Here is a 72,089-nt window from a genome sequence, read left to right on the forward strand (position 1 = left end):
TCCCCCTCCGGATGAATATGGAAGGGGGGAGGCCGAATTGGGAGGCGCCCAAGTAGGATTCCTCCTACTTGGGGCGCCCCCTTGGCTTCCTCCCCTCCCCTCAAACCTATATATATGAGGGGGGCACCGCTAGAACACACAAACATCTATTAGCTGTGTGTGGCGCCCCCCTCCACGGTTTATGCCTCCGGTCATATTGTCGTAGTGCTTAGGCGAAGCCCTGCGCGGATCACTTCACCATCACCGTCACCACGCCGTCGTGTTGACGAAACTCTCCCTCGACACTTTGCTGGATCAAGAGTTCGAGGGACGTCATCGAGCTGAACGTGTGCATAACTCGGAGGTGTCGTACGTTAAGTGCTTGATTGGTTGGAACGAGAAGAAGTTCGACTACATCGACCACGTTGTCAAATGCTTCCGCTTACGGTCTACGAGGGTACGTGGATGATACGTCTCCAACGTATCTATAATTTTTTATTCTTCCATGCTATTATATTATCCATCTAGGATGTTTTATATGCTATTTTATATGATTTTTGGGACTAACCTATTAACCTAGAGCCTAGTGCCAGTTTATGTTTTTTCCTTGTTTTTGTGTATTGCAGAAAAGGAAAACCAAACAGAGTCCAATTGACCTGAAATTTCACGGAGATTATTTTTTGGACCAGAAGAAGCCCACGGAGTATCGGAGATGGGCCAGAAGAGTCCCGAGGCACCCACGAGGGTGGGGGCGCGCCCTACCCCCTGGGCGCGCCCCCTACCTCCTGGCCGCCTCGGAGACCCCCCTGACTTGTTCCCGACGCCAACACCTCTTATATATACCCAAACTTCCAGAACATAACCTAGATCAGGAGTTCCGCCACCGCAAGCCTCTGTAGCCACAAAAAACCAATCGGGACCCTGTTCCGGCACCCTGCCAGAGGGGGGATCCCTCATCGTTGGCCATCTTCATCATCCCGGCGCTCTCCATGACGAGGAGGGAGTAGTTCACCCTCGGGGCTGAGGGTATGTACCAGTAGCTATGTGTTTGATCTCTCTCTCTCTCTCTCTCTCTCTCTCTCTCTCGTGTTCTTGATTTTGCACGATCTTGATGTATCGCGAGCTTTCCTACTATAGTTGGATCTTATGATGTTTCTCCCCCTGCACTCTCTTCTAATGGATTGAGTTTTCCCTTTCAAGTTATCTTATCGGATTGAGTCTTTAAGTATTTGAGAACACTTGATGTATGTCTTGCGTGGGATACCCGTGGTGACAATGGGGCATTCTATTGATCCACTTGATGTATGTTTTGGTGATCAACTTGCGGGTTCCGATACCTTGGAAATCTATGCATAGGGGTTGGCACACGTTTTCGTCTTGACTCTCCGGTAGAAACTCTGGGGCACTCTTTGAAGTTCTTTGTGTTGGTTGAATAGATGAATCTGAGATTGTGTGATGCATATCGTATAATCATACCCACGGATACTTGAGGTGACATTGGAGTATCTAGGTGACATTAGGGTTTTGGTTGATTTGTGTCTTAAGGTGTTATTCTAGTGTGAACTCTAGGATAGATCGAACGGAAAGAATAGCTTCGTGTTATTTTACTACGGACTCTTGAATAGATCGATTAGAAAGGATAACTTTGAGGTGGTTTTGTACCCTACAATAATCTCTTCATTTGTTCTCTGCTATCAGTGACTATGGAGTGACTCTTTGTTGCATGTTGAGGGATAGTTATATGATCCAATTATGTTATTGTTGTCGAGAGAATTTGCACTAGTGAAAGTACGAACCCTAGGCCTTGTTTCAACGCATTGCAATACCATTTGTGCTCACTTTTATCATTAGTTACCTTGCTATTTTTATATTTTCAGATTACAAAAACCTATATCTACCATCCATATTGCACTTGTATCACCATCTCTTCGCCGAACTAGTGCACCTATACAATTTACCATTGTATTGGGTGTGTTGGGGACACAAGAGACTCTTTGTTATTTGGTTGCAGGGTTGTTTGAGAGAGACCATCTTCATCCTACGCCTCCCACGGATTGATAAACCTTAGGTCATCCACTTGAGGGAAATTTGCTACTATCCTACAAACCACCGCACTTGGAGGCCCAACAACGTCTACAAGAAGAAGGTTGTGTAGTAGACATCAAGCAATTTCTGGCGCTGTTGCCGGGGAGGCCAGGTAAGCGGCACTCACACCCCGTCAACTAAGCAATTTCTGGCGCCATTGCCGGGGAGGTGAATGCTTGAAGGTATATCTTTATATCTTGCAATCGAATCTTTTAGTTTCTTGTTTTATCACTAGTTTAGTTTATAAAAGAAAACTACAAAAAATGGAATTGAGGGTGCCTCATATGTTTCATCTTTTTAATGTCTTTCGTGAAAATGATGGGAAGGAAAATTGTGCTCAAGTACTAGAAGAAGAATTACATAGAATGCTTGGCATAAAATATGTCAATGATGAGAATGATTGCAATGTTGTTAGTACGAATTCCTTGAATATCCATGATGCTAATGATATGCAAAGCCACAAGCTTGGGGATGCCATGTTTGATGAAGATGATATTTTTAGTCCCCCAAGTTTTGATATGCAAATTTATTATGATGATAGCATGCCTCCTATTTATGATGATTACATTGATGAAAGTGGGTTTGGAAGAGTGTCAACTCTAGGAAGTAATGATCCCACTATTTTGGAGGGTGTTGAATCTTATTGTGATAATTATGAAAGTGGATTTGGAGAGGTCATGACTTTATTTAGTGATGATTCCACTATTTCGGAAGAGGTTCCAATTGGTTATGAGAACAAAGTTGCTATCTATGATGATTATTGTGATGACTTGTATGCTATTAAGAATAATGATAACCATGAAACTTGTCATAATGATTTTAGTTTTCAATTGGATTATGCCTCACATGATAATTATTTTGTTGAGTTTGCTCCCACTATTATTCATGAGAAGAAATTTGCTTATGTGGAGAGTAATAAAATTTATATGCTTGGGTATCATGAAAAGAATGCTTTATGTGATGGTTATATTGTGGAATTCATTCATGATGCTACTGAAAATTCTTATGAGGGAGGAATATATGCTTGTAGGAATTGCAATAATACCAAGTTTCCTCTCTATGTGCTTAAAGTTTTAAAGTTATGCTTGTTTTGCCTTCCTATACTAGTTGATTATTGTTCCCATAAGTTGTTTGCTCACAAAATCCCTATGCATAGGAAGTGGGTTAAAATTAAATGTGCTAGTAATATTCTTCATGATTCTCTCTTTATGTTTCAATTCTTAACTTTTATGTGAGCATCATTGAAATCATCATGCGTAGCTAGGGGCGTTAAACTTTAGCGCTTGTTGGGAGGCAACCCAATTTTATTTTTGTTCTTTGCCTTTTGCTCCTGTTTAGTAATAAATAATTCATCTAGCCTCTGTTTAGATGTGGTTTTATTGTTTTAGTTAGTGTTTGTGCCAAGTAGAACCTTTGGGAAGACTTGGGTGAAGTCTTCGCGATCTTGCTGTAAAAAATAGAAACTTTGCGCTCACGAGATTAGCTGTCATTTTTTACAGAAGAGTGCTTTTAAGTTGATTCTTTTTGCATAAGATTAATAGACAAATTCCTCACGTCCACCAATTTATTTCAGAATTTTTGTAGCTACATAAGTATTAGAGAGTTACAGATTACTACAGACTGTTCTGTTTTTGACAGATTCTGTTTTCTATGTGTTGTTTGCTTATTTTGATGAATCTATGAGTAGTATCGGAGGATATGAACCATAAAGAAGTTGGAATACAGTATATATTACACCAATATGAATTTATAATGAGTTCACAACAGTACCAAAAGTGGTGTTTTATTTTCTTATACTAACGGAGCTTACGAGTTTTGTGTTGAGTTTTGTGTTGTGAAGTTTTCAAGTTTTGGGCAAAGACTCGATGGACTATGGAATAAGGAGTGGCAAGAGCCTAAACTTGGGGATTTCCAAGGAACCCCAAGGTAATATTCAAGGACAAACAAGAGCCTAAGCTTGGGGATGCCCCGGATGGCATCCCCTCTTTCGTCTTCGTTCATCGGTAACTTTACTTGGAGCTATATTTTTATTCACCACATGATATGTGTTTTGCTTGGAGCGTCATTTTGTTTTATATTGGTTTGCTTGCTGTTTGAATAATATCCCAAGATCTGAAACTCTTAAATGTTAGAGAGTCTTCACATAGTTGCATAATTATTCGACTACTCATTGATCTTCACTTATATCTTTTGGAGTAGTTTGTCATTTGCTCTAGTGCTTCACTTATATCTTTTAGAGAACGGTAGTGGTTTTATTTTATAGAAATTATTGATCTCTCATGCTTTGCTTATATTATTTTGAGATTCTTTTAGAACAGCATGGTGATTTTCTTTTGTTATGAAACTAGTCCTAATATGATAGGCATCCAAGATGGGTATAATAAAAACTTTCATATAGAGTGCATTAAAAACTATGAGAAGTTTGATACTTGATAATTGTTTTGAGATACAAAGATGGTGATATTAGAGTCGTGCTAGTTGAGTAATTTTTAAATTGAGAAATACTTGTGTTGAGGTTTGCAAGTCCCGTAGCATGCACGTATGGTTACCGTTGTGTGACAAATTTGAAGCATGTGGTGTTCTTTGATTGCTTTCCTTATGAGTGGCGGTCGGGGACGAGCGATGGTCTTTTCCTACCAATCTATCCCCCTAGGAGCATGCGCGTAGTGCTTGGTTTTGATGACTTGTAGATTTTTTCAATAAGTATGTGAGTTCTTTATGACTAATGTTGAGTCCATGGATTATATGCACTCTCACCCTTCCATTATTGCTAGCCTCTTCGGTACCGTGCATTGCCCTTTCTCACCTCGAGAGTTGGTGCAAACTCCGCCGGTGCATCCAAACCCCGTGATATGATACGCTCTAACACACATATGCCTCCCTATATCTTCCTCAAAACAGCCACCATACCTACCTATTATGGCATTTACATAGCCATTCCGAGATATATTGCCATGCAACTTTCCACTGTTCCGTTTATTATGACGCGCTTCTTCATTGTCATATTGCCTTGCATGATCATGTAGTTGACATCGTATTTGTGGCAAAGCCACCTCCATAATTATTTCATACATGTCACTTTTGATTCATTGCACATCCCGGTACACCGCTGGAGGCATTCACATAGAGTCATATTTTTGTTCTAAGTATCGAGTTGTAATTCTTGAGTTCTAAGTAAATAAAAGTGTGATGATTTTCATTATTAGAGCATTGTCCCGTGTGAGGAAATAAAAAAAGAGAGAAGGGCCAAATAAAAAAAGGAAAGGCCAAAAAAAGAAAGGCCAAAAAAAGAGAAGGCCAAAAAGAATGAGAGAAAAAGAGAGAAGGGACAATGCTACTATCCTTTTTCAACACGTGTGCTTCAAAGTAGCACTATGATCTTCATGATAGAGAGTCTCTTATTTTACCACTTTCATATACTAGTGGGAATTTTCATTATAGAACTTGGGTTGTATATTCCAACAATGGGCTTCCTCAAATGCCCTAGGTCTTCATGAGCAAGCAAGTTGGATGCACACCCACTTTGTTTCTTTTGTTGAGCTTTCATACATTTATAGCTCTAGTGCATCTATTGCATGCAATCCCTACTCCTCGCATTGACATCAATTGATGGGCATCTCCATAGCTCGTTGATTAGCCGCGTCGATGTTAGACTTTCTCCCTTTTGTCTTCTCCACACAACCTCCATCATCATATTCTATTCCACTTATAGTGCTAAGTCCATCACTCGCGCTCATATATTGCGTGAAAGTTGAAAAAGTTTGAGAATACTAAAGTATGAAATAATTGCTTGGCTTGTCATCGGGGTTATGCATGATGGGAGCATTTTGTGTGACGAAAATGAAGCATGGCCAAACTATATGATTTTGTAGGGATGAGCTTTCTTTGGCTATGTTATTTTGAGAAGATATAGTTGCTTGGTTAGTATGTTTGAAGTATTATTATTTTTATGTCAATATTAAACTTTTTTCTTGAATCTTTCGGATCTGAACATTCATGCCACAATAAAGAGAATTACATTGAAAATTATGTTAGGTAGCATTTCACATCAAAAATTCTGTTTTTATCATTTACCTACTCGAGGACGAGCAGGAATTAAGCTTGGGGATGCTTGATACGTCTCCAACGTATCTATAATTTTTGATTGTTCCATGCTATTATATTATCCATCTAGGATGTTTTATATGCATTTATATGCTATTTTATATGATTTTTTGGGACTAATCTATTAACCTACAGCCCAGTGCAGTTTCTGTTTTTTCCTTGTTTTTGAGTATTGCAGAAAAGGAAAACCAAACGGAGTCCAATTGACCTGAAATTTCACGGAGATTATTTTTGGACTAGAAGAAGCCCATGGAGTATCAGAGAAGGGCCAGAAGAGTCCCGAGGCACCCACGAGGGTGGGGGCGCGCCCTACCCCCCTGGGCGCTTCCCCTACCTCGTGGCTGCCTTGGAGACCCCCCTGACTTGTTCTCGAGGCCAACACCTCTTATATATACCCAAACTTCCAGAACATAACCTAGATCGGGGGTTCCGCCGCCGCAAGCCTCTGTAGCCACCAAAAACCAATCGGGGCCCTGTTCCGGCACCCTGCCGGAGGGGGGATCCCTCACGGTGGCCATTTTCATCATCCCGGCGCTCTCCATGACGAGGAGGGAGTAGTTCACCCTCGGGGCTGAGGGTATGTACCAGTAGCTATGTGTTTGATCTCTCTCTCTCGTGTTCTTGATTTGGCACGATTTTGATGTATCGCGAGCTTTGCTACTATAGTTGGATCTTATGATGTTTCTCCCCCTCTTCTCTCTTGTAATGGATTGAATTTTCCCTTTGAAGTTATCTTATCAGATTGAGTCTTTAAGGATTTGAGAACACTTGATGTATGTCTTGCGTGAGATACCCGTGGTGACAATGGGGTATTCTATTGATCCACTTGATGTATATTTTGGTGATCAACTTGCGGGTTCCGTGACCTTGGGAATCTATGCATAGGGGTTGACACACGTTTTCGTCTTGACTCTCCGGTAGAAACTTTGGGGCACTCTTTGAAGTTCTTTGTGTTGGTTGAATAGATGAATCTGAGATTGTGTGATGCATATCGTATAATCATACCCACGGATACTTGAGGTGACATTGGAGTATCTAGGTGACATTAGGGTTTTGGTTGATTTGTGTCTTAAGGTGTTATTCTAGTACGAACTCTAGGATAGATCGAACGGAAAGAATAGCTTCGTGTTATTTTACTACGGACTCTTGAATAGATCGATCAGAAAGGATAACTTTGAGGTGGTTTCGTACCCAACAATAATCTCTTCGTTTGTTCTCCGCTATTAGTGCCTTTGGAGTTACTCTTTGTTGCATGTTGAGGGATAGTTATATGATCCAATTATGTTATTATTGTTGAGAGAATTTGCTCTAGTGAAAGTATGAACCCTAGGCCTTGTTTCAACGCATTGCAATACGGTTTGTGCACAATTTTATCATTAGTTACCTTGTTGTTTTTATATTTTCAGATTACAAAAACCTATATCTACCATCCATATTGCACTTGTATCACCATCTCTTCGCCGAACTAGTGCACCTATACAATTTACCATTGTATTGGGTGTGTTGGGGACAGAAGAGACTCTTTGTTATTTGGTTGCAGGGTTGTTTGAGAGAGACCATCTTCATCCTACGCCTTTGTAACGCCCACGATGCGGCTATATCTCCCACGTGTCGAGGCACGACTTAGAGGCATAACCGCATTGTGGTTTTGTCGCAAGAAGGGTCATCTTCACACAATCCCATGTAATGAACAAGAAAGGGATAAAGAGTTGGCTTACAATCGCCACTTCACACAATACATAATTAAATCATACATCATTCAAGATACACACATAGGTCCGACTACGGAACCAAAAGAAAAGAAGACAACCCAATTGCCAGATCCCCGATCGTCCCAACTGGGCACCACTACTGATCAATATGAAAAGAAACAACACAACGAACAAGATCTTCATCGAGCTCCCACTTGAGCTTAGTTGCGACACCTGCACTGGTCTCATCGGCACCTGCAACTGTTTGGGAAGTATCTGTGAGTCACGAGGACTCAGCAATCTCACACCCGCGAGATCAAGACTATTTAAGCTTATAGGAAAGGATGGGGTAATGAGGTGGAGCTGCAGCAAGCACTAAGCATATAAGGTGGCTAACATACGCAAATGAGAGCGAGAAGAGAAGCAACGGAACGGTCGTCAACTAGTAATGATCAAGAAGTGATCCTGAACTCCTACTTACATCAGACATAACCCAAAAACCATGTTCACTTCCCGGACTCCGCCGAGAAGAGACCATCACGGCTACACACGCGGTTGATGCGTTTTAATTACGGTCAAGTGTCAAGTTCTCTACAACCGGATATTAACAAATTCCCATCTGCCACATAACCGCGGGCACGGCTTTCGAAAGATAAAACCCTGCAGGGGTGTCCCAACTTAGCCCATTATAAGCTTTCACGGTCAACGAAGAATATTCCTTCTCCCGGGAAGACCCGATCAGTCTCGGAATCCCGGTTACAAGACATTTCGACAATGGTAAAACAAGTCCAGCAAAGCCGCCCGATGTGTCGACAATCCCGATAGGAGTCGCACGTATCTCGTTCTCAGGACACGCCGGATAAGCGAAGCGTACAGGTACCGACGTAACCCAAGTTGCCAAGGGATGGTCCCGCACGGTGCTCTAGTTTGGACCAACACTCCGAGGAGCACTGGCCCGGGGGGTAAAATAAGATGACCCTCGAGAGCGCGACTCCCAAGGGAAAAAGGCTAGGTGAGGCAAATGTAAAACCAAGGTTGGGCCTTGCTGGAAGAGTTTTATTCAAAGCGAACTGTCAAGGGGGTCCCATAAATCACCCAACCGCGTTAGGAACGCAAAATCAAGGAACATAACACTGGTATGACGGAAACTAGGGCGGCAAGAGTGGAACAAAACACCAGGCATAAGGCCGAGCCTTCCACCCTTTACCAAATATATAGATGCATTAATAATATAAGAGATATTGTGATATCCCAACATAAACATAATCCAACATGGAGCAATCTTCCTCTTCACCTGCATCTAGCAACGCTATAAGAGGGGCTGAGCAAAAGCGGTAACATAGCCAAACAACGGTTTGCTAGGAAGGGTGCCAAAGGTTAGAGGTTCATGGGAATTTAGGAGGCTTGAAGAGCAAGTGAATAGGTAGCGCAGCATAGCAATAGAGCGAACAACTAGCAAGCAAAGATAGAAGTGATTTCGAGGGTATGGTCATCTTGCCTGAGATCCCGCAAGTAAGAAGAACGAGTCCATGAAGAAGACAAACGGGTGTAGTCGAACGAATCCTCACAACTCCGAAACGAAACCGAAGCTAACGAGAGAAGCAACCCGGAAAGAAACAAACAACATAGTAAACAACCACCACATACCCATGGCATGATGCACAGTCAAGTATGATGCATGTCTGGTTTAAATATGCATGGCATGGCAAAGTGCAACAAACAATACTACAAATTAAATGGAGCTCAATATGCAACGAGTTGCATATTGACGAAACACCAAATCAATTATTTAGTTCTCTCTCATTATGTACTCGACCATATTAAATGTTGATTACCATGGCAAGAGGTGAAGCATAAATAAACTAACTATCTAGGCAATTTTAAATGAGGCCGGAACAACGAACAACAATTCCGGAAAATCCCCATATGTCATTTCGCAATTTACGGCAAACAACAATTTTAAACATTTAAATGTTGTTATCATGATGCGAATGACATATGCAAGTTTTTAAGCAATTTTATGAAAACGTGGACATGAGCATGATACGAGGCATTTGTCGCCATGGCGGAAGGAAAAGGGTGCCACGGCAACGAATCCGAAAATGATGCCACGGCAACATATCGGTACTGATAGCTCACGGAGATACCGGTGCAAAAGAAGTGGGCGTGAGAGTGTCATGCAAGGATGGTGGGGTGCTCCCGGATTCCGGGTTCCCACGATACGCGGCATGGCAAACTAGGAGAAACGTGCAATGTCAACTAGGAAACGGTGCAAACACGAGCATCTCATACAACACATGCATTCGGTCCACGGACGTCGTCTCGGGGTTACACCTTCGAAGCGTGCATACGGGGCGGAACGCGTTCGAAGTGGAAGTAGTTGTTCACGTGTCGTAGGGGAAGTAGTCGTTCTCGCGACGGTAGTGGAAGTAGTGGTACATATTCCGTAGATGCTCGGGGTCACGACAAAGAACTTGACGTCCACGGGGTCTTCGCGGGTCGATGGTAGTGGTACACGTTTCGTAGTCGTTAGAGTCATCGGTAGAGGAACTTGGTGGTCCATGTAGTCGAAGTTGGCGCATCCGAGGGGTACTTGGTGAAATCACGTAGTCGTACACGGGTCGTAGAGGAACTTGATGCATCTGAGGTCTTCGAGTTCATAGTTGTACTTGGCGTTCGGTGCGGTAGTCGTTCGGGCGCCGTGTGTCGTGGTACTTGGCGGTCTCGACGGTGTCGTGGTACTTGTCAGTCCGCGAAGTCGATCTCGGGGTCTTGGCGTATTCATCGTGGTCAAAGTTGCGTCCAGCAACAACAGGATCTGGAGGTGCAGAGGCAAGGAGGAGGCCAACGGCGAGGCTCTCGGCAGCGAGGTCTAGCAGCAGAGCCACGGATGCGGAGTGAGTGAGAAAAGCGGTGGCAGCGAGAACTTGGCACGCAGGCGAGGGGCTTAGCGTACAGAGGAGGCCAGCGGGAGGAAGAACATCTCAGCCGCGCTCGGCGTCGAACTTGCTGAAACCGGTCGCGGGAGGTCGCCGGGGTCCCGTTCCTGCCAGTCCACAGCGGAGGCAGGCCGACGGACTTGGGGCTCGGGCAGCAGCAAGGAGGCGATGGAGCAGAGGCGTCCACGGGGTCTTCGAGGTCGAGGCCACTGGCAGCAGAGGCTACGACGCGGCCGGGCTTCGGCCGTCAACAGCCCTGGTGGCCGGGACGGTCGATGGAGGAGGCGAACGGCGGGTTGGTGGCGACGAGGAGAAGCAGGAGGAGAGGCGGCGCTGAGGAAGCTTGGTCGTCGGCGGCGGCGGCGAGCTGGGCGGCCTAGACTCGCCGGCCGGAGGGCGACGGGGCATGGCTTCGGGCGCCATGGGAGGCAAGGCATGGGCGCAGGAGGAGGACGATGGGGAGAGGGGATCGGGCGAGGCGATGAGGGGCGCTGGGGCTCGCTCGCCAGGGCGGCGATGGCGAGGAGAGGAAGAGGCGCTCGGGCCTTGTAGCGCAGGGAGCTCCTCTCTCTAGCGATGTGTGGCGGCGCGAGGGAAGGAGACAAGGGAGAGTGGGGGATCGAGCAGGGGGTCGGGCTAGGGTTAGAGCAGGTGTGGGAGGCTGGGCCTAGCAGATGGGCCTTAGGGAAAAATAGGATGGGCCGGCCTGGAGCAGCTCCATCTCTCTCTCTACCTCTTTTAAACATTCTAGCAGGAAAGAAATAGAGAGAAGAAAAGAAAGAGAGGGTTAGGGAAAAATGTTGGACCCGCGGATAATTTCTCCGGACTCACAAAAATGCGCTTGTTCCGAGAAAATAGAAAAGGCCAGATTGGACGATATAAATCCAAATGCATTTGAATTTAATTCAAATGATTTGAATAGGAAGTGAGGGTTGGGACGGTCCAAAAATGTTCGCATTTTTGGTGGAGCTCCGGAATATGATGAAAAATATATATGACGAGGTTGGAGACCAAGAATTAAAATAACAAAGGCATTGGGCTATTTGCAGGTGTGTTATGGTGAACTCCAATTAATGGAAAATTTTAATATAGCTCCCTAATAATATTGGGAGGATATATGTTATAAAGAGAAATCACCATGTGCAATTCCCTCGATTTAAATGGATCGAAGATCCATGCAATTTACTTAGTTGAGTTTAAAAAAATTAATGACATGATGGCATGATGACATGATGCAATGAAAGAATAAAAGAGCAAGCACAAAAGAAACACACGGTGATCACGAAAAATATGGAAGTCTTCTGAAGCGTCAGTCTCAGGGCGTTACAACACTCCACCACTACAAGAGGATCTCGTCCCGAGATCTAGGATGGCACCGGAGAGAAACGGAAGAGGAAGAGGTAAAACAAATTGCTTCTTTGACAAACGAGTGAAACCAAAGAACCTTGAGAGGTCGCAAAGCTTGAAGAAATGACACGACGGAGGTGAACAAAATTTACAACACTCCGTTCAGCAAGAGGAACAAGGACCATTACAAGAACCTTGTAGGTTGAAAAACAAACAAAAATGGTTAAGATGGACAAGAAGTACATGCAAGCACTCCGGTTGAAACGAGATGTATAAGGAACGATAAAGATCAATTACGACAACACTCCGGTTAAAACAAGATAGAGAAGGAATAAGAGTGATATAATTTGGGCAGCACTCCGACTGTAAATGGAAGGAATTGAACATGATCTTGACAAGAAGAGAGGATACTCGATGAAATTAACAACACATTTCCTCCGGAACTAATGAAAGAATGGCACAAGGGGTAGGAAAGATTTCAGATAGCACTCCGTTTGAAAAGGAGACAAAACTTGACAGAATGGGAAGAACTTGAAAAGAGCGCACGACACTCCGGTTGGAAATGGATAAGCACGAAAAGAACACGGTCCTCACAAACCGAGAAGATGAGTGAAGAGAGCAACATCACAATGCCTCCGGAAGAAATAAATAATAAAAGATAGATCCTTGGAATAAAGAATGTAGAAGAAAATGACAACTTCTGCCACAAATGAGCTTGGAAAGCATCCTTCCAAGAAGGTAATAACGGAGTTGTTGGGAAATCAACAACGAAAAGAACAAGCTTGTAGTGGGCTTATGGAACACATCTCAAAATTATGAGGTGACAAACGGCCACTAAAGGAAACCATTGGTTTGAGTGAGAGCACCAAGGCGATGAAAAAAACTTCTTTCACCAAGAGGATAGGAGAAAACTTGGATCATTGATAAGCACCATAATAGCAACATTCCTTAGGGAAGGCTTTAGGTGAAACATGACACAAGATAAATCCAACGAAGAGATTGGTGGATTTAAAATATCTCATTCTTGACAACATGTGAATCATGAAACGCGAACTCAAATTGTCAAGAATGACATAACACCACCTCAAAAGATAAGAGAGAAAGAATTGCACTTCGGAATGCAAGATGAAGAATGCTTGAACTTCTCGAAACAAACATGTGTTGAGCACCATGTTTATTTTAGAGTATAGCTTGACGGATCTTGACTCCAAGAGAAATCTTGAAGAACAATTGAAGAATGAAAAGAATCCTTGACGAACCACCCTGTAGAGCCTCCATGAAGAACTCCGGTAATAAAAGAATGATCAGACGAAAGGGAAAGTTGAAAAGAACTCCGGGAGAAGCCTTGCAATGATTAGATGAAGCTTCGAGATGATATAATCTATAAAACTTGGAACTCCGGAAAGAAAAGATGAACAACTTGGAACCGAGAATTTGATATCATGAACGAACTCCGGAAGAAGGAATTACTCACTTGGAGGAGATAAGAATAAGAATTACATTACGCGTATCCTTCACCAATTTAGATTGATGACAAACAACGGATTTGGCATACTACTTATTCTCGTAGAAAGGATTAAGATAGATATATCGCAAACTTGGGAAGGTCTTCATCGAACCACCGGTAGGATTGAAACAACGAATAAATTGATATGATAACGAAGGAAGAGAAAAATCTTGAGCGAACCACCGCGAGAATTGAAAACAATTAAAGAAAAGAGGACGAAACACCGTAAGAATTAAAGAACGCGCGAAAATACTCGAGGGAATTTAGATACATGAGAACGAATAGATCACGAGCTGACTAGAGGATACTTGAACGATGCACCGGGAGAATATGGAGATGAACGAAGAGACAACAATTTAGAATAATTGGAGAACGAATCCGAAAACTTAGAACGAAGAAATCTTCTGAAATGATGGCCTTTGGATGATCAAGAAATGAAAACAACTCATGAAATGCTCCGGATGGGTAAGAAAAGAATTCTCACAATCGAAAAACAATTATGAGAGGATGGCATAAGCTAGAACTATGAATCTTCAAGAGAACGGACCAAGATTTAGGAGAAATTCTTCTTCGGTCTTCAGATGTTGAGAATGACGATGAGAAACACCATCATGAATTGTTGAGATACCTCGGGATGAAAATTGGAAAGGTTGAACCAACGATGAAAAGAATTTGAAAGATCTTGGAGAAAGACATTTGACTGATGATAATTCATTCTTACGTCAAACTTTGCAATGAATTTGAGAGTAACTCCGGAAAAATTAGAAGAGTCAGGTAAGATCCTGGAAAAAGACCCGTGGGTTAGGGCCCACTTAAAAGAAACACCGTTGAAATGATTACTTGAAAAGGAGATTGCACCGGTTGAATTAAATGGCCCAAAAGAGATAACAACCTCGAGATAGCTTGAACGGATTGAGAATGGAAATGCGAGTCTCCTGAGATATCTTCAACACTCCGGAACACATGGAAAGCGAGAGGTGAATGATTAAGAGATACACCGGCATGAGAAAACATTTGAAACACGGAAAGGAATGTGACCAACATTGAAGGCTTGAATTTAGTCCACCGCAGAAGAAAAGAACGAAGAATGAAAAACTTGAAGAACATCTTCCTGATAACCACCGGGTAAGAACATTGATTGAAAAGAATGAAGGGACTTCACATGAATAAAATGGATACTTGGTTAAGACATCTGCTTCCTTGAAGGAAAAGGGTGGGAGGGCGGGAAAACAAAGACAATTTGGGACGGATGAAACAAACAACGTTGGGAAAAACTGAGAGGTGATCTTGTGAATGTTGAAAATGATCGGATCCACTTGAAGAGAAACACGCCGGTTGGAAAAGAATTAACATGATGACCTCGATGATCAAGAAGGATTAGTATTCACCTAGCAATATGAGAACACCGTTTAGGGAAGGTATGGATTCGACACTTGACATTGAAGCAACTCGAATACCACAACTTAAAACAAAACAAAGGATTGGCTTAGGAACTAAGCCGGAACAAACATATGATAGAGATTTCGTCCGAAGTTTTCGTGGTGGGGCCCACATGGGCTCGATCGTACAGCACCATCATGTACAAGGCAGTGCACATGACATACGAAGCGTCCCCGGGTCGGCATAGCCAAGGACTCTTTAAGACACTACGAGACCACTGTAAAACCAACCGTGGAAAGGCGGACCACTAGACGTCGAACCCCAATCTCATATCATGCATCTGTCGGAAAGATATCCTAAGAGATACTTGAATTCCCACTTATAAACTCCCGAGACTTTCTGGTTATGCAATCAGGTGTTGGGGATACAGGGGACACAAAATATATCACCCAAACTAACAATACCTAGATCCAGTTGTATCCATCCGTCAACACATAACCAAGAAATCTTCGGAAATCGTTTACCTCAACCTTCGAAAAGCATCCGTTATACGAGTTATGGCAATACTCCCGAACTCCCGCCCCAGTACTGGGTGGCGTCGAGGTGATCTCACCAACAACTGCATAAAAGAGATTTCGATGTCGGCGAAACTCAGGTATTCCAGAACTGCAACGATAAAATTGTGACGACAACACCTCGGAGCTCAACTCCCCGGGACACTGCCACAACCCCTAAATGTCAGGAGGCACCAAGAACAATGTTCTCGTCACAAAACCATCGGAACGATTCCAAGATACCCGCGTGATCCTAAAAAATTTTTAGTGAAATTTGAGGAGAGAAAAGTCAAAACTTCTACGTCAGGAGGCCTCGCCAGAGCGGCGAAGGGACTGAGGAGTAAAAAGAATCCTACTCTCCGATATATATAATCCTAAGACTCAAAACATTTTCGTTCTAGACTCAACAACGTCAACGATTCAATCAAGCAGGGGGCTCCTAAGTCGGGGATGGCTCTGATTACCAACTTGTAACGCCCACGATGCGGCTATATCTCCCACGTGTCGAGGCACGACTTAGAGGCATAACCGCATTGTGGTTTTGTCGCAAGAAGGATCATCTTCACACAATCCCATGTAATGAACAAGAAAGGGATAAAGAGTTGGCTTACAATCGCCACTTCACACAATACATAATTAAATCATACATCATTCAAGATACACACATAGGTCCGACTACGGAACCAAAAGAAAAGAAGACAACCCAACTGCCAGATCCTCGATCGTCCCAACTGGGCACCACTACTGATCAATATGAAAAGAAACAACACAACGAACAAGATCTTCATCGAGCTCCCACTTGAGCTCAGTTGCGTCACCTGCACTGGTCTCATCGGCACCTGCAACTGTTTGGGAAGTATCTGTGAGTCACGAGGACTCAGCAATCTCACACCCGCGAGATCAAGACTATTTAAGCTTATAGGAAAGGATGGGGTAATGAGGTGGAGCTGCAGCAAGCACTAAGCATATAAGGTGGCTAACATACGCAAATGAGAGCGAGAAGAGAAGCAACGGAACGGTCGTCAACTAGTAATGATCAAGAAGTGATCCTGAACTCCTACTTACATCAGACATAACCCAAAAACCGTGTTCACTTCCCGGACTCCGCCGAGAAGAGACCATCACGGCTACACACGCGGTTGATGCGTTTTAATTACGGTCAAGTGTCAAGTTCTCTACAACCGGATATTAACAAATTCCCATCTGCCACATAACCGCGGGCACGGCTTTCGAAAGATAATACCCTGCAGGGGTGTCCCAACTTAGCCCATTATAAGCTCTCACGGTCAACGAAGGATATTCCTTCTCCCGGGAAGACCCGATCAGTCTCGGAATCCCGGTTACAAGACATTTCGACAATGGTAAAACAAGTCCAGCAAAGCCGCCCGATGTGTCGACAATCCCGATAGGAGTCGCACGTATCTCGTTCTCAGGACACACCGGATAAGCGAAGCGTACATGTACCGACGTAACCCAAGTTGCCAAGGGATGGTCCCGCACGGTGCTCTAGTTTGGACCAACACTCCGAGGAGCACTGGCCCGGGGGGGTAAAATAAGATGACCCTCGAGAGCGCGACTCCCAAGGGAAAAAGGCTAGGTGAGGCAAATGTAAAACCAAGGTTGGGCCTTGCTGGAAGAGTTTTATTCAAAGCGAACTGTCAAGGGGTCCCATAAATCACCCAACCGCGTTAGGAACGCAAAATCAAGGAACATAACCCTGGTATGACGGAAACTAGGGCGGCAAGAGTGGAACAAAACACCAGGCATAAGGCCGAGCCTTCCACCCTTTACCAAATATATAGATGCATTAATAATATAAGAGATATTGTGATATCCCAACATAAACATAATCCAACATGGAGCAATCTTCATCTTCACCTGCATCTAGCAACGCTATAAGAGGGGCTGAGCAAAAGCGGTCACATAGCCAAACAACGGTTTGCTAGGAAGGGTGCCAAAGGTTAGAGGTTCATGGCAATTTAGGAGGCTTGAAGAGCAAGTGAATAGGTAGCGCAGCATAGCAATAGAGCGAACAACTAGCACGCAATGATAGAAGTGATTTCGAGGGTATGGTCATCTTGCCTGAGATCCCGCAAGGAAGAAGAACGAGTCCATGAAGAAGACAAACGGGTGTAGTCGAACGAATCCTCACAACTCCGGAACGAAACCGAAGCTAACGAGAGAAGCAACCCGGAAAGAAACAAACAACATAGTAAACAACCACCACATACCCATGGCATGATGCACAGTCAAGTATGATGCATGCCCGGTTTAAATATGCATGGCATGGCAAAGTGCAACAAACAATACTACAAATTAAATGGAGCTCAATATGCAACGAGTTGCATATTGACGAAACACCACATCAATTATTTAGTTCTCTCTCATTATGTACTCGACCATATTAAATGTTGATTACCATGGCAAGAGGTGAAGCATAAATAAACTAACTATCTAGGCAATTTTAAATGAGGCCGGAACAACGAACAACAATTCCGGAAAATCCCCATATGTCATTTCGCAATTTACGGCAAACAACAATTTTAAACATTTAAATGTTGTTATCATGATGCGAATGACATATGCAAGTTTTTAAGCAATTTTATGAAAACGTGGACATGAGCATGATACGAGGCATTTGTCGCCATGGACGAAGGAAAAGGGTGCCACGGCAACGAATCCGAAAATGATGCCACGGCAACATATCGGTATTGATAGCTCACGGAGATACCGGTGCAAAAGAAGTGGGCGTGAGCGTGTCATGCAAGGATGGTGGGGTGCTCCCGGATTCCGGGTTCCCACGGTACGCGGCATGGCAAACTGGGAGAAATGTGCAATGACAACTAGGAAACGGTGCAAACACGAGCATCTCATGCAACACATGCATTCGGTCCACGGACGTCGTCTCGGGGTTATACCTTCGAAGCGTGCATACGGGGCGGAACGCGTTCGAAGTGGAAGTAGTTGTTCACGTGTCGTAGGGGAAGTAGTCGTTCTCGCGAAGGTAGTGGAAGTAGTGGTACATATTCCGTAGATGCTCGGGGTCACGACAAAGAACTTGACGTCCACGGGGTCTTCGCGGGTCGACGGTAGTGGTACACGTTTCGTAGTCGTTAGAGTCATCGGTAGAGGAACTTGGTGGTCCATGTAGTCAAACTTGGCGCATCCGAGGGGTACTTGGTGAAATCACGTAGTCGTACACGGGTCGTAGAGGAACTTGATGCATCTGAGGTCTTCGAGTTCATAGTTGTACTTGGCGTTCGGTGCGGTAGTCGTTCGGGCGCCGTGTCTCGTGGTACTTGGCGGTCTCGACGGTCGTCGTGGTACTTGTCAGTCCGCGAAGTCGATCTCGAGGTCTTGGCGTATTCATCGTGGTCAAAGTTGCGTCCAGCAACAACAGGATCCGGAGGTGCAGAGGCAAGGAGGAGGCCAACGACGAGGCTCTCGACAGCGAGGTCCAGCAGCAGAGCCACGGATGCGGAGTGAGTGAGAAAAGCGGTGGCAGCGAGAACTTGGCACGCAGGCGAGGGGCTTGGCGCACAGAGGAGGCCAGCGGGAGGAAGAACATCTCAGGCGCGCTCGGCGTCGAACTTGCTGAAACCGGTCGCGGGAGGTCGCCGGGGTCCCGTTCCTGCCCGTCCTCAGTGGAGGCAGGCCGACGGACTTGGGGCTCGGGCAGCAGCAAGGAGGCGATGGAGCAGAGGCGTCCATGGGGTCTTCGAGGTCGAGGCCGCCGGTAGCAGAGGCTACGACGCGGCCGGGCTTCGGCCGTCAACAGCCCTGGTGGCCGGGATGGTCGATGGAGGAGGCGAACGGCGGGTTGGTGGCAACGAGGAGAAGCAGGAGGAGAGGCGGCGCTGAGGAAGCTTGGTCATCGGCGGCGGCGGCGAGCTGGGCGGCCTAGACTCGCCGGCCGGAGGGCGACGGGGCATGGCTTCGGGCGCCATGGGAGGCAAGGCGTGGGCGCAGGAGGAGGACGATGGGGAGAGGGGATCGGGCGAGGCGATGAGGGGCGCTGGGGCTCGCTCGCCAGGGTGGCGATGGCGAGGAGAGGAAGAGGCGCTCGGACCTTGTAGCGCAGGGAGCTCCTCTCTCTGGCGATGTGTGGCGGCGCGAGGGAAGGAGACGAGGGAGAGTGGGGGATCGAGCAGGGGGGTCGGGCTAGGGTTAGAGCAGGTGTGGGAGGCTGGGCCTAGCAGATGGGCCTTAGGGAAAAATAGGATGGGCCGGCCTAGAGCAGCTCCATCTCTCTCTCTACCTCTTTTAAACATTCTAGCAGGAAAGAAATAGAGAGAAGAAAAGAAAGAGAGGGTTAGGGAAAAATGTTGGACCCGCGGATAATTTCTCCGGACTCACAAAAATGCGCTTGTTCCGAGAAAATAGAAAAGGCCAGATTGGACGATATAAATCCAAATGCATTTGAATTTAATTCAAATGATTTGAATAGGAAGTGAGGGTTGGGACGGTCCAAAAATGTTCGCATTTTTGGTGGAGCCCCGGAATATGATGAAAAAAATATATGACGAGGTTGGAGACCAAGAATTAAAATAACAAAGGCATTGGGCTATTTGCAAGTGTGTTATGGTAAACTCCAATTAATGGAAAATTTTAATATAGCTCCCTAATAATATTGGGAGGATATATGTTATAAAGAGAAATCACCATGTGCAATTCCCTCGATTTAAATGGATCGAAGATCCATGCAATTTACTTAGTTGAGTTTAAAAAAATTAATGACATGATGGCATGATGGCATGATGACATGATGCAATGAAAAAATAAAAGAGCAAGCACAAAAGAAACACACGGTGATCATGCAAAATATGGAAGTCTTCTGAAGCGTCGGTCTCGGGGCGTTACAGCCTCCCACGGCTTGATAAACCTTAGGTCATCCACTTGAGGGAAATTTGCTACTGTCCTACAAACCTCTGCACTTGGAGGCCCAACAACGTCTATAAGAAGGTTGTGTGGTAGACATCAGTGGACACACTCTCCCCCTCTCGTTGCTATGCGTCTCCTAAATACATCTTGCGTGAGCGTAGGAAATTTTTGAAATTGCATGCTACGTTTCCCAACAGTGGCATCCGAGCCAGGTCTATGCGTAGATGATATGCACGACTAGAACACAAAGAGTTGTGGGTGGTGATCGTCATACTGCTTACCACCAAGGTCTTATTTTGATTAGGTGGTATTGTTGGATGAAGCGGCCTGGACCAACCTTACATGACCACGTTCATGAGACCGGTTCCACCGACAGACATGCAACTAGTTTTGCATAAAGGTGGCTGGTGGGTGTCTGTTTCTCCAACTTTAGTTGAATCAAATTTGACTGCGGCCGGTCCTTGTTGAAGGTTAAAACAGCAAACTTGATAAATCACCGTTGTGGCGTTGATGCATAGGTAAGAACGGTTCTTGCTAGAAGCCCGTAGCAGCCACGTAAAACTTGCAACAACAAAGTAGAGGACGTCTAACTTGTTTTTGCAGGGCATGTTGTGATGTGATATGGTCAAGACATGATGTGATATACGTTATTGTATGAGATGATCTTGTTTTGTAAAAGTTATCGGCAACTGGCAGGCGCCTTATGGTTGTCGCTTTATTGTATGAAATGCAAACGCCATGTAATTGCTTTACTTTATCACTATGCGTTAGCGATAGTTATAGAAGCAATAGTTGGTGAGACGACCACGACGCTACGATGGAGATCAAGGTGTCAAGCCAGTGACGGTGGAGATCATGACGGTGCTTTGGAGATGGAGATCAAAGGCACAAGATAATGATGTTCATATCATGTCACATATTTTGATCGCATGTGATGTTTACCTTTTATGCATCTTATTTTGCTTAGTACGGCAGTAGCATTACAAGATGATCCCTCACTAAAATCTCAAGGTATAAGTGTTCTCCCTGAGTATGCACCGTTGCGAAAGTTCTTCGTGCTGAGACACCTCGTGATGATCGGGTGTGATAGGCTCTAGGTTCACATACAATGGGTGCAAGATAGTTTTGCACATGCGGAATACTCAGGTTAAACTAGACGAGCCTAGCATGTATAGACATGGCCCCGGAACACTGGAGACCGAAAGGTCGAGCGTGAATCATATAGTAGATATGATCAACATAGAGACGTTCACCATTGAAGACTACTCCATCTCACGTGATGATCGGACATGGTTTAGTTGATTTGGATTACGTGATCATTTAGATGACTCGAGGGATGTCTATCTAAGTGGGAGTTCTTAAGTAATATGATTCATTGAACTTAATTTGTCATGAGCTTAGTCCTGATAGTATTTGCATATCTATGTTGTAGATCAATAGCTCGCGTATAGCTTCCCTGTTTTATTTTTGATATGTTCCTAGAGAAAACTAAGTTGAAAGATAATATTAGCAACGATGCGGACTGGGTCCGTGATCTGAGGATTATCCTTATTTCTGCACAGAAGAATTATGTCATTGATGCACCGCTAGGTGACAGACCTATTGCAGGAGCAGATGCAGACGTTATGACCGTTTGACAAGCTCGGTATGATGACTACTTGATAGTTTAGTGCGCCATGCTTTACGGCTTAGAACCGGGACTTCAAAAACGTTTTGAACGCCACAGAGCATATGAGATGTTCCAGGAGTTGAAATTAGTATTTCAGACTCATGCCCATGTCAAGAGGTATGAGACCTCTGACTAGTACTTTGCCTACAAGATGGAGGAGAATAGCTCAGCCAGTGAGCATGTGCTCAGAATGTCTCGGTACTACAATCGCTTGAATCAAGTGGGAGTTAATCTTTCAGATAAGATAGTGATTGACAGAGTTCTCTAGTCACTATCACCAAGTTACTAGAACTTCGTGATGAACTATAATATGCAAGGGATGACGAAAATGATTCCCAAGCTCTTCACGATACTGAAATCGACGAAGGTAGAAATCAAGAAATAGCATCAAGTGTTGATGGTTAACAGGACCACTTGTTTCAAGAAAAATGGCAAAGGGAAAGAAAGGGAACTTGAAGAAAGATGGCAACCAAGTTGCCGCTCCCGTGAAGATGCCCAAAGCTGGACCCAAGCCTGAAACTGAGTGCTTCTACTGCAAAGGGAATGGTAACTGGAAGCAGAACTGTCCCAGATACTTGGCGGATAAGAAGGATGTCAAAGTAAACAAAGGTATATTTGATATACATGTTATTGATGTGTACTTTACTAGTGTTCGTAGCAACCACTGGGTATTTGATACCAGTTCAGTTGCAGAATGAACAGAGACTAGTTAGGGACGAGGTGACGATGTGTGTTGGAAGTGATTCCAAGGTTGATACGATCACCATCGCACACTCCCTCTACATTCGGGATTAGTGTTGAACCTAAATAAATGTTATTTGGTGTTTGGGTTGAGCATGAATATGATTGAATCATGTTTATTTCAACGGTTATTCATTTAAGTTAGAGAATAATTGTTGTTCTGTTTAAATGAATAAAACCTTCTATGGTCATGCACTCAATGTGAATGGTTTGTTGAATCTCGATCGTAGTGATACACATATTCATAATATTAATGCCAAAAGATGCAAAGTTGATAATGATAGTGCAACATATTTGTGGCACTGCCGTTTAGGTCATATCGGTTTAAAGCGCATGAAGAAACTCCATGCAGATGGGATTATGGAATCACTTGATTATGAATCATTTGATACTTGCGAACCATGCCTCATGGGCAAGATGACTAAAACTCCGTTCTCCGGAACAATGGAGCGAGCCAATGACTTATTGAAAATAATACATACCGATGTATGCGGTCCAATGACTGTTGAGGCACGCGGCGGGTATCGTTATTTCTTATCGTCACAGATGATTTGAGCAGATATGGGTATATCTACTTAATGAAACACAAGTCTGAAACATTTAAAAAGTTCAAAGAATTTCAGAGTGAAGTAAATAATCATCGTAACAAGAAAATAAAGTTCCTACGATCTGATCGCGAAGGCGAATATTTGAGTTACGCGTTTGACTTTCATTTAAAACAATGTGGAATAGTTTCACAACTGACGCCACCTGGAACACCACAGCGTAATGGTGTGTCCGAACGTCGTGACCGTACTTTATTAGATATGGTGCGATCTATGATGTCTCTTACCGATTTACCACTATCGTTTTGGGGTTATGCATTAGAGACAGCTGCATTCACGTTAAATAGGGCATTGTCTAAATCCGTTGAGACGACACCGTATGAACTATGGTTTGGCTAGAAACCTAAGCTGTCGTTTCTTAAAGTTTGGGGTTGTGACACTTATATAAAAAGGCTTCAGCCTGATAAGCTCGAACCCAAATAGGAGAAGTGCATCTTCATAGGATACCCTAAAGAAAACATTGGGTACACCTTGTACCACAGATCCGCAGGCAAGATCTTTGTTGCTAAGAATGGAACCTTTCTAGAGAAGGAGTTTCTCTCGAAAGAAGTGAGTGGGAGGAAAGTAGAACATGATGAGGTAATTGTACCTTCTCTCAAATTGGAAAGTAGCACATCAGTGAAATCCGTTCCCGTGATGCCTACACCAACTAGAGAGGAAGCTAATGATGATGATCATGAAACTTCAGATCAAGTTACTACCGAACTTCGTAGGTCAACAAGAGCACGTTCTGCACCAGAGTGGTACGGTAATCCTGTCCTGGAAGTCATGTTACTAGACCATGACGAACCTACAAACTATGAGGAAGCGATGATGAGCCCAGATTCCGATAAATGGCTTGAGGCCATGAAATCTGAGATATGATACATATATAAGAACAAAGTGTGGACTTTGGTGGACTTGCCCGATGATCAGAAAGCCATTGGGAATAAATGGATCTTCAAGAGGAAGACGAACGCTGATGGTAGTGTTACTATCTTCAAAGCTCGAATTGTCACAAAAGGCTTTCGACAAGTTCAAGGTGTTGACTACGATGAGATTTTCTCACTCGTATAGATGCTTAAGTCTGTCTGAATCATGTTAGTGATTTCTGCATTTTATGAAATCTGGCAGATGGATATAAAAACTGCATTCCTTAATGGATTTATTAAAGAAGATTTGTATATGATGCAACCAGAAGGTTTTGTCAATCCTAAAGGTGCTCACAAAGTGTGCAAGCTCCAGCGATCCATCTATGGACTGATGCAAGCATCTCGGAGTTGGAACATATGCTTTGATGAGGCGATCAAAGCATATGGTTTTATACAGACTAACGGTGAAGCCTCTATTTACAAGAAAGTGAGTGGGAGCACTGTAGCATTTCTAATATTATATGTCGATGACATATTGCTGATTGGAAATGATATAGAATTTCTGGATAGCATAAAAGGATACTTGAATAAGAATTTTTCAATAAAAGACATAGGTAAAGCTACTTATGTATTGGGCATCAAGATCTATGGAGATAGATCGAGATGCTTAATAAAACTTTCACAAAGCACACACCTTGACAAGATTTTGAAGGAGTTCAAAATGGATCAGTCAAAGAAGGAATTCTAGCCTGTATTGTACGGTGTGAAGATGAGTAAGACTCAAAACCCGACCACGGCAGAAGATAGAGAGAGAATGAAAGTCATTCCCTATGCCTCAGCCACAGGTTCTATAAAGTATGCCATGCTGCGTGCCAGACCTATTGTATATCTTGCCATAAGTTTGTCAAGGGGGTACAATAGTGATCTAGGAGTAGATCACTGGACATCGGTCAAAATTATCCTTAGGTACCTAAAGAGGACTAAGGAAATGTTTCTCGGTCATGGAGGTGACAAAGAGTTCGTCGTAAAGGGTTACGTCGATACAAGCTTTTACACCGATCCAAATGACTCTGAGTCTCAATCTGGATACGTATTGAAAGTGGGAGCAATTATCTAGAGTAGCTCCATGCAGAGCATTCTAGACATAGAAATTTGCAAAATACATATGGATCTGAATGTGACAGACCCGTTGACTAAACTTCTCTGACAAGCAAAACATGATCACACCTTAGTACTCTTTGGGTGTTAATCACATAGCGATGTGAACTAGATTATTTACTCTAGTAAACCCTTTGGGTGTGGTCACATGGTGATGTGAACTATGGGTGTTAATCACATAAAGATGTGAAATATTGGTGTTAAATCACATGGCGATGTGAACTAGATTATTGACTGTAGTCCAAGTGGGAGACTGAAGGAAATATGCCCTAGAGACAATAATAAAGTTGTTATTTTATATTTCCTTATATCATGATAAATGTTTTGTAGCGACCAGACCTCAAACAGTCCAGTCTCTATGCATCAGTGTCATCCATGGATCGGTAATGCTGACACGCACAGTACTTGAAGGATTTATAACAGAGTAGCAATCACACACTTATTACATCGAATAGTCTCAAGAGAGAACTTATTACAATAAATATGGCTTAACGCCATCTAATTACGATAACAGTGGAAGGCTTGGAAGATAAAGTGAGTCCATCAACTCCAACGGCAACACTGAGTATAAGACCACGACCTAAGGCTTCTTACTCGTCGTCTGAAAAGTCTGCAACATGATACGTTGCAGCCCGAAAATGGGTCAGCACATGGAATATGCTGGCAAAGTAACACATAGAGAGTAATGAACAGAATAATGCTATCACTACATGCATATTTGGCTGGTGGAAAGCTCTATGGTTACAGTTTTGCGAAAAGCCAATTTTTCCCTACTGCAAAGGAATATATTTTTATTTAACTACAAAGTTGGTTGAAAAATATTGAGAAGGTAAACCCCCCTCTCAATCCCAATTAAAAGTAATCATTAACAACCCAACAAAATTAGTTAAGTATAAGATGATGATATTCACATGATAATCCAAGAACTAGATACTCAAGATGTCCATAACCGGGGACACGGCTAACCATGATTAGATTGTACACTCTGCAGAGGTTTGTGCACTTTTCCCACAAGACTCGATCTCCTCCGTTGGATTTCTCGCACTACATGGTGTTTGAGAAACGGATGACCGAGACACAGTCTTTCAAAAGCGTTAGCACCTTACGATGGGTAGACAGTTACACCTACTTTCCCCTACATCTGCTAGTCTACCACTGTAAGAGTTCACACGACTTAATCAACTATGCTAGAGCCCATAATAGCATGTGGCTGCACACGGAAGTTTCTAGCATGAATAATCTCATGATCCCTTTGAGCCTGGGTGGCGGTCCATAAAAAAACAGGCAATCACTGGAATACCCAGGTGCCTCAATCCACCCAGATGTGTGTTTAAGTTGCCACCTTAAATAAACCATTAATTAACAATCTCACATCTGTCATGGATACTCACCCAATCCACGTCTACTAGCATAGCATAGCATTAAGCAAACGTAGAAGTAACTCCCAAAGGTTGATAATAAAACAGGTAATAGGTACTACCTCATCTACTTCCCGACACCCACAATTTAATTAGATCCTAATCATGCAATTGTTTGAGGATTGATCTAATGCAATAAAACTGGGTATGAAAAGAGGTATGATCAAAGTGTTACTTGCCTTGCTGATGATCCGTGAAACCTAGAGATTGAAGTAGCACGCTGCGCACTCCGGGTACTCTATCGCAAACAAACAAGCATACAATAAGCACTCATCTAATGCATAGGTAAAACTCAAATAAAAGATCTAACCAGAAAGTTCAACTTAAGAACTCCGGTTTGCAAAAAGAATCAAATCAAACGAAGCAACGAAAGTCAAACGGCGAAAGAAACAATCTTCGTTACTAATCTGGACCTAAGTCAAATTTTACAGTAGCAAAAACTTGTTTGAGTTGGTTAAACGGAAAGAGGGTTTCGAGACGAAACTCTAGGCGCTTGAATCGCCTGATTCCGATAAACGAGCGAAAAGTTATACTAGAACGATTAGAAATAATCACGAAAAATCCGAGAAAAAGAAAACGGACGAACAGGCTAACGAACGAACGTTCGCTGTCTGCGAAAAAAACGAAAACCGTTCGTTAAAACGAACGAACGAATGAGTGTTCGCTAAATAAACTAAACCAGAAAAAACAGATCTAGGTTTTTTTTTTAAAACCGAACGAAAAACCGGACGGAAAACCGAACGGTTTTCTCGAGGAAAACCGCCGGCGGCGGGGCGGTGGATAACCTCGGCAGGGCGACGGGCGGCTCCGGCGGGGTCGGCGGTGGGACGGCGGGCGGCGGCGGCGGCAGATCAGGCTAGGGTTAGGGTTTTCGGCGGCGGCGGGGGCGACTTGGGACGACGGGGCCTCGGGGGCGCGCCTTATAAAGGCCTGGCCGGGCGGAGTCCTGGCCGAATACGGCCCAAGGTTGGTTCGCGTTTTTGTTAAATAATTCGCGCAGAAAAACAAATAAAAGAAATACTAAACGGACTCCAAAAATCCCGAAATAAATTTTCCCCGTCCTCTAAAAATAAGCCAGACAAGATGAACATTTATTTGGGGCCTAAATGCAATTTTGAAAACCGCGTATTTTTCCTAATTCAAATAATAATCAAATAAAATCAAATATTTGTTTTTAATATTTTTCCTCCAATATTTCATTATTTGTGGAGAAGTCATTTTATCCCCTCTCATATATTTTGATATGAAATATTTTTCGGAGAGAAAAATAATTAAAACAAATGATCGTATTTTCAAAATTTGAGAAAACCCAAAATATGAAAATAACGAAATCCCCGACTCTCTCCGTGGGTCCTCGAGTTGCGTAGAATTTCTAGGATCGCAAAACAAAATGCAATAAAATATGTTATGCATGATGATCTAATGTATAACATTCCAAATTAAAAATTTGGGATGTTACATGTTTATTATTCATGCTAGAATTGTATTAACTGGAAACTTGATACATGTGTGAGTACATAGACAGAACACCGTGTCCCTAGTAAGCCTCTACTAGACTAGCTCGTTAATCAAAGATGGTTAAGTTTCCTAACCTTAGACATGTGATGTCATTTCATGAACAGACCCATCCGTTAGCTTAGCATATTGATCGTTCAGTTTTATTGCTATTGCTTTCTTCATGTCATATACATATTCCTTTGACTATGAGATTATGCAACTTCCAGGTATTCATATATAGGACGATGATATTCGGACACCAGAAGTGTTCTGGGGGTACCGGGTACATATCGGGTCACCGGAAGGGGTTCCGGGCATCCTGCCGGCAACTACACGGGCCTAATGGGCCAAGAAAAAAATCACCATTGCTCTCTCTCTCTCTCTTCATGTGAATAATATAATCACCGCCCATTTACTATGCCTCTAGAAATGTTTTGTGGTATTTGTAAAATTCCATTTTGGGGTTCGCTAGACGAGCCACCAAGAGCTGAATATGAGACATTCTTGACTAGTCTTTGTTACGGTGAGGATAGAGGAGTGACACAGGGTAGAATAAAAAGTATTCGTTTCCCATCAATTCAATACTTTGCACTCTTTAATGGAAAATGCATTGTAGGCAAGCAGGATTGCATCACACTATGTGCCCCTGACTTGAGCCTCATACACACTTCTCTTACCGGAATTAAATGTTATAATCTTGGGGCGATTGTTGAACGCAGATTGCAACACAACGCTGGTAGTGGTTATTTCTATGGTGGGATTTATACTTCTAGTTTAGCTAAGGAGGTTGGTGTTACACCTCTACCTTATGACTGAGGGAGTCCTGGATTAGGGGGGCCCCGGGCGTCCGGGCTATGTGACATGGGCCAGACTGGTGGGCCGTAAATATACAAGATGGAAGGCTTCCCCCCGTGTCCGGATGGGACTCTCCTTTGCGTGGATAGAAAGCTTGGCGCCCGGATATGAAGATTCCTTTCTCTGTAAACAGACTCTGTATAACCCTAGGCCTCTCCGGTGTCTATATAAACTTGAGGGTTTAGTCCGTAGAGGCAATCACAATCATACAGGCTAGACATCTAGGATTTAGCCATTATGATCTCGAGGTAGATCAACTCTTGTAACCCCTGTACTCATCAAAGTCAATCAAGCAGGAAGTAGGGTATTACCTCCATCAAGAGGGCCGGAACCTGGGTAAACATCGTGTCCCCTGCCTCCTGTTACCTTCGATCCTCAGACGCACAGTTCGGGACCCCATACCCGAGATCGGCCGGTTTTGACACCGACATTGCTGCTTTCATTGAGAGTTCCTCTGTGTTGTCGACAAAAGGTTCGAAGGCTCGTTCGATCATCCACAATGATGCTACTTCGGAGGAGACTTTCCTTCCCGGCAAAATCTTCGTATTCGGCGGCTTCGCACTGCGTGCCAACTCGATTGGCCACCTCGAGCAGATTGACAGCTACGCCCCTGGTCATCAGATCAGTTTCGGGAACCTAAACTATGTCGCCGATATCCGAGGAGACTTGACCTTCGGAGGATTCGCGGCCCCGACCGCCGCTCTGACCTTAGATCCAGAGCGGACCACCGGGTCCGAAGACGGGAATTTAGAGCCCGCGGGACTCCCTGCAATCATGGAACTCGCTACCGGAGATCCGGAGGGGATGGCGTCATCAGCAAACCCAAAGACGAACCGAACTCCCCTTATCGCCAAAGCGCCGGACTCCCCCTCGGACTCTAACTCCGAACTCTCAAGGTCCGTGACAAGCGGGCGCGGCCAGGAGGCCCTCACCCCGGTCGGCCCAGCGGACTCTCGCCTCTATGTCCAAACCTCGCTCCTAAACGAGGCTCTGGACTTATTGCGATCCCTCGCCATATCAGAGGAATCGCTTCCGAATTACACCCAGCCCGGACTAGGATCTGAGAGCGGGGAATTTTATGTCCCACCCACCACCCACTTCGTAGCCACTGTCGAAGATCTAACCGACATGCTGGACTACGCCTCCAAAGACATCGACGGTATGGACGACAATGCCGGAGACAATCAAGGCCAAAACCCCCCGTTTACCGGACGTTGAACGGCCACCTCCAGATACGACGTATACATGGTGGATACGCCCAAAGAAGATGACGGCGGCGACAAGAAGGATCCGGTTGAGGACAAGCCTGCTGAAGCACCTCCAAAGCGTCGACGACAGCGGCGTCGCTCAAAATTGCGTCTCGAAAAAGACAGCAATACCGGCACAAAAGATAATAACACTCCGGAGAACGCCGAAGACCCTGAAGCCCCTATCGAGCCAACATCCGAATAGGATGATTTGGAGGACGGGCAAGTTAACCCCGATGATGCAATCGGGAATGAGGACTCGGAGGATAGCAACTACCTACCGATCTCCGAAGAGGATGTGAGCCTCGGCGACGAAGACTTTATCATGCCGGAGGAGCCCCTCGAGCAAGAGCGCTTTAAGCGCAGGCTAATCGCCACTGCTAGAAGCCTGAAAAAGAAGCAGCAGCAGCTTCAAGCTGAACAGGATATACTCAATGACAGATGAACTAATGTCCTGGCAGCCGAGGAATACGTCCTCGAACGCCGAACCAAGAGTTACCCGAAGCGTAAGCTACTACCTCAATTTGACGACGAGGCCCTTGAGCCAATACCGCCAAAGCACAAAACGGCCGACCAACCCGACCACCACGTGGACGGGACAGACCGGCTACGCACGCCGAACACCAGCCCACGCCACCCCGCCATCGAGGCAGGGAGGCAGCGCCCCCGGGCTATATCTATGACCTACGCAATGACCTGGACAGTAGAGCCGGTTAGACAAGATCAATCTATGGGTCAAGGGGGCGTGCTCCGACACGAGAGGACGGCCATCAGGCCTGGCATGACAGGCACAACCTCAGTCAAGCCGAGAACCGCATTCGGCCTTCATCCGAACTGCTTTGCGACATCGCTCGATACAGAGGCGCCGCACACCCCTTATGCTTCACCGATGAGGTTATGGAGCACCAATTCCCCGAAGGATTTAAACCCGTGAACATCGAATCATATGATGGTACGACGGATCCCGTGGTATGGATCGAAGACTTTCTTCTCCACATTCACATGGCCCGCGGTGACGACCTCCATGCCATCAAGTACCTGCCCCTAAAACTCAAGGGGCCAGCACGGCACTGGCTAAACAACCTCCCAGAAAACTCTATTGGAAGCTGGGAAGACTTGGAGGACGCCTTTAGAGACAACTTCCAAGGTACCTATGTTCGGCCTCCAGACGCCGATGACCTTAGTCACATAGTCCAGCAGCCCGGAGAATCAGCCCGGAAACTTTGGACCAGGTTCTTGATTAAAAAGAACCAAATTGTGGATTGTCCGGACGCCGAAGCCCTCGCGGCCTTTAAACACAGCGTCTGAGATGAGTGGCTCGCCCGACACCTCGGCCAGGAAAAGCCGGAGTCCATGGCAGCCCTTACCGCACTCATGACCCGCTTTTGCGCGGGAGAAGATAGCTGGCTGGCTCGTAGAAGCAATAGCACCAGCGACCCCGGCACTTCCGAAGCCAGGGATGGCAATGGCAAGCCAGGACGCAACAAGCACAAGCGTCGAAGCAACAACCAAGATACCGAGGACACGGCGGTAAACGCCGGATTCAGCGGCTCTAAACCCAGTCAGCGGAAGAAGCCATTCAAAGGAAACAGAGATGGTCCATCCAGTCTGGACAGAATACTCGAGCGGCCATGCTAGATTCATGGCACCTCCGATAAACTTGCCAATCATACCAACCGAACTTGTTGGGTCTTCAAATAGGCCGACAAGCTCAATGCTGAACACAAGGGGAAAGGGCCGCCCGGCGAGGACGACGATGAAGAGCCTCGCCCACCGAACACGGGGGGAGAGAAGAAATTTCCCCCCGAGGTCAAGATGGTGAACATGATCTACATTACTCATATCCCCAAGCGGGAACGCAAACACGCGTTAAGGGACATCTACGCCATAGAGCCAGTCGCCCTGAAATTTAATCTGTGGTCAGCTTGTCCGATCACCTTTGATCGAAAAGACCATCCGACCAGTATCCGTCATGGGGGTTCGGTTGCATTGGTCCTCGATCCAATTATTGATGGATTCCACCTCACGCGAGTCCTTATGGACGGCGGCAGCAGTCTCAAGCTGCTCTATCAGGACACCGTTCGTAAAATGGGCATTGATCCATCAAGAATCAAGCCCACCAAAACCACCTTCAAAGGGGTAATACCCGGTGTACTGGCATGTTGCACCGAACCCATAATGCTGGAGGTCGTCTTCGGCTCACCGGATAACTTCCGGAGCGAAGACCTGATCTTTGACATTGTCCCGTTCCGAAGTGGCTATCACGCACTGCTCGGACGTATAGCTTTCGCCCGTTTCAATGCAGTCCCGCACTATGCTTATCTTAAGCTCAAGATGCCTGGACCACGTGGCGTTATAACAGTCAATGGAAACATGGAGCGCTCCCTCCGTACAGAGGAGCATACCGCGGCCCTCGCAGCCGAGGTGCAGGGTGGCCTCTCTAGGCTGAATACCACAATGGCAGTCAAGCCCCCGGACACAGTTAAACGAGTCCGATCTACCCTACAGAATGAAAGTCCGGCTAATTCAGAGCTAGATTAGCAACTTAGCCTCTGTCAATGCCCCAGCCTGATAGCGGCATATGTACCACGCGTACATATGATACCATGGGCAAGGACGGAGGCACGCTAAACATATGGTCTACGGTACGACTCGACCCCATCCGGACCTCCACATTGTTCCACCTTGTTCTTCTTGTTTTTATTTTTCAGGTTGTCTACAACCCACATCAATTTCCGGTGGTAACGTGGGCCTCCTTCTAGGCCCCTTGGGCATTCTTGATTGTTGATCATCTCAAGGGATCATATACCAAGGCGAAAAGCTGCGCAGACGTGCGACAGGGTGTCCAGAGGATCTTCAAGATCGTCCTTTTGCTTTTAGGACCTATATATAGCTTTCCCTTGTCTTCGGCATGTAAAGTAGCCGTAATGCTTATCGCATCTTCTGTACAAATACGTCTCGACGTACTAATCAGATTATAATGGAAATAGTTTTTCGCCCAACCCTGTTCGGTGTTGGTTTCTTTTGCAATCTGTTTTCCCCACTTCACGTCTAAATTGGTACATACACCTCGATACGACCTAAATCGCTAGGGGCTCTATTAAAGCCATATGTATCTTCAACCATAGAAAGTCTGAACACTCTCAGAGCACACTTCGGCGTCCCGAATACTGCATTATATGCATCGGCTCCGAATCACGTCTTTGATCAATAGTTGGGTTGCCCGGCTCCTGTGCTTGCCACCTTACGTTCCGTTTTTTTGGCTAAGGTAGTAAAGGGAGAACTACTGCGATTGTGTTTCCGGCTAGCCCGGTCAAGCACCTCAGTAGAGAAGGCCAAAAATTGACTGTCGTGATGCGGCGAGAGCTGGTCAGCAATTCGGTGACTTATTAAATCTCTAGCGATTTCTTTCGTATTACACGAAGGACTGGCCTTGTTCAGTCACGCGTCTAAGGGCATCTAAGTTCAATAGCCGAATGCGCACCAGGGGCTCCTTTACAACCCCATTGTCAAACTCCTATGGCTAAGTGAGAGTGGTAAAGCCACATAGTCCGATTGCCTCGTTCGCCGCACTAACACCTCCTTTACATACCAAGACGTTGGGTCAAATGTGATTATGTGCTATCCCGGACACCCCCGTACTACCTACGCGGGGGCTGAAGCCGACAACTGGCAAACTCTCAAAGATATAAACGGCCGCACAGGAGGAGAAGTAATTCAAAGATAACAGGCATAAATATATTTCGAAGGCCTCGGTTTATAATACAATGTCTGGGTAGCTCGGATACAGTTGCTCGGACACAGTTACTCGAACATAATATGCTTTGAACATTGGCCCTCTATCAAACAGGCACCCTCAAGGACATATTCGAAGTAGCGCTCCGGCTTACGGTGAGCCTTGTCACCGGGCGGACCTTCAACGGTCACACTGGCAGCCTTCATCTTGGTCCAGTGGATTTTGACACGGGCAAAGGCCATCCACGCACCCTCAATGCATGTCGAGCGCTTCACCGCCTCTATTCGGGGCAAGGCGTCGCCTAGTCGCTTGTCCAGGCCGAAGTAGTTGCTCGGAATGGGTCCGGCGGGCCATAACCGGACTATAATGTCCTTCATGGCCGCACCGGACATCCGATGCAGCTCCGCTAGCTGCATCATCTGATTGTTCAGTAGCGCTGGTCGCTCCGGCGCCAAATACTGCGACCAGGATAGCTTCTCCGTCGCGTTCCCGTCTTGGGCCCGGAAATATTGGGCAGCATCGGCAACACTCCTCGGGAGATCCGCGACAGCATCTGGAGCACTCCACAGTCGATTTAGCAAAGCATATCTTTGACCGCCGAATATACTCTGTAAAAGAAAAGGCTTACCAGCCGCTATCTATCCGTCTTGCTCGATTTCCTTGCGAGCATCCCGGGACTCAGACCGCGCCTCCTTCGCAGCCTGAAGAGCCTTGGTGAGATCGGTCGCTTGGGCCTTGTTACTCTCCTCCAAGGACTCACACTTGGTGGCGGCCTCCTGGGGCACTTGCTCTACTTAGGTCACCCTCGCCTCATACTTAAGGCGGGAGGCCTTTTCGGCCTCCACATCTGCAGCCGCCTTCTCTGCGGCTGCTTTGTTTACCCTCGCCTCCTCCTTGGCTTCGGCAAGGGCACTCTTGAGGGCCTCGACCTCGGTCGCGTTGCCTAAAATTATTAATAGTTGTCCATGAGCTTAAAACTCTGAGTTTGCATTATAATTCAGGCTTGTAAGGGGTCTTTAAAAAAAAGCATACCTTGGGCCTCATCGAACAGCTTATTAATATGGTCGATCTCATCATCAACCAGCTTCAGTTTCAGCTGGAGTTCGGAAACTTTCGCGTTCCTGGCCGAAACTGCTAGCAGCGAAGCTTGTTCGCCAAAATAGACAAGTGTGTTACCTCTGGAATATTCAACCCTCTGTCCGGCCCTTTCTTCAAAAAAACCGAACAGAGTCTCAGGGGCTACTATCTATACATAGGTGTATGATTATACAGGCAAAAGCGAGCATCGATATTACATCACATACCTCAAAACCTGTTAGCAGGCTAGTGAACGCTTCGTTCAGTCCACTTTTGGCGGACTGAACCTTTTCCACCACCGTACCCATCAGGGCACGGTGTTCATCCACGATGGAAGCACGATGAAGTGTTTCCCTCAATGTATCTGGCTCCTCCAGATTGATGGAGGTCATCAGTGGAGTCGGCACTCCCCCCCTCTTTCGAAGAGGGTTGCTCGCTCGGGTCCGAAGCCGTGTGGGACTCCGGAGCAGTATTCGGCTGGGGGCTGGACTGGTCAAGGCCCCCGCCATCAGTCTCCATGGGGATCATGCCCCCCATGTTTTCGGCCGCCAAGGCATTGCCCTCTGGCGCCGTTTCAGCGGCCCTCCGCACCTCTCCCTGGCCTGGAGAGGTCCTTTGGGATAACACTTCGGTGTCATCCGTGGCACGTGGCGGGGAGGCTAGTGGAGGCGACTCGCTCTCCATCATGTCCGGCGATAAAGAATTCCCCGAAGACAATGATTGTTGGGGGAGATCACGGGCCGGACTGGAAAACAAGATGATATATCACCCTATAATTTATAAAAAGCCGGATATGTGCGTTATCTTTGAATACTTACGATTCAGCCGGGGGCTTCGGCCTGGGGTTCCATTCGGGGACGGCTTCGACGTCCGATTCCGATTCATCCGAAAGGGAGAGTTTCCCCTTCTTGGACGCCTCCACCTCTAGGTCCGCGGAAGCCCCCCTCTTCTTCTTTCCTCCCTTAAGGGGAGAATTGCTCTCCTCCTCTTCCTCCTCGTCTTCGTCTCCGTCGTGGGAGGAGGGAGCTTCGGTATCTTCGGACATTATGTATGAAGTATCTTTACGGCGAAGGCCACTTTTGGCCTCTTTGCCCTTCTTCTTGGCCTTCTTCTCCGACGCCTGGTACGGTGCCAGAACCAGCATCTTCGTCAGAAGAGGAATAGCTGGGACTTCGGGGAGTGGAGCCGGACATCGGATCCGCTCCGCCTTCTTGGTCCAGCCCTGAAGAATAAGGGGAAGGCTTAGTATGCTCCTTGGATCTACAAGTTGAGGATATGTTTGGAAATCTGAAAAACTCACTAGAGTAGCCAGATGAGCGCGGTCGAGGCCGAGGTCTTCGGTTGTTTTCGTCCACGACTTCTGGGCCTTGAAAAGCAACTTCCATATATCTTCATGCGTTGTGCTGAAGAACCGCTGCAAGGTCCGAGGAGTGGCCGGATCGAACTCCCACATATGGAGAGTCCGGCATTGGCAGGGGAGAATCCGGCGAAAAAGCATCACCTGGATCACGTTGGCGAGGTTGGTGTTCTTCTCTATCATGCTTTGGACCCGCTTCTGCAGCGTCATCACCTCGTCGGACGACGCCCAGTACAGGCCCTTTTTGATCCATGATGTAAGCCGCATTGGAGGACCGGATTTGAATTCAGGAGTGGCGGCCCATGTGGTGTCACGAGGTTCCATGATGTAGAACCGCTCATGTTGCCATCCCTTCACGGTTTCTACGAAGGTCCCCTTGGGCCAGGTGACGTTAGGGAGCTTGCTCACCATGGCGCCGCCACACTCCGCGTGTTGACCCTCGACCACTTTTGGCTTCACGTTGAAGACCTTGAGCCAAAGGCTGAAGTGAGGGGAATGCGGAGAAACGCCTCGCACACGACGATGAACGCTGAGACGTTGAGGAATGAATTCGGGGGTAGATCGTGGAAATCTAGCCCGTAGTAGAACATGAGCCCGCAGACGAAAGGGTGGAGTGGAAACCCTAGCCCGCGAAGAATGTGGGGGTGAATACTACCCTCTCATTCGGCTCTAGGGTGGGGATTACCTGCTTCTTGGTAGGGAGCCGATGGGCGATTTCCTTGGCTGGGTACCCCACTTCCCGGAGTTCCTTGATGTTCTCCTCCGTGACGGAGGAGGCCATCCACTTGCCCTGCGCTCCAGATCCGGACATGGCAATAGTGTTAACTGGGGGCGGAAGGGGTTGAAGCTAGGGCGCTAGAGCTCGAGGATAGATGGGTTGAGGAGGAAGAAGGCATGGGGTAAAAAGGTGGATCCCAATCTTCTTATAAAGGCAGTGAATATCGAGCGTCCCCCCATGAGCCTTAAAACTCGCCTATTCCCCAGGGGTCGTGCAAACAGCACAGTTGGATTACCCAAACCCGTATTGATGAGAATCCCGTAATAAGGGGACACGATCTCTGCTTTGACAAGACGTATCGATGAAACCCGCGCCTCGAAACGCGAAGCGGGAGGCTGAAAAACGGTTCAAAATAATAATAAGGCTGGAACACAACGCCTTGCCAAAAGAGCTGTCAGAAGACATGACTTATTTTTGTTCAAGTATTTTGCCCTTGTGGTTCAAGGTTGTAACTATTTTACAGAGCCGGATATAGTTCTTTTGATCAACTACTTTGGAGTATTCGGAGGAGGAACCCGCCTTGCAATGTCGAAGACAATCTGCGTGTCGGACACATCTCATTGAAGCCTGGTTCAGGGGCTACTGAGGAAGTCCTGTATTAGGGGGTCCCCGGGCGTCCGGGCTATGTGACATGGGCCAGACTGGTGGGCCGTAAATATACAAGATGGAAGGCTCCCCCCCCCCCGTGTCCGGATGGGACTCTCCTTTGCGTGGATAGAAAGCTTGGCGTCCGGATATGAAGATTCCTTTCTCTGTAAACCGACCCTGTATAACCCTAGGCCTCTCCGGTGTCCATATAAACCGAAGGGTTTAGTCCGTATAGGCAATCACAATCATACAGGCTAAACATCTAGGGTTTAGCCATTACGATCTCGAGGTAGATCAACTCTTGTAACCCCTATACTCATCAAAGTAAATCAAGTAGGAAGTAGGGTATCACCTCCATCAAGAGGGCCCGAACATGGGTAAACATCGTGTCCCCTGCCTCTTGTTACCTTCGATCCTCAGATGCACAGTTCGGGACCCCCTACCCGAGATCGGCCGGTTTTAACACCGACAATGACCCCATCGTACCTACTCAGTACTTAGACTTTGAGGCCATGAAATGCCATAAGTTCTTTAAGGGAAAAATCACTGATTATACTTATAACTTGAGGTTTAATAAAAAAAGACATTGTGCATATTGCTTTGCCTGCGCCTACTCTCTTTGATTATCACATCAAAGGAAGGTATTATGTTCTTGAGAGCGCGACTCACGCACACAACACAGAGGTCGCAGCTCCTCGGCGGGCTGAGGAGGCTGCACCAAGAGCCCCCGTGAGCTACCACTCTGACTATTATCTAGGTCGCGGATGGTGATTACCAAGCTAGGCCAAAAGCCTAAGCTTGGGGGAGTACGTATTTCCACCGACATTACATTCATGTTCACATTTCATTCTAATTGTCGGTGTTCACACTTTTTCATTGTATTATTCATGCTAGATTTATTTTCTCTCTTTCTTCTTGTGTGTTTGAAAAACTTTGAGAAAATCACAAAAAAATGTTTCTTGCTTCTTTTCGGTTTTTCTTTCTAAGTTTAGTTAGTTGTAGTCTCAAAAATAAAACCCAAAAAAATTTCCTTGTTCTTCTTTTGCTTGTTGGGAGCTCTCCCGTGTAAATAGTTTTTCTCGGTTTTGTTTTTCTCTTTTCTTTAAATTGCTTTCTTCAAGAAAACTAAATACTCCACAAATATTTCAGTGTGTTTCTCTGAATTTTTTTTTATTTAGTCATACCAAGGAGAAGACCACGATGAAAATGTTGAGTGGCTCTCCTATGCATTATTGTTGATCTAACAAAGAGCCCATATTACCTTGTCTTCTCCTTCTGAATAATATGTTTACAGATTCCAGCTTAGTCCATGACAATCTTGCACTATTATTATTTCCATATCATTCGGTCGTGCAAGTGAAATGCAATAATAACGATATTTGATGAACTGGTTGTGGCAGAGATAAACGGGTATAAACTCAACTTGTTCTGTTTTTGTAAATATGTTTAACCTGGTATCCATGATTCAGCATATTATGATCAAACATGTTTGCAATGACAATTAGATATTATAGTTTCTCATGCCATGCCTAAGTAGCTAGGAGTGGATAATGATTTATTTTGGATGTTAACATGCATTAAAATGATTGTGATGTAGTATGATGATATGGTATCCTCCTCTGAATGTTTCAAGTGGCTTGACTTGGCACATGTTTATGCATGTAGTTGAATCATAACCGACATAGCCTCTACTATATTTATGTTATGGTGTCCATATCCTACTCATGCTAGTGTTCAATTTAATTATGCATAATGCATGTTCATGACAGTTTTCGCTGTCTAGCTAGCCGCTTCCCAATCTATTTGCTAGCCTCCACCTGTACTAAACGGGAATACTGCTTGTGCGTCAAAATCCTAAAACCCAAGTTATCCCAGATGAGTCCCTCATATCTACTTATATGCGGTATTACGCTGCCGTTCCAAGTAAATTTGCATCTGCCACCTCTAAAAACTTCAAATAAACATACGTATTTGTGTGTCTGGATTGTTCATAGAGCGACATGGGGTAGTCGGTATCTTCCATGCTAAGCGGGTTATTCTCATGATGAGCGTTTATTCACTCGTCCTTGCAGGAGAAGGGCGGTAATAGGGATTCCCAGTCCCGAAATAAAGAATTGCAAATAATTAAACAAAACTCCCCCAGGACTGATGTTGGTATGGACGGTACCCGTGGATTCGGCTAGTCGTGGAGTGTGTTTGTTGGTGGAAGGGGGAGTAAACCTTTAATTTCTATCGCTTGGGAACCGCCACTAATGTGTTTAGCATGGAAGATATTGATAACTTTTGGTCGTGAAGTAAACAGGAAGGGTGCATTTCCCAAAATTTCATTTATCTCTGTTTTAAAAATCTGAGCTCTAGCACCGCTGCAAATCCATGCTTCCCTCTGCGAAGGGACTATCTATTTACTTTTATGTTGAGTCATCACTTTCTCAAATAAGCGCCAGATCTGAGAGCACTATTGTCATCCTCATGCATTGTGCATAGTTAATGTTGGATGCATCATGACTGGATCTTTTCTACCATGAATTACAATGTTTAGTCGCTGCTTGAACTTTGGAGGTGCTCTGCATTTATGTTTTGTGGTCTCAGAAAGGCCTAGCGAGATACCACTGTTGTCATATCATCATGGTTGTTTTGACAAAGTGTTGTCATTTGAGATATTTTATTATTATTCGCTAGTTGCTTATGCCATTTATATGAGTTAATATAACTTTAAGAGTTATTGTTGACATGGTTAGTCATAGTCTTTGCTGAAAACATGGGTGCTACTTAAGCTTATTTATGTAAATAAGAACAAAAGAGTTCATAAAAGTTTTTGCTTTTCACTTTCAGTTTGTCAACTGAATTGCTTGAGGACAAGCAAGGGTTTAAGCTTGGGGAGTTGATACGTCTCCGTCGTATCTAATTTTCCTAACACTTTTGATCTTGTTTTGGACTCTAATTTGCATAATTTGAATGAAACTAACACGAACTGACGCTATTTTCAGCAGAACTACCATGGTGTTGTTTTGTGCAAAAATAAAAGTTCTCGGAATGGAACGAAACTTTTTGGAGAATTATTTCAGAATATATAAAAAATACTAGAGCCAAGAACCACCGGAGGGCCCCCTTGGGTGAGCACAACCCACCAGGGAGCCCCCCTCCAGGCGTGCCCAGGTGGGTTGTGCCCACCTGGTGGCCCTGCAGACCCTGATACTGACGCTATAAAATCCTATTTTTGGAGAAAAAATCAGGGAGAAAGATTCATCGGGTTTCACGATACGGAGCCGCCGCCACCTCCTGTTCTTCATCGGGAGGCCAGATCTGGAGCCCGTTTGGGGCTCCTGAGAGGGGGATTTCGGTCTTCGTCATCAGCAATCCTCCTCCATCACCAATTCCATGATGCTCCCCACCGAGAGTGAGTAATTCCTTCGTAGGCTCGCTGGTCGGTGAGGAGTTGAATGAGATCCATCATGTAATCGAGTTAGTTTTGTTAGGGCTTGATCCCTATTATCTATTATTTTTTGAGATTGATGTTGTTATGACTTTGCCATGCCTAATGCTTGTCACTTTGGGCCCTAGTGCCATGATTTCAACTATGAACCGTTTATGCTTCACCATTATATCTATGTTCTAGATACGATCTTGCAAGTCATATTCACCTATTACGTGTTATGATCCGTAAACCCCCCGTGTGACTGTAATTGGGATACTTTCCAGTGATCACCGTAGTTCAAGGAGTTCATATATTCACTATGTGTTAATGCTTTTTTCCGGTTCTTTATTAAAAGGAGGTCTTAACATCCCTTAGTTTCCATATGGACCCCGCTGCCACGAGAGGGTAGGACAAAAGATGCCATGCAAGTTCTTTCCATAAGCACATATGACTATTTACGGAATACATGCCTACCTTATATTTATGAACTGGAGCTAGTTTTATATCGCCTTAGGTTATGACTGTTATATGATGAATATCATCCAACGAATTCACCGATCCAATGCCTACGAATTTTCCACATATTGTTCTTGCTAAGTTACTACTGTTGTTGCTACTGTTATACCTTCTACAAAATCATTGATATCACTTTTACCGTTACTGCTACTATTATCACTGCTATCAAAACTATCATATTACTATGCTACTGATCACTTTGCTGCAGATATTTAATCTCCAGGTGTGGTTAAATTGACAACTCAGCTGCTAATACTTACAAATATTCTTTGGCTCCCCTTGTGTCGAATCTATACATTTAGGTTGAATACTCTACCCTCGAAAACTGTTGCGATCCCCTATACTTGTTGGTTATCAGTCGACATCGACTCTTCCCCGAACAGCAGGGCCAACGCCACCTTGAAGAGGGGCATGGAGAGAACATCCACGTCTACTCGGGCAATGCTCATAGCTACTACGCCGCACCACCTCGGCGTACTCGCCACGACCAGCGAGGTGCTACTTGAGCGCCACCGTCTACACCACGAGATGGGCTTGTGATACGTCCATTTTGCATCATGTTTTACTACTGTTGTTTATGATGTTTTTATGCATAATAATGCTTTTTGGAGTAATTATAATGCATTTTCTCTCATAATATGCAAGGTTCACACAAAGAGGGAGAGTACCGGCATCTGGAATTCTGGACCTAAAAAAGCTACGTCAGGCCACCTATTCTGCACAACTCCAAATGAGCTGAAACTTCACAGAGAATTTTTATGGAATATATAAGAATTATTGAAGCAAATAACTACCAGAGGGGGCCCACCAGGTGGGTACAACCCACCTGGGAGCGCTAGGGAGCCCAGGCACGCCCTGGTGGGTTGTGCCCTCCTCGGCCCACCTCGGGTGCCCCTCTTCTGGTATATAAATCATTTTGACCTAGAAAAAAAAGAAGAGGACTTTTGGGACGAAGCGCCGCCGTCTCAAGGCGGAACTTGGGCAGGAGCACTGTTGCCCTCCGGCGGAGCGATTTCGCCAGGGGAACTTCCCTCCCTGTCAGGGATATACCCCCGCGGTATGACCCGACTGGAGTTATAACCCGGCTGGGACTTGATAACCCGGCAGGTGTTAAGTTAGATGATAACCCGGCAGGTGTTAAGTCAGATGATAACCCGACAGGTGTTAAGTCAGATGATAACCCGACAGATGTTAAGTTAGATGATAACCCGGCAGGTGTTAAGTCAAATGATAACCCGGCAGGTGTTAAGTCAGATCATAACCCGGCAGACAGTCATAACCCGACAGACAATCATAACCCGGCAGACAGAGTCGCCTAGGGTTAACAAGCCCGAGATGTTAGGAAGCCCATGAAGAGAAGTCAAAATAGTTTAAGTCTTAATCCAAGTTGGACTCTACATGTAACCCGCCCCTTCAACTTATATAAGGAGGGGCAGGGCACCCCAAGAGGGGGGAGGAGAAAATAATCTTAAGGCTAGACATAACTGGGAGAGCCGGTTTACGGCGACTCCCTCATAATGATAATGAGACCTAGCCACAAACAACATGTAGGGTTGTTACCGGGTGATGTTTCCCGGGGCCCGAAGTTGACTAATCTTTGTCTTGCGTATTGCGTCTCTCGATTCCGATCAACCCCTTCAAGCTACCGCGTAGATGCGTTGGCCTCACGACTAAGTCCTCACACTAGGATATCTGCCGTGACAATTCCACGACAGTTGGCGCCAACCGTCGGGCCCACGCACGATGGTGTTGAGTTCTTGGAGGGATCTCTCTGAAGGATCGAGAAAGTTCGCAATTTTCGGATGAAGAAGAGTTATCAAGGAAGGATTTGTATTTTCGAAGGCACACAATCAGAGCGAAGACCCGTACAAGTTTGAGTTCAAAGGAAATTAGGGTTTGGCGGTTTGTGCGCTATCAGCCGGATAAGGCAGCGTGAGATAGCCTTGGACCGAGCCGGCACGTTCATCAGTTTATGTTCACAATCATGGTTGATTTTGAAGCTGGCAGATACGAGTTTGAAGTTGCCGGGATGAATTAGTATGCACTGGTGGAAGCTTGTCTTTTGAGGATTAATTAAGTTTTGAGCTGCTCCTTCACGGGATAAAGCCAACACCATCAATTGAGACTTTCCTAATTACTAGCAGTATACCACGATCCGGACTCCTTGCTCTGAGCTAGCTGTAGACCCGCCCATCTCTGTCTCGAGCACCCTCCGCCTGCCGGGTTACACTCCCGCGTCCTTTACCCCGGGTCACCGTTTTGTCAACCTGCCACGCGAGCTCGCGCCTGGTCTCCCGTACCGCCCTGTGCGATTATGATCCGCCACCGGTTGTTGCGTCTACTACTGAGCCGCCCGCTCACTGGTTTCGCTCCGCTGCGCCGTGCTGCTCCTCCCCTGGCTGTTGAGCCGCTCTGTGCGCGACCCTGCCTCCGGGTCACATCCGGTTCGAGCTACCGCGCTTCTGAGCCACTCTCTCTGTAGCCTGCTGCCGCCCCGCTGAACCGGCCAAGTCGCTACCATGGCCCGCCGATTTCTGACTTCAAGCCAACCGCCGCCTCGTCACAGTTGCTGTCACGGCCAGACCAAATCGCCAACAGCCATCGGCCGCATCTGCAGCTATAGCAAGTCGCCACCGCCATGGTCGCATTGCTGCCTCTGCGCCTCGCGGCCGGAGCGTGTCCCCGAGTTGTTGCTGTCGCACTCCGAGCCGGATTCTGCCTCACCTTTGAGCTATCGCTCTGAACCGGTTTTTGAGCGCTCCTACTACAGCGTTTTGCCACCGGAGCGCCTCTGCCGTCGTGTCCACAAACCGGCCTCAGTTGCTGCCATCAAAACCGCCCCCACAGGAATCGCCGCAAATTGACTCGCCTTGCACCCGCGGCCGAAGCTGAGCCGCCGCGGTCAAGCCGCGTCGCTTCCGCATCACCTCGCCACCTCATCCATCGCGGCCTTGAACCGGCCTCGCGCCTTGACTGCGCGCGTCGAGCCGGCCTCCACATCGCTGGCCATGCCGCCTTTGTTGCTGAGCCACCGTCACCTCTGCTTGAGCCGCCATGCGCCGAGTCGCCGCCACCTCGATTGAAACCTGCTGCGCTGAGCCGCTGCCGCTGCCTCTGAACTTGAGCCGTCGTGGCCCTCCACTCCAGGACGGCCTTGATGTCGGCACGAACCGGCCGGCCTTGAATCGCCGCCTAAACCGCCGTCTCCGGTCGGTCTCGGATTGAGTCACCACCACGGCCCTGAGTCGCCATCATCGCTACAATCCGCCGCAGCCTTGTCTCCTCCAAGTCGCCTGCGGGCCGCCCTGCGCTAAGTCGCCGGTCCCCTAGCACGCCTCGCTTTACTGCAGAGAGCCGCCCGTCGCCGCCGAGCACGCCTCGCTTTTCCTCCAGAACCACCGTTGCTTATCACCTTCGCAAGAACCGCCTTGGCTCCTGCGGCCGCTACTGAGCCGTCTCGGTCTCCCCTCCCCTCGCTAGTACGCCTCGCCGCCGGCGCATTGTCAAACTGCCGCATCCTCATCTTCGCTGTTGCGGCCCCTTCATCTCTTTTTGCTCCAACTTCTGCCACCACACAAGATGTTGCAGGATGTTCAGAATCACCAAAAGTTTCAGGAACGACAAGGGGATTTCTACTGCTAGCTAAATACAACATTGATGAAAGGTGCCAGTTCTCCAGCGTCCCAGCGCGCGATATTTGCTTGTCATCGCTTCTGCAGGGCCTCTGCGGCCGTCGTCAAAGTCGCCCACAGTGTCAGCTGTCTCCGCCGCCGCTGCCCTGCGTCTTGAGCTGGCCCCGAAATGCCTCCGTCGCCGGCCTTGCCTGGAGCCGCCGGTCGCCGTCGTCGTCTCCAACAGGGCCGGCCCTGTGTTTCAGGAGGCCCTAGGCGAACTCGACGACATGGGCCCCTATGTCCTAAGAGGCTAAGACCATATATATGTATGCGCGTGTGTGATACATAAACTTCATTAAACTTTCAACCATGCATCTTTAGTTTAAGATTTGACTACAATAATTGTTGGACAATGCCATTTTACGACAGAAATACTAAAAAGATAGCAAAATGAAACTAACATGACATGATTACCTCAAATAAGAACCAAATTTGACTGATTCCATCGACAACAATAATCCTTTAGTGCTTCAGAAAAAGTTTCTTCTGGCATTTCTTGATGCAAAGTCATTAAGGGCACAATCAAGATCAACATTGTCCAAGATATCCTTCTCAATGCAAAAATTTATACATGGGATGATTGGAACCCTAGACATTTATAGACCGACAAAAAGTTAGCATGAGTGAGTACATACTGTGAACGATTGAATTAGAAAATTATACATTAAAATTTTAAAATTTCGTGTACACTGAAATTTAAGGATGAATCTTGGATGAATAATTGAATACATACATACTAAGTAAAGAATAAAATAAATTACTGAAACTAGCACAAATGCCCGTGCGATGCAACGGGAAAAAATGACTTGAATGGAACTATTGTACAATACTTGAACAACATCATCGCAAGTGTACTACTATTATCATACATACACATTGCAGATGGTAATATTCGGAAATTCATTCATAGATGGAAGCTTTATAAATGAGCATTGAGACATCTCCATGGGTGTATTAAAAAAATCAGATAACATTCCCCTAAAAAAATCTGATAACAAATACTCCCTCCCTGCCATAATATAAGACGGTTTTGCAGTTTAAATTGAAATGCAAAAGTGTCTTTTATCATATGACAGAGGTAGTAGTTGTATCATATCAGTGATTCCCTACAAAAAAAAGGTATCACTGAACGTATTGGATCCCATCTTCACCAAGTGGTAGCTCAGACTGCCTTGTACTCCCTCTGTAAAGAAATTCTAAACGCTCTTATATTTCTTTACGGAGGGAGCACAAAGTTTGCAGCCAGTAATCAGAAGTCCTATAGAAATAAAATGTATAAGAAATTGAATACCGGCACCCGAGTCCAATAGCAGTGGACTCTGCCTTGTATGCTGAACCTTATTGTTTGTGAGTGACTGAAAGTAATACCATCAGCATTGGAGTGTATCCAGATTCAGGCATGTGTATCTATTACACCTCAAATATGGATTAGCTTCCATGCAAAACATAGCTTAACAAATTGTACTCTACAATACCTAACATTGTACTATTTTGAAGATCTCAGGAGCAGGTTTTTCATTCCTTGGTCGTGTGTCTAAATCTGCACATTAATTAGGTCATAGCACTCAATAATCATCAAACAAATTAGTGTGGGGGAAGTACCACTCACCGAAGCATAGGAATGGCTTGGGTAATGACGTCCTTGACAACTACAAATCACAATGTCAAGGCACATCCAGGATCGCCGCATCTACCTCCTCACTAATTGAAATGTGCCCTTCGCTGCAGCATATAGTGGCCACCAGGACGTGGAGGGCTATCTCCCCTATATATATATTGTCATAACATTTAGATATCAAAATCCTTGAATGGCATAGAGACATGACCTCCAAGAGAATCATGGGAAAAGTCTTACTATCCTCCTTATTTCTGCATGTAAGCCAACACAAACATGAACACCACGTCTAGTGATCCCTATATCGGCTCAAAAGGCCATAACCTGTTTCTGACCTCTATTAGAAACCTGCCTCAGCTAGTCGATGCGTCATCTGAGACTGAGCTGCTCGTTAGTGCTTGCTGATGGCGGCTCCATCTTTTTCGTGAATAGAAATCTTCGTCTCGCTTCCTCCAAAAAGCTCACTGTCTACCACCTATGCTTCTGCGACGATGGACATTGTGCTGCAAAAGGGAAAAGTAAAATAGTTTGATAAACTTTTAGGTACCAGCAGAAGCTGATTGAACTGAATATCTTAAACTTGTGATATGAAAAACATAGTAAATATTCATCTTCTATGAAAGATAAATGCAATATGGCTAATCTAGTAAAGGAATTTCGAATGTCAGCTTAACTAACTCTGTACCATCAACTAAATTGTGAAGAACCCATTTTTTCACCATAAATAGAAACCAAAAAACTTCCAATATATCAGATAAAGTAAACTGATAAATAACTCTTTTCCATCCGAAATTCCATAAGATCCAGATCCATTCATGTGAATAATGAGCCTATCACAAATTTGTCATCTATTATATGAATCAATGGGTGCAAGGTAGCAAATGTGCTAGAGAGAGGGCTGCTTCAGGGCAATCTTATTGGGTGTCAGCAGTCAGCACCAACCTTAAGAAATAATATCTATTGTAGAGCAGTTAACAAAATGAACCACAAACTTCATGTATTTACGTGAATAGAATTATAATCAACAGGGAACAGGGTTACAGTAGACAGAAGCCTTGGAGCCGATTGAAATCACAGACAATTGAATTTTCTAAATTTGATCTTCACAACTACGAAAAAAGGAGAATAAATGTAGGACGTCATTTACACATGCAATCCACATGCCATCAATCTGGCTTACAAAATTGGTTCACAGGAGACCGAGATGCTGGGTTAGAATGTTTTTAGATTGATTGTAGGGTGGATGCAGCAGTAGGGATCTCTTGAATCTGGATGATGTGCCGTTCAGGAGTGGCGGCGAAGGACATCCGTGAGTTCTTGCTAATCATTAAAAATAGGAAGCTTCAGTTCACAAGAAACCAAATCTCTTTTAATCTATCAGTACTGCTTGGGCAACCTGAACGATGTACTTTGGCTGGAGCACGAGCAGACTTATTTCATATAAGTCTCTCTCTTTCTTACTTTTTTTGTGTGTGTGGTAGGACAGTACTTGTAATATAACATACTAATACTCCAATTTTGGAGTTTGCATACTGATAGTCCAAAATAAAAAAGGTACATCATACATTTTTCTGGAGTTTTGATCAAAAATTCCAAAAAACGGCAGCCCATTGATATTTGGAAAAGAGGTTTGAGGTGAACCAGATCTTGAAGCAAGTTAATTCTCAATCATGTGTCAGGCGTATAACACTTCCTCGGGGTAACTGAATTTAACAGTACGAATAGCATATATAGGTGGTTTCTGATGGTCATCACGATACATCAAACCAAACAAATAGAACATTTTTGTGATGACAAAATTACAGGAAGTCAGTATGATTCTACCTACATCAATCTACCAGAAGGTACATGTTACAGTAAGCAACTGAAGGATATATAAAATCCTGTCAAACTCATGCTCTTTTCAGATTTCAGTTTCAAAAAGATTCTGAAACATAACAGACATGTCACAAAAAGCCATCAAAAGAAACCGATCAATCAATCAGATCAAATTCTACTGACACGTCCATCTCCCTTGTTCATCCAGAAGGAAGCAGAAATAGGTGTCCTAACAGCCAGCGAGACCAAGACAACCACAGGCGGCACGGCCGTCGGCCACACACCAAGATTCCGGCTCCCACGGTCAGTCAACGTGGCTCTGCTAGAGGACAACCACATGGGCGTCACACTGACTCGAAGACCACATGCATGTGGAGCATGATCATGGTGGCAGACTCCGACGACCACGAGTGCAGCAACTCCGGCGGCCAACAAACTTGTGTATGTGCTAGGTACTGTTGTGAATAGAAGGAACATGCAAGCTTGCTATGAATGTGACGAAAAATGGCATTGTAGACCTGTGATGTCCTGACTTGATTGAACTGGAAACATAAAAGAAAAAATGGGAGGGAGATGAACAATTGTCGAGCCGAATGTGGTGTGTACTTGTATTAGTTAAAACTGATTCATTTTCTGTACGATTTTATCTTTGAAAGATGGTTGGAAGAGAAATCTTATTTACATGTAGATTAATTCTGCAGATGACTGGTCGTGTTTTTGCTTGTTTGCAAGCTGCAACAACTGAATTTCTTTACTTTGCACATGGAATATGTAGACCGGTGGAATTTGACAGCATAATAGCATCTGTATATTACAAAATTTGATAGGCCCCTGCAATTTGACAGCATATTAGCAATATATCAGAAAACTTGGCTGACCCATGGTTTCTGCGACTCAAGAACATGAAGAATGAGTGATTTCTGTTGCTCGAGAACATGGCGATTGAGGACCAGATCGAGGGGAAGTAGGAAAAGAGGGGAGATGAATCGATTAATTACCTGATGGTCAAGTCTACGCCACCTGTGGCCTGGTTGGTGTCGCTCGACCGGCCGGCTCCAAATCCCTCCATCTCCTGCGCCCGTCCACCGTCGCCCCGCTCTGGCGAGCTCCTGCCTAGGACGCCACACCTCCCCTCCTTTCTCCCTTCTTCTCTCCCTCACCTCCATTCTTCTTTCCGCCCAGGAGCCGCAGATGTCATGGATCCGCCCGGGAGGCCACGCCCCAGCCTTCCTCATCGTCACTGGCGACCCCGGCGTCGCCGCCCGCCTCCGAATCAGCCTCCCCAGCCCCTGCCGTGCACGGATCTGGCCCGTGCAAGCAGCCACCGCCGTCGTTCCGCCGCCCACAGGCCACAGCTGCTCGTTCTGCACGGGTCTTTTTTGCAGCGTGTCTCAGAGCCATCTGAAAGAGAATCGCGGCCGGAATACACCAAAATGCAGGGTTCTTTTTGTAAGAACGAAACGTTTTCTCTGCTAGTCACTTAAAATAGAACCGCGGGTTGAATTCCCAAAACCAAGGGGACTTTTCAGCAAAAAGGCTAATGACGGACGACCAGAAGCAATCAGTGCTTTATTAGTAGGGAAAGATTGGCGTTTGAGGGGATGGATCAGGAACATGGATGGATACGTACCCTGTACGTTATTGGCAGTACGTACTGTGGTGCGCTCACGGCTCACATACGTATAATGTATTGCCGCCTTGACCGATGCCGGATGGCCGGGCTACGGACTGCTGCGCGGCGCACGCAGAGGCGGCCGAGAAACAGGCAGGCCGACTGTGACCGACGAGAGGACGCACGTTCGAAGACGAACCGACGAGAGGACGAAGCCGAGCGAAAGGCTTGAGATCTTTGATTGATTTGTTTCACAAGAGAAACAAGCGGCCGTGCGTCGCATCAGGCGTGAGTAACGCCGCCGGACGCTTCGCTAATCGCTAGATTCGTTTCTTTTCTCTGGAATTTTTTTCTTACCTACTACCTCCGTACCGAAATAAGTGTTTCAACTTTGTACTAGCTCTAGTACAAATTTATACTAAACTCAAGACACTTATTTTAAGACGGAGGGAGTATTTTTTAGGGATTTCTTACCTATTTTTGCTGGACTATAGTTATACTGCATCATGGGCCCCCTCCCCGGCCTGGGCCCTGGGCCGTCGCCCCTTTGGCCATACCCCAGGGCCGGCCCGGGTCTCCAAGCGCCTCGCCATGAGCCGCCCTGCGGCCACTGCCGCCGTGCCTCGAGCAGGCTGGGCCACCCGCCCCCGTTGACTCGAGCTGCCCTCATCGGTGTGTCGGCTTCGCGCTGCCTCTGCTTCAAGTCGCCACTGCCTCCGCCGAGTCACTGCCCCTTTTCACCGAGAGCCTCCTCAATCACCTTTAGAACTGCGTCAGGACTCGGTTGCTACCTCCGCTAACCCGCCGGCCGCTGACTCGCCAGGCGCTTTGAAACCACCCTGCTGACCCGCCGGATGGGGCAGTCGCCGAGCGCCTCCGCTGAGCGCCTGAGTTGCCGTCGAGCGGTCTCGCCTTCGTCACCGGCCTCGTGCCAATCTGTCTGTCATAGCTCGTGTGTGACTTTGCTGCTGAGCAGCCTTGCCTTTGAGCGCCTGATTGAAAGCAGTACAACCCGCTTCAAAGCAGCACAACCAATCAGCAAAGCCAGCGGACATCCATTACTACTCCTACAAAAAGTCATCTACAGTCCACGTGAAGGCCGAAGCCAACCCAATAATCAAAAACTTCCAATTAGCACTCCTACTCATCACGTGAAGGTTACAGGGCTAGACAAAAAATCCCATACAGAGTAAAAGGTTAAAAAAGCTATCTCTGCCACTTACGTAAAGTGACTTGGGCACATATTGATGAAGAAAGCTAACGGAAGTAGGAATATTGCACAATACCAGTACTTTTGCTCTTGTTCACGGCAAGGATGATTGTTGTATCATGGATAGATACCGTGCCTGGGATTGACTCTCCCGTCCGAGCGGCTTATTGTGTCGATGATTGACTCATCCGTCTGCGCGGTTTATTGCGCCTGCGATTGACTCGTCCGTCCGTACAGGCTTACAACACCGCGGCCGGCTCATCTGTCCGCTCCCGCGGTCGACTTGGCCGTGATTAATTTCAGCTTCACCGTGATGATCATCAACTCTGCGGTGGATATTTACTGGCCTGACATTTCAGGTGAAATCCATCCAGTATATTTTTATATTATATATGGCTTTCTTTAAAAGAGCAATTACTCCGGCTTGCAAAGTTATCTAATGCAGGACCCTAAACCGCCATATTGGTGCAAATTTAAAGGCCGTTAGAAAATTTCCGGCTTAAAAAGAAGGATTCCGGTTTAAAATCCGGCTCAAGGGAAGGTTGTCTCCCACAAAGATTTGAAGCTCTCAGTATCCGGTTTAAGAATTTCTGGTTCAAAAGAATAATCTCTCGCAAGTTCGAGTTCTCAGGAAAAATTAAAGGGACCAAAGAGAGTCTGCTGCAAAAGCACAGCTCAAACATAGGTGCCCCTTGAGCACAGCTCACAATATCACTTGGGGGGCTTGGTCGTATTCGAACCATAGCTACACCTCTTGATCGGCGTAAGGCCACCAGGAAAATCACTTGGGGACTTGGTCGTATTCGAACCATAGCTACACCTCTTGATCGGCGTAAGGCCACCAGGAAAATCACTTGGGGACTTGGTCGTATTCGAACCATAGCTACACCTCTTGATCGGCGTAAGGCCACCAGGAAAATCACTTGGGGGCTTGGTCGTATTCGAACCATAGCTACACCTCTTGATCGGCGTACGGCCACCAGGGAAATCACTTGGGGGCTTGGTCGTATTCGAACCATAGCTACACCTCTTGATCAGCGTAAGGCCACCAGGGAAATCACTTGGGGGCTTGGTCGTATTCGAACCATAGCTACGCCTCTTGATTGGCGTAAGGCCACCAGGGAAATCACTTGGGGGCTTGGTCGTATTCGAACCATAGCTAACACCTCTTGATTGGCGTAAGGCCACCAGGGAAATCACTTGGGGGCTTTGGTCGTATCCGAACCATAGCTTAAACCCTCTTGATCGGTGCAACACCACAATTATGATTATTTAAATCCTTCTTGATTTTTAGTTTTATAATGTTTTATGAGTATAATTTATCCTGTGTTTATTAACCCGGCCTGGCTTTCGACTATAAGTCACCAGTATATATTTGGATTGCGCCATTGGAATCATGCGCTTATAAATCATTGGATTATATTATTCAAATCTTTAATAGCCAACATGGCTGGATTTTTATTATGGTTATCAATAACCAGTATTATGATTGAGGTTTTGAAAGTCGCTTTAGCGCAATGGATATTATTTTATCGATGGATATGATTTCATCTACAATAGAAGGAATAGTCCCGAGTCGCTGCAGGCTTACGACTCGGCACTTGGGGGCTACATTATTCAAATTGAGATTACATCAAATATGCAAGTCCCATATCACTGCCAGCATGCACCATGGCACTGGGGGCTAATGCAAAGTCATTTTTTGATCACCTTATTGTAGACCCGACTCATCACATTGTAATGAGCCGGCCCTTGGGGGCTACCAATTGCTACTGTCAACAATTCAAGGTACACAAGTCTTAATCCATTATATTGAAGGGTCACTCCTCAGTTGGTAAAGCACAAAGCTCTTAACCTTGTGGACGTGGGTTCAAGCCCCATGATGGGAGTTACATCATATGATGTTATTTTCAATGAAGTATATATATATATAAAGTCCCAGCTCAGTATTATCTTATTGAGCCGGCCCTTGGAGGCTACACGTTGCTGTTAAAATCTACATGATCATATTTTCAAAGTCCCTGCTCATTATTTGCATAATGACCCGGCCCTTGGGGGCTACACTGGTTGAAGTTTTTATGAGCATCAGGTAATTACAAGTCCCAAGTTGTTGCAAGCATGACAACTCGACACTTGGGGGCTACATATGTGGAATGCTCAGTTCTGACTAGTGATTGAGATGAACAAACTGGATTTCTTCAAGCTTGTGACATTCATATTGAAGAAATTCTTAAGCTGTTACTACGTTACCTTCTTAAGACTTGGGGGCTACAAGTGATAGGCATATAAGAGGTATATTTTCAAAGCTGACGTTAACAAACATTTTGACCCGATGCCATCAATATTTATAAACCGACTATTTGGCAATGATAAACCGGCAAGTTCTACATTCTTAAACCGGTTGAAGATCAGATGAGTATTTCAAAGACCAATATTTTTGTTAAGCATTATGTCGGGGATATACCCCGCGGTATGACCCGGCCGGAAGGATGACCCGGCCGGACTTGGCGACTGACTAGTAACCCGCCCAGAGTTGGCGGTTCATTGGTGACCCGGTAGGTGTGTCAGATGGATGACGAGGCCCAAGGCCCAGAAGGCCGGCTCATGCTATGGTGGGCCGGTTTAGGAGAATGCATAAAGGAATATTCTCCTACAAAGAATCAAGACCCGGACTTGTATCCGGATTGTAATAGAGAATAAGCTAGTTCTAATCCTACTAGGACTCTACATGTAAAACGCCCCTTCAACTTATATAAGGAGGGGCAGGGCTCCCCAAAAAGGGACAAGCAAGAAGAAACAATCTCTAGGGCTAGACATAAAAAGCCGGCTTACCGGCGACTCCCTCATGATCATAATGAGATTTAGCCACAAACAGCATGTAGGGTTATTACCGGATGATGTTTCCCGGGGCCCGAAGCTGTCTAAATCCTTGTCTTATGTTGCGTCTCTCGATTCCGCCCAACCCCTCTCAAGCTACCACACAGATGCGTTGGCCTCGCGACTAAGTCCTCACACTAAGGACATCTGTCGTGACAATTCCACGACAGTTGGTGCCCACCGTGGGGCTTGCGCACGGTGGTGTTGAGTTCTTGGAGGGATCTCTTCTAGGGTTCGAGAAGCTCGCAATCATCGGGATGATGAAGAACCGGCGCTAAAAGCTCCGCGTCAACAACAGATTTCACGTGTTCACCATGAAGTTTGCTGCTGCTAGCATGGAAGGATTTCCACCGTCAATGAGCAGACGAAACGGAATATACAAGGTTAAGTTTAAGAAAAATTAGGGTTGCATTGGATGCGCCGCCGCTGCTGCAAGTCGAAGACTTGTTCGAGATCGATTAGCATGAGGATCAAATCACCGAGACTAACAAGAATACAAGGAAAAAATTGCGTACAGTGCCCCTGACGAGGGAGCAAGCGGTACACGGAGGTACGAGCCGTACAGCAGGCAATCAGAAAAGATGGAGTACTACTCCCTGGCGTAAAGACCGAATCATGCAAGGGCATCGCTAGGCGCCGGCGCACCGGCCGAAACTTTCGGCCGGTCCAGCCATAGCCGCTCGATGCGAGCTGCGCGGCGGTTGGATCTGGAGCAAAAAAATAAAAAATCGCCCCAGCTTCTTCTTCCTCGGGCCCCGTGGCGCATCTCCGGCGAGATCCCCTGCGGCTCGCAGCACGGCGCATCTCCGGCGAGATCCCCCGCGGCTCGCAGCACCGCGCAGCTCCAGCAAGGCCCCCGCGGCGCATCTCCGGCGAGGCCCAGCTCCAGCAATGCCCCCGCGGCGCATCTCCGGCGAGGCCCAGCTCCAGCAATGCCCCCGCGGCGCATCTCCGGCGAGGCCCGGCTCCAGCAAGGCCCCCACAGCGCATCTCCGGCGAGGCCCCCAGCGGCTCGCAGAGCTGCACGTCGCCGGCCGCAGCACCCGTCGTAGAGCTCGTGTTGTTCCTCGTCCTTAATTTGCCGGTCGCAGCAAAAAATTCTACTGGTCGTAGCAAAAAATCTTGATGGTTCCAGCAAAAACCAATAAAACGTTGGTAGCAAAATTAGAAAAAATCGACGCCGTTCCAACAAATCAAAAACCTGATGGTAGCAAAAATTGAAGCTTTTTCCAGCAAATCGAAATGCTAGTGGTAGAAAAAATAAAAAATCAAGCGCTGGTTCCAGAAAAATCAAAGAAGCCGGTGGTAGCAAAAATTGACACTGGTTGCAGCAAACCACAAAACGGTTGTAGCAAAAACAACTTGTGGTCCAGCTAGGGGCTTCTCTAGTAGTAGCAAAAAATGCACAAGGTTGTAGCAAAAACTGTACAAGGTTGTAGCAAAAACACATAGTCGTAGGGTCTCGACAATCTCATGAAAAAGGATGTAACAAACGACAGTGCCGGTAGTAGCAAAAAACCAAAACTGTTGTAGCAAAAAAGTGGTACAAAATGATTCCAGCAAAAAGACATGGCAGCAAAATTTGGTTAGTTCCAGCAAAAAACGAAGACGGTGGCAACAAATTAGTACACTGGTTCCAGCAAAACAAACATGGAAGCAAATCTGGAGTTGTAAGTAACATGCCTTGAGCTCGTAAGCCATGGCCGCCCTGGCCTGTGAGCTCGCAGGCCATGGCCCCCTGTTGTAGTAGCGCCGGTGCTCGGCCCCGTCGCGTTCGGCCATGGCGAAGGGCGCGGCCATGGCGATGGCATCTCGTGCAGCAGCAACAACTCCCCGTGACGCCGCGATTCGTGGGGGAGGGCACCCCGTGCAGCAACTCTACAGCAATGGCGTCTGAGAAAAAGTAGATAGGCAGAAGCAGCGGCGTGGGTAGGGCGGGGAAGAAAGGAAGGAGATGTGGTGTGTGTGGACAGCAGCCGCGCTGGAAAGGATAAGGAAAGCAGAGCGGTGTGCGGGCCCTCGCGGGATGACATGTCCCTCCTGCTTTAGCGCTACGCGCGGGGGTGAGCGAGTCGACCGGCCGAAGTTTCGGCCGGTGCCCCGGCTCTAAACTTTTCCCATCATGCAAAGTCAAGTTGCACTTTTTTAGTATCCGTTTGCTACAAGGAAAAGCAAACCTACAAAGGTACAAATTCCCAGGCCAATTATTGCCTGAAAGTTCATCTCACGTGAAGGACTAGGCTGATTCACTATTCCTCAATTGCCAAAGCTATGGTGGTGTTTGGTTCTCTAGTTCTAGAAAATTTTCTAGTCCCTAAGACTTTTTGAAAAAGACTCTTAAGGAGGTGCTTCTAAGGACTTTTAACAAAAAGTCTCACCCAGTTTGGTTTGCTAGGGGCTTTTTCTAGTCCCAACACAAAAAAGTCCCTGGAACCAAACACCCCCTATGTTCGGTCTGCTAAAAAAAGGAGGACTCGTACGTGAGTCAATCGACCATGACCTGGACTCTGTCATCGTTCCCAATCGCTGCTTGTGCAGCCCTGATTCCGAGCTGCCTCCGGTTTTAGCGATTTCGCTTTCGCTCCGAATCGCCGTCGAGCCTTGCCTGCTCCTGAACCACTTCTGAGGCCGCCGCCGCCGCCTCGTCTCGAACCGATGATCCTGAGCCGCTGAGTCGCCGACCTCTCCTTCGGCCGCTGGTCGCTGCCGCCGCGCTTTGAGCCGTTTCTGCCGCCACTAAGTTGCCTCGCTGAAGTGTCGAGTCGCCCCGGGGTCTCGCCGTCTCCGCTGTGGCCGGGCTCGAGCAGCCACCTCTGTTGCCGCGCCCCGGTCCCCGCAGCCGGGCAATAAAGCCGCCGGCGTCCGTCGTTGCTGCCAAGGCCACGGCCGTCCTGCCTCCGCCGGGGATGAGCCACCCACACGGCCTCGCGGGCGTCCGCCTTTGCCGTCGCCTTGGCCTTCACTTCCGCACAGCGCCGTGAGCCGCCCGGTCGCCCTCTGAACCGTCCTGCGTCAAGCTGCCGCTGGAGAGTCGTCGTCGAGCCTCAGTGCTCCTGAGTCGCCTTCATGCCTCGCCTGCTCCGGCCCTGGTTGCCTCCCGTGCCATCGAGTCGGTCGCCAAGTTCTACTCCGGGCTGCCACCGCGCGAACTCGTGTCCGCAGTGATGAGCCGTCTGACGCATCCAAGGTGTTTGCCTCAACCCACCGGTTCGCCGGCGCCTCTCCACTGCCGCGGCAATGACGCCTTGAGCCGCTATCATGGCCTTGAGTCGGTGCTTCTGAGCCGTTCTGTGCCGTTGCTCGTTTTCACTTCTGAGTCGCCGGTGCCGTGCGTGCTTCTGCCGTAGCTTGTTGGACTACACTGTCAAAACTACAGTCTCAAAACTGCTGTTGGAAACGAACAAAGATCAAAGAAAAATGCTATGCTACTGTGGTGGTCAAGTCAGCCACAAGAACCAGAATAAAGAAGGCAATACTGCCACTTCCACTTTCTCACAAGAAGACAGAAGCAAAAGCAACTAGTATTACAGTACTAGTACAACATGGCGCTAGAAGGATCACACAGTCAAGGAATCAATTAGGTGTACTGGTAGTACTCTATGAAGACTAAAATACTGGCACATCTACACTGATATTTGGTCCGATCAAATTCTAGCCTGCGCACAGATCATTTGTCGTCCGGACAAATCAGGTGATATTCATCTGAGTCTATTTTTAACACTTATCTTTTTTATCAAAGAACAATTTATCTTTGCCGTGGTCTGCAATGTTTTTATACAGGATAATTATTTATGACAAAGTTATTGTTATACCGCAGACATGGAGCGCGTGCCAGCATAATTTTGCACTGACGTTCCTCCGGGCCATGCTGCTCGACGGATACACGTGCAAATCGCCGCCCCCGCTATTCGGTTTACATCCGTCCGCGCATGCGGCCGACTCATTGTTCGTGCCGGCTTACAAATGTCACGGCCGACTCACCTGTCCGCACCGGCTTACCACACTGCGGCCGGTTCACCCGTGATTGATTTCAGCTTCATCCGGTGATCATCAAGTCCGTGACGGATAATTTCCGGCCTAACATATCAGGTGAAATCCATCTACATCTAGTTTGGACACATATTTTTTTATCAAAGAACAATTACGTTGGTTTGTATCTTTTTTATATGCATGACAATTATTTCAAAATGGCGTTATATCGCGGATGATTATTCTTGCCGTGCCGCTCAATAGAAGCGCCTAAATTGCCGCTCTTGCGGACCAATCTATATTAGCATATCAGGGTCACACCCGTTCATGCTAGCTGTCCAATGGACGTATACAAACCACCGCCATGTGGTCCGGTCTATATTATCAGCCGCCGTCCACAACTGTCTGCATGAGTTGTTTATTGAGTATAAAGCCAGTCACTGCTCGGGTAGCCCGGTTTTCTTTCAAATTGGAGGCAAATTATCATCAACCGCCGTCTGCAATGGATGGCTCAATGGGCAGGCACGCAAGTCGCTGCTACTACAGTTTTGGTTAACTTCAAATAGCCAGTTGGAAGGAACCATTGGCCGAGTTACTGACACGGCTCATACGGATCATTTACAACCCGCCGCAGTCACCTCAACCTTCTGTGGATTCACATTGCGCTATCAACACCAATGATATACACCCTATGCTATGGTCAAATATGGAGAATCTCAAGCCAACTCCTCGAGTCGCCTTAGGACTCAGGGGCTACAATGACATAACTCAGCAAATCTTGCCAGTTTCAGCAAAATTGAAAAACCCCATGACATTGAAGGGAAAGATAACCCGGTCCCGGAGGCTGCCGCCATATTGGTGAAAATTTAAAAGCCGCCAGAAAACATCCGGCTCAAAATGAAGATTCCGGTTCAAAATCCGGTTCAAGAGAAATTTGTTTTTCACAAAGCATTGAAGCTCTCAGTAGCTGGTTATAAAATCCGGCTCAAGGGAAATTAGTCTCACTGAAGCTCCCAAAATATCAGATTCAAGATCCGGCTCAAGGGAAAATCTGTCTCCCACAAAGCTCTGAAGCTCTTAAATATCCGGGTTAAAGATCCGGTTCAAAAAGAATCATCTCTCGCAAAGTTCGAGTTTTCGGGAAAAATTAAAGGTTGCCAAAGAGAATTTGCTACCATAAAGCGCGGTTCAAACATGGGTTATCCTGCCTTATTGGCTTATCATATTATTGATCACTTGGGGGCTTCCTGCTCATCGAGCATAGCTGTGAATATCCCTCTTGATCCGGCTTATACGCCATGCTTACAATAAACTTGGGGGCTTACTACCCAGGTTAAAGGGACCAAAGAGAGTCTGTTACACAACACAACTCAAACATAGGTACCCAGCGAGCACAGCTCACAAATAGGTCATTTGGGGGCTTCTTGTTCAAACATAGGTCGTATTCGAACCAAAGAGAACATAGCTGTCGGTACCCTCATGATCGGCACAATGCCAAACTCGCTAGGGGGCTTCTTGATCGTATTCAAATCATAGCTTAACCCCTTTTGGGTCCGACTTTGATCGTATTCGAATCAGAGTCGTTAAAAAACTCTCAAGGTCATTTGGGGGCTTCCTGTTCAAACATAGGTCGTATTCAAACCAAAGAGAGCATAGCTGTCGGTACCCTCTTGATCGGCGCAACGCCAAAGCCACCGGGGGCTACATGATCGTATTCGAATCCTAGCTTAACCCCTTTGGTCCGGTTTACTGATCGTATTCGAATCAGAAGCCTCAAATATTTTCTTTCTATTTTGCTTAAGTTTTTTGCAAACAATATTTGTTTTTGTCTTGAGGCTTTTGTCCGGATCTAAATATAAGTGTGGTTTAAATTTAACACGGCTTGACTTTGGATGATAAGTCGCCATCATATGACAATCATCAAACATTTGGAAGTCTTGGCTTCTAAAGTTTGGGTTATCACCCTTACTATGCAGGTCACATAAACCGGCAGTGCAAATTCAATATCACAGGTATGATATTATAATTATGTTTCAAAATTATGATTCATAACAGGCTTATTTGTGACTCCTTTTTTACACATCAGTGGTCATATGTAAGATATTATGACCCGTCCTGCAGTAAACCGCCAAGGGTTCTTGTGATCTACTTGTGTGCAGGATAAAGACTACATTTGGGTGGTTACCCACCCTGGCTTTTGACGTTAAGTCGCCAGGGCATATGTTGTTTAAACTCTGTGTAGGATTTGCAGAAATATGACTTATATCAATGCTTAAGTCCAAGCTCATCATTAAAATTGATGCTTCAAAATGATTATCCGTTCTAGATTTTCTCAAAGGCTATAAGCCGCCGGGTCATAAAAATTATGGCTTACAATGGAGGCGTATTAAATCACCATCGGCCAAGAGCTGCCGGGTATTTAAACTCCGGATTTACTTGTCAACAGATAAGGTATTCAAAGTCGCTTTGGCCCAATGGCTATTATTTTATCAACATATACGATTTATTCTACAATGGAAGGAATAGTCCCGAGTCGCTGCAAGCTTACGACCTGGCACTTGGGGGCTACATTATTCAGATTGAGATTATATCAAATATGTAAGTCCCATGTCACTGCCAGCATGCACCATGGCACTTTGGGGCTAATGCAAAGTCATTTTTTGGCTCACTTTATTGAAGATCCGACTCATCACATTGTAATGAGCCGGCCCTTGGGGGCTACCAATTGCTCCTATTAAAAATTCAAGGTACACGATTTAAATCCATTATATTGAAAAGGTCTACTACTCGGTTGATAGAGTACAAAGCTCTTAAACTTGCGGACGTGGGTTCAAGCCCCATGGTGGAGATTACATCATATGATGTTATTATCAATGAATTATATGCAAAAGTCCCTGCTCATTATTGCATAATGACCCGGCCCTTGGGGGCTACACTGGTTGAATTTTTTATGAGCATAAGGCAATTACAAGTCCCAGGTTGCTGCAAGCATGACAACCTGGCACTTGGGGGCTACAGGTGATATACATATAAGGGAGAAAAATCTTCAAATTCTCAGTTTTGAGCAGACCAGATTGACCCGGTGTCTGCAACAATCATGACCCGGTGTCACCAATAATTATGACCCGGCGTCGGCAACAATTATGACTCGACATCATCTATTTATAACCCGGCAATTTTGGTAATCATAAATTGGCAAGTTTCTACATCTTCAAGCTGACTGAAAATCAGATGAGTGTTTCAAGACCAATATTTATTAAGCCGACGCTTTGGAAACCGATTCAAATGGATTATTCTTTATAATATTTTTTCTACAAGAAAACAATGTCAGCAAATTGATTATGAAGTTGGTCTGTTGACCCGGATTTTTCAGAAGAAGTGCCCGGATTTTTTGCATTGGCAAAGTTTGAACGTATCTACTAAAGGAGATTTGCGATGAGTTCATGGGCATGTATCAAGAAGGAAATGACAAGGACTTAAAGATGATCAGGTGCCGGCGTATAAGAATATTTAACCCGGAGCACAACCTATCAAGTTTGTTCTTGCGTTTACTTTACAGGATCAGTTTAACATGGATAAATCCAAACTAAACTGGGGGCTAATGTCGGGGATATACCCCGCGGTATGACCCGGCCGGACTTGGCGACTGACTAGTAACCCGCCCAGAGTTGGCGGTTCATTGGTGACCCGGTAGGTGTGTCAGATGGATGACGAGGCCCAAGGCCCAGAAGGCCGGCTCATGCTATGGTGGGCCGGTTTAGGAGAAAGCATAAAGGAATATTCTCCTACAAAGAATCAAGACCCGGACTTGTATCCGGATTGTAATAGAGAATAAGCTAGTTCTAATCCTACTAGGACTCTACATGTAAACCGCCCCTTCAACTTATATAAGGAGGGGCAGGGCTCCCCAAAGAGGGACAAACAAGAAGAAACAATCTCTAGGGCTAGACATAAAGAGCCGGCTTACGTGCGACTCCCTCATGATCATAATGAGATCTAGCCACAAACAGCATGTAGGGTTATTATCGGATGATGTTTCCCGGGGCCCGAAGCTGTCTAAATCCTTGTCTTATGTTGCGTCTCTCGATTCCGCCCAACCCCTCTCAAGCTACCACACAAATGCGTTGGCCTCGCGACTAAGTCCTCACACTAAGGACATCTGTCGTGACAATTCCACGACACATTGGTTGCTAAGTCAAATGAATTATTCTTCATAATATTTCCCTGTGAAAAACCAATGTCAGCAAATTGATTATGAAGCTGGCATATTGACCCGGATTTTCTAGAAGAATGAAATGACAAGGATTTAAGGTTGATCAGGATCAGTTTAACATGGATAAATCCAAATTAAACTGGGGGCTAATGTCGGGGATATACCCCGTGGTATGACCCGATTGGGACTTGATAACCCGGCAGGTGTTAAGTTAGATGATAACCCGACAGGTGTTAAGTCAGATGATAACCCGGCAGGTGTCAAGTCAGATGATAACCCGGCGGTGTTAAGTCAGATCATAACCTGGCAGACAGTCATAACCCGGCAAAGAGTCATAACCCAACAGACAGTCATAACCCGGCAGACAATCATAACCCGGCAGACAGAGTCGCCTCGGGTTAACAAGCCCGAGACGTTAAGAAGCCCAAGATGTTAAGAAGCCCATGAAGAGAAGTCAAAATAGTTGAAGTCTTAATCTGAGTTGGACTCTACATGTAACCCGCCCCTTCAACTTATATAAGGAGGGGCAGGGCACCCCAAGAGGGGGGAGGAGAAAATAATCTTAGGGCTAGACATAACTTGGAGAGCCGGTTTACGACGACTCCTTCATGATGATAATGAGACCTAGCCACAAACAGCATGTAGGGTTGTTACCGAATGATGTTTCCCGGGGCCCGAAGCTGTCTAAATCTTTGTCTTGCGTGTTGCGTCTCTCGATTCCGATCAACCCCTTCAAGCTACCGCGTAGATGCGTTGGCCTCACGACTAAGTCCTCACACTAGGACATCTGCCGTGACAATTGTTGGGGAACGTAGCAGAAATTCGAAATTTTCTACACATCACCAAGATCAATCTATGGAGTTTACTAGCAACGAGAGGGAAGGAGTGCATCTACATACCCTTGTAGATCACGAGCGGAAGCGTTCAAGAGAACGGGGTTGATGGAGTCGTACTCGTCGTGATCCAAATCACCGATGATCCTAGCACCGAACGGACGGCACCTCTGCGTTCAACACACGTACGGTTGCAGCGACGTCTCCTCCTTCTTGATCCAGCAAGGGGGGAGGAGAGGTTGATGGAGATCCAGCAGCACGACGGCGTGGTGGTGGAAGTAGCGGGATTCCAACAGGGCTTCGCCAAGCGCTGCGGGAGGAGGGAGATGTGTCACGGGAGGGAGAGGGAGGCGCCAGGGCTTGGGGTGCGGCTGCCCTCCCTCCCCCCTCTTTATATAGGGCCCCTGGGGGGCGCCGGCCCTAGGAGATTCAATCTCCAAGGGGGGCGGCGGCCAAGGGGGTGGCTTGCCCCCCAAGCCAAGTGGGGCGCCCCCCACCCCTAGGGTTTCCAACCCTAGGCGCAGGGGGAGGCCCAAGGGGGGCGCACCAGCCCACCAGGGGCTGGTTCCCCTCCCACTTCAGCCCATGGGGCCCTCCGGGATAGGTGGCCCCACCCGGTGGACCCCCGGGACCCTTCCGGTGGTCCCAGTACAATACCGGTGACCCCCGAAACTTTCCAGGTGGCCGAAACTGGACTTCCTATATACAAATCTTTACCTCCGGACCATTCCAGAACTCCTCGTGATGTCCGAGATCTCATCCGGGACTCCGAACAACTTTCGGGTTACCGCATACTAATATCTCTACAACCCTAGCGTCACCGAACCTTAAGTGTGTAGACCCTACGGGTTCGGGAGACATGCAGACATGACCGAGACGACTCTCCGGTCAATAACCAACAGCGGGATCTGGATACCCATGTTGGCTCCCACATGTTCCACGATGATCTCATCGGATGAACCACGATGTCGAGGATTCAATCAATCCTGTATACAATTCCCTTTGTCAATCGGTACGTTACTTGCCCGAGATTCGATCGTCGGTATCCCAATACCTTGTTCAATCTCGTTACCGGCAAGTCACTTTACTCGTACCGTAATGCATGATCCCGTGACCAAACACTTGGTCACATTGAGCTCATTATGATGATGCATTACCGAGTGGGCCCAGAGATACCTCTCCGTCATACGGAGTGACAAATCCCAGTCTCGATTCGTGCCAACCCAACAGACACTTTCGGAGATACCCGTAGTGCACCTTTATAGCCACCCAGTTACGTTGTGACGTTTGGTACACCCAAAGCATTCCTACGGTATCCGGGAGTTGCACAATCTCATGGTCTAAGGAAACGATACTTGACATTAGAAAAGCTCTTAGCAAACGAACTACACGATCTTGTGCTATGCTTAGGATTGGGTCTTGTCCATCACATCATTCTCCTAATGATGTGATCCCATTATCAATGACATCCAATGTCCATGGTCAGGAAACCATAACCATCTATTGATCAACGAGCTAGTCAACTAGAGGCTTACTAGGGACATGTTGTGGTCTATGTATTCACACATGTATTACAGTTTCCAGTTAATACAATTATAGCATGAACAACAGACAATTATCATGAACAAGGAAATACAATAATAACCATTTTATTAGTGCCTCTAGGGCATATTTCCAACAATCTCCCACTTGCACTAGAGTCAATAATCTAGTTCACATCACCATGTGATTAACACTCAAAGTTCACATCACCATGTGACTAATACCCAAGAGTTTACTAGAGTCAATAATCTAGTCCACATCACCATGTGATTAATACTCAATGAGTTCTAGGGTTTGATCATGTTATGCTTACGAGAGAGGTTTTAGTCAACGGGTCTGCAACATTCAGATCCGTGTGTGCTTTACAAATCTCTATGTCATCTTGTAGATGTAGCTACCACGCGCTACTTGGAACTATTCCAAATAACTGCTCTACTATACGAATCCGGTTTACTACTCAGAGTCATCCGGATTAGTGTCAAAGTTTGCATCGACGTAACCCTTTACGACGAACTCTTTTACCACCTCCATAATCGAGAAAATTCCTTAGTCCACTAGATACTAAGGACAAGTTCGACCGCTGTCATGTGATCCATTCCCGGATCACTATTGTACCCCTTGACTAACTCATGGCAAGGCACACTTCAGGTGCGGTACACAACATAGCATACTGTAGAGCCTACGTCTAAAGCGTAGGGGACGACCTTCGTCCTTTCTCTCTCTTCTGCCGTGGTCAGGTCTTGAGTCTTACTCAATACTCACACCTTGTAACACATCCAAGAACTTCTTTGCTGATCTATTTTGAACTCCTTCAAAATCTTGTCACGATATGTATTCATTTGAAAGTACTATTAAGCGTTTTTTATCTATCCTTATAGATCTTGATGCTCAATGTTCAAGTAGCTTAATCCAGGTTTTCCATTGAAAAACACTTTTCAAATAACCCTGTATGCTTTCCAGAAATTCTACATCATTTCTGATCAACAATATGTTAACAACATATACTCATCAAAAATTCTATAGTGCTCCCACTCACTTCTTTGGAAATACAAGTTTCTCATAAACTTTGTAAAAACCCAAAATCTTTGATCATCTCATCAAAGCGTACATTCCAACTCTGAGATGCTTACTCCAGTCCTTAGAAGGATTGCTGGAGCTTTGCATACTTGTTAGCATCTTTCAGGATTGACAAAACCTTCTGGTTGTATCACATACAACCTTTCCTCAAGAAAATCGTCGAGGAAACAATGTTTTGACATCCTATCTGCAAGATTTCATAAATAATGCAGTAACTGCTAACATAATTCTAACAGACTCTTAGCATCGCTACGAGTGAGAAAGTCTCATCGCAGTCAACTCCTTGAACTTGCCGGAAAACATCTTAACGACAAGTCGAGCTTTCTTAATGGTGACACTTACCATCATTGTCTGTCTTCCTTTTAAAATCCATCTGCACCCAACAGCCTTACGACCATCAAGTAGTTCTTCCAAAGTCTACACTTTGTTTTTATACATGGATCCTTTCTCGGATTTTATGGCCTCGAGCCATTCGTCGGAATCCGGGCCCATCGTCGCTTCTCCATAGCTCGTAGGTTCATTTTTGTCTAGCAACATGACTTCCAAGACAGGATGACGTACCACTCTGAAGTAGCATGCATCCTTGTCGTCCTACGAGGTTTGGTAGTGACTTGATCCGAAGTTTCATGATCACTATCATAAGATTCCACTTCAATTGGTGTAGGTGCCACAGGAACAACTTCCTATGCCCTGCTACACACTAGTTGAAGTCATGGTTCAATAACCTCATCAAGTCTCCACCATCCTCCCACTCAATTCTTTTGAGAGAAACTTTTCCTCGAGAAAGGACCCGTTTCTAAAAACAATCACTTTGCTTCCGGATCTGAAATAGGAGATATACCCAACTGTTTTGGGTATTCTATGAAGATGCATTTATCCGCTTTGGGTTCGAGCTTATCAGCCTGAAACTTTTCCACATAAGCGTCGCAGCCCCAAACTTTTAAGAAACGACAGCTTAGGTTTCTCTAAACCATAGTTCATACGGTGTCGTCTCAACGGAATTGCATGGTGCCCTATTTAAAGTGAATGCGGTTGTCTCTAATGCCTAACCCATAAACGATAGTGTAATTCGATAAGAGACATCATGGTATGCACCATATCCAATAGGGTGCAATTATGATGTTCGGACACACCATCACACTATGGTGTTCCAGGCGGTATTACTTGTGAAACAATTTCCACAATATCTTAATTGTGTGCCAAACTCGTAACTCAGATATCTCTATGATCATATCATAGACATTTTATCCTCTTGTCACGACGATCTTCAACTTCACTCTAAAATTACTTGAACCTTTCAATAATTCAGACTTGTGTTTCATCAAGTAAATATTCTTAGCATCTACTCAAATCATCTGTGAAGTAAGAACATAACGATATCCACTGCGTGCCTCAGCACTCATTGGACTGCACACATCAAATGTATTACTTCCAACAAGTTGCTCTCTTGTTTCATCTCACTGAAAACGAGGCCTTTCAGTCATCTTGCCAATGTGTTATGATTTGCATGTCTCAAGTGATTCAAAATCAAGTGAGTCCAAACGATCCATCTGTATGGAGTTTCTTCATGCATATCTACCAATAGACATGGTTCGCATGTCTCAATCTTTTCAAAAACGAGTGAGTCCAAAGATCCATCAACATGGAGCTTCTTCATGCGTTTTATTCCAATATGACTCAAGTGGCAGTGCCACATGTATGTGGTACCATCATTACTATCTTATATCTTTTTGGCATGAACATGTGTATCATTACGATCGAGATTCAATAAACCATTCATTTTAGGTGCAAGACCATTGAAGGTATTATTCAAATAAAAAGAGTAACCATTATTCTCCTTAAATGAATAACCATATTGCGATAAACATAATCCAATCATGTCTATGCTCAACGCAAAAACCAAATAACAATTATTTAGGTTTAACACCAATCTCGATGGTAGAGGGAGCATGCAATGCTTGATCACATCAACCTTGGAAACACTTCCAACACATATCGTCATCTCACCTTTAGCTAGTCTCCGTTTATTCCGCAGCTTTTATTTCGAGTTACTAACACTTAGCAACCGAACCAGTATCTAATACCCTGGTGCTACTAGGAGTACTACTAAAGTACACATTAATATAATGTATATCCAATATACTTCTGTCGACCTTACCAGCCTTCTCATCTACGAAGTATCTAGGGTAGTTCTGCTTCAGTGACCGTTCCCCTCATTACAGAAGCACTTAGTCTCGGGTTTGGGTTCAACCTTGGGTTTCTTCACTAGAGCAGCAACTGATTTGCCGTTTCATGAAGTATCCCTTGTTGCCCGTGCCCTTCTTGAAACTAGTGGTTTTACTGACCATCAACAATTGATGCTCCTACTTGATTTCTACTTTCGCGGTGTCAAACATCGCGAGTTGCTCAAGGATCATCATGTCTATCCCTGATATGTTATAGTTCATCACGAAGCTCTAATAGCTTGGTGGCAGTGACTATGGAGAACCATCACTATCTCATCTGGAAGATTAACTCCCACTCGATTCAAGCGATTGTAGTACTCAGACAATCTGAGCACATGCTCAACGGTTGAGCTTTTCTCCCTTAGTTTGCAGGCTTAAGAAACTTGTCACAGGTCTCATACCTCTTGACGTGGGCACGAGCCTAAAATCCCAATTTCAGCTCTTGGAACATCTCATATGTTCTGTGACGTTTCAAAATGTCTTCGGTGCCTCAATTCTAAACCGTTCAACATTACGCACTGAACTATCACGTAGTCATCAAAACGTGTATGTCAGATGTTCGCAACATCCACAAACGACGCTCGAGGTTCAGCACACCGAGCGGTGCATTAAGGACATAAGCCTTCTGTGCAGCAATGAGGACAATCCTCAGTTTACGGACCCAGTCCGCATAATTGCTACTATCAACTTTCAACTAAATTTTCTCTAGGAACATATCTTAGTAGAACTAAAGCGTAAGCTACGACATAATTTGCAAAGACCTTTTGACTATGTTCATGATAATTAAGTTCATCTAATCAAATTATTTAATGAACTCCCACTCAGATAGACATCCCTCTAGTCATCTAAGTGATACATGATCCGAGTCAACTAGGCCGTGTCCGATCATCACGTGAGACGGACTAGTCATCATCGATGAACATCTCCATGTTGATCGTATCTACTATACGACTCATGTTCGACCTTTCGGTCTCTTGTGTTCCGAGGCCATGTCTGTACATGCTAGGCTCGTCAAGTCAACCTAAGTGTTTCGCATGTGTAAATCTGGCTTACACCCGTTGTATGCGAACGTTAGAATCTATCACACCCAATCATCACGTGGTGCTTCGAAACAACGAACCTTCGCAACGGTGCACAGTTAGGGGGAACACATCTCTTGAAATTTTAGTGAGGGATCATCTTATTTATGCTACCGTCGTTCTAAGCAAATAAGATGTAAACATGACAAACATCACATGCAAATCATAAAGTGACATGATATGGCCAATATCATCTTGCGCCTTTTGATCTCCATCTTCGAGGCGCGGCATGATCACCTTCGTCACCGGCATGACACAATGATCTCCATCATCATGTCTTCATGAAGTTGTCTCGCCAACTATTACTTCTACTACTATGGCTAACGGTTAGCAATAAAGTAAAGTAATTACATGGCGTTTTCATTGACACGGAGGTCATACAATAAATTAAGACAACTCCTATGGCTCCTGCCGGTTGTCATACTCATCGACATGCAAGTCGTGATTCCTATTACAAGAACATGATCAATCTCATACATCACATATATAATTCATCACATCCTTTTGGCCATATCACATCACATAGCATACCCTGCAAAAACAAGTTAGACGTCCTCTAATTGTTGTTGCATGTTTTACGTGGCTGCTATGGGTTTCTAGCAAGAACGTTTCTTACCTACGCAAAAGCGACAACGGTGATATGCCAATTGCTATTTACCCTTCATAAGGACCCTCTTCATCGAATCCGATCCGACTAAAGTGGGAGAGACAGACACCCGCTAGCCACCTTATGCATCAAGTGCATGTCAGTCGGTGGAACCTGTCTCACGTAAGTGTACGTGTAAGGTCGGTCCAGGCCGCTTCATCGCATAATGCCGCCGTATCAAGATAAGACTAGTAACGGTAAGCAAATTGAACAAATCATCGCCCACAACTACTTTGTGTTCTACTCGTGCATAGAATCTACGCATAAACCTGGCTTATGATGCCACTGTTGGGGAACGTAGCAGAAATTCGAAATTTTCTATGCATCACCAAGATCAATCTATGGAGTTTACTAGCAACGAGAGGGAAGGAGTGCATCTACATACCCTTGTAGATCGCGAGCGGAAGCGTTCAAGAAAACGGGGTTGATGGAGTCGTACTCGTCGTGATCCAAATCACCGATGATCCTAGCGCCGAACGGACGGCACCTCCGCGTTCAACACACGTACGGTTGCAACGACGTCTCCTCCTTCTTGATCCAGCAAGGGGGGAGGAGAGGTTGATGGAGATCCAGCAGCACGACGGCGTGGTGGTGGAAGTAGCGGGATTCCAACAGGGCTTCGCCAAGCGCTGCGGGAGGAGGGAGATGTATCACGGGAGGGAGAGGGAGGCGCCAGGGCTTGGGGTGCGGCTGCCCTCCCTCCCCCCTCTTTATATAGGGCCCCTGGGGGGGGCCGCCGGCCCTAGGAGATCCAATCTCCAAGGGGGGCGGCGGCCAAGGGGGTGGCTTGCCCCCCAAGCCAAGTGGGGCGCCCCCACCCCTAGGGTTTCCAACCCTAGGCGCAGGGGGGCCCAAAGGGGGCGCACCAGCCCACCAGGGGCTGGTTCCCCTCCCAATTCAGCCCATGGGGCCCTCCGGGATAGGTGGCCCCACCCGATGGACCCCCGGGACCCTTCCGGTGGTCCCGGTACAATACCGGTGACCCCCGAAACTTTCCCGATGGCCGAAACTGGACTTCCTATATACAAATCTTTACCTCCGGACCATTCTGGAACTCCTCGTGATGTCCGGGATCTCATCCGGGACTCCGAACAACTTTCGGGTTACCGCATACTAATATCTCTACAACCCTAGCGTCACCGAACCTTAAGTGTGTAGACCCTACGGGTTCGGGAGACATGCAGACATGACCGAGACGACTCTCCGGTCAATAACCAACAGCGGGATCTGGATACCCATGTTGGCTCCCACATGTTCCATGATGATCTCATCGGATGAACCACGATGTCGAGGATTCAATCAATCCCGTTTACAATTCCCTTTGTCAATCGGTACGTTACTTGCCCGAGATTCGATCGTCGGTATCCCAATACCTTGTTCAATCTCGTTACCGGCAAGTCACTTTACTCGTACCGTAATGCATGATCCCGTGACCAAACACTTGGTCACATTGAGCTCATTATGATGATGCATTACCGAGTGGGCCTAGAGATACCTCTCCGTCATACGGAGTGACAAATCCCACTCTCGATTCGTGCCAACCCAACAGACACTTTCGGAGATACCCGTAGTGCACCTTTATAGCCTCCCAGTTACGTTGTGACGTTTGGTACACCCAAAGCATTCCTACGGTATCCGGGAGTTGCACAATCTCATGGTCTAAGGAAACGATACTTGACATTAGAAAAGCTCTTAGCAAACGAACTACACAATCTTGTGCTATG

The 72,089-nt window shown here is 46.1% G+C and overlaps 1 protein-coding gene across 3 annotated transcripts; it reads right to left on the reverse strand.

Annotated features, from left to right (window-relative positions):
• Positions 1-27,088: 27,088 nt before the first annotated feature.
• On the reverse strand, positions 27,089-50,511 carry LOC123167438 (uncharacterized). 3 transcript variants are annotated; one of them, XR_006483929.1, is made up of 4 exons: positions 50,081-50,510; positions 47,600-47,767; positions 46,064-47,414; positions 27,089-27,147 (listed from the first exon to the last, which is right to left on the reverse strand). XR_006483929.1 is itself a non-coding variant. In XM_044585283.1 (3 exons), exons 1-3 carry the CDS (start codon positions 50,315-50,317, stop codon positions 47,740-47,742), a joined length of 414 nt encoding a protein of 137 aa, XP_044441218.1. In that variant the 5' UTR covers positions 50,318-50,511; the 3' UTR covers positions 47,603-47,739. The 3 variants fall into 3 exon arrangements, 1 of the variants encoding a protein (XP_044441218.1); XR_006483928.1 differs by having other exon boundaries at positions 46,064-47,518; positions 50,081-50,509; XM_044585283.1 differs by lacking the exons at positions 27,089-27,147; positions 46,064-47,414 and adding an exon at positions 49,765-49,913 and having other exon boundaries at positions 47,603-47,767; positions 50,081-50,511.
• Between the last annotated feature and the right edge of the window lie 21,578 nt (positions 50,512-72,089).

Source organism: Triticum aestivum, chromosome 7D, assembly GCF_018294505.1.
Source record: "Triticum aestivum cultivar Chinese Spring chromosome 7D, IWGSC CS RefSeq v2.1, whole genome shotgun sequence".
NCBI classification, from domain to species: Eukaryota; Viridiplantae; Streptophyta; class Magnoliopsida; order Poales; family Poaceae; genus Triticum; species Triticum aestivum.

What these genes read in the sequence shown, in the direction of transcription:
- LOC123167438 (XM_044585283.1), bottom strand. Translation starts at nt 50,317, where the DNA reads ATGAGGAAGGCTGGGGCGTGGCCTCCCGGGCGGATCCATGACATCTGC. An exon ending in GGCGTAGACTTGACCATCAG is followed by an intron (nt 49,914 to 50,080) that starts GTAATTAATCGA and finishes GTCAAATTGCAG; the next exon opens with GGGCCTATCAAATTTTGTAA. An exon ending in TCTGCAGAATTAATCTACAT is followed by an intron (nt 47,768 to 49,764) that starts GTAAATAAGATT and finishes TCCCTTTTGCAG; the next exon opens with CACAATGTCCATCGTCGCAG.